Here is a 62,350-nt window from a genome sequence, read left to right as displayed (position 1 = left end):
CCAGTTTATCATGTCTGCCTTAACCTGTATGTGAGTAGCATTCTGTGGTTTCCAGAGGTCTTTTAAAATACAGTGTGCCTGAAATTGAGCTTATTGTTCCCTTAAAGCAGCTCCTCTTGGATAAATGACTTAAGCCTCAGTTTGCCCATTTATAAAAAGGGAATCGTACAGCCCTTGGAGGGTTGTTTTTGAAGATTAAGAATGCGTAGAAAAACACCCTGTTGTGAGTACACAGTGAGTGCGGAAGAAACACATGGGTCTGCCCCTGTGTTGACCTTTCTAGCTTCCCTAAGTGACAAGGGCCATGTGCTGGGTCCCCTGTCCCTTCCCCTCAGCCCACTTCTGACTTCAGCAGCTGCCATGAAGGAATTTCCTGAGCGCTCAGATGCCTCCACCATGGTGCAAGTGCACAAGGGCAGCTCTGAAGGGGAGGCGCTGACACCCGGGGGCAGTGGGGGGTGTCAGGGACACACGCCGTGGTGGTGGACTTCAGGTGCATTCTGGAGTTCCTCTCAGGAGAAGCTGAGATCCAGCTGCCCGCGGTGGTAAACGGCTCAGCCATGCAAGCTACACTGCCTTTCCCTCCTTCCTGGTCTCTCCCTCCCTACCTCCTCACTCTGGCATTCTGGGCCCACTTCCCAAACAAACCATCTGACTGGAGTCCCTGTAGCAGGCTTTACTTTGGGGGAAGAGATTAAACTGAGACACCAAAGCTCTCAGCTACCTTTGGTTCCTTCCTGCCTCTCTCCTGTTTCCTTAGGCAGCCAGCGCCTACCTCACTTTGCATCGTCTGTCGCCAGAGTCTCTCAGACATCTGTGCCTTCAGCCTGTAGTCCCATCTAGACTAAGTGGGTCTGGCTTTAGTAACGGCTACATTGTCATCCACACTCTTCCTCGAGCCACCTTACCCACTTCTCTTCGTAACAACCCCCCAATTTCATCCACTCCCCATAAGGTAAAAGCTGAGTGCCTCACTCTGGATCCAGGGTCTGTGCTCTCCGCCGTTTTCCAGATGATTTTCCTGCTGCATTCTCCACAAACCTCTAGCAGGCTTGGCATTCCTGAGCATGTCCCGTATTTCCTGTACAAGGACAGCTCCCTTCCATTCCCTAACTTCCTTTCCCATCCAGCCGCTTGTTTCTCAGTAATGCTCCCAGGAAAGGGAACTCACAAAAGAGAAGCAATACCCACATGAGCATCATGGGGCAGGTGGGTGATGTCCGATTTCTGGTGCAGCAGCGGGGAAAAGCAGTGAAAGAGGTCAGGACGCTTGAGGTCACGATCATGGTAACTACTTTTGAAAGAGAAATCTTCCACTCATCTGATCTCTACAGTTTAACAGTAAAACCATAAAAATAACAAACAAACAAACAAACAAACAAAACCGAACCAAACCCAGGAGATGAATAATAGTTCCTCCGAACTCTGACTGCAGCTCTCTAGAAATAGGTGCGGGGAGCGCAGACATGCTCACATCCATCCGATTCCTGACTCACAAGTTTAAAGAAGCAAAGAAAGGTATTTTGAGACAAACAGCAAATAGCACCAGATTGGCTAAAGGAAATGATACCCTGGACCTAAGAAGAAAGAAACACGCAGTCTGAGGGCAGGTACTTGGACAGGCTTCTGACACCTCGGGACACACTCCTGTGCCCAGGTGCTCAGTCCCGCCCCAACCGATAGACTCTGGGATTGGCAAACTCATGATCAGTAGTCGGTTGTGCTGCGCTGGTTCTGGGCTGTGTGGATTTCTGCAGTGGTGCAGCTGGCTGTCTGGAGACCTGGTAGAGGCGGAGGGCGAGGTGGGGTATCATGGGATTAGGGCACTCCAGGGCTGCGGCGCGGCAGGAGTTCCAGAGTCCAGGAGGACCTGGTGCGGTGCTGTTGTGACCGGCAGGGAGCACCCGGCAGGGCAAAGAGGGGAGGGGGCCGAGGGCATGGTGGGGGGGGACTACTCACAAGGAGAAGCTCTGGAGAGACCCCTCCAAACCCGATGGATGTTCTTGGCGTGGTATCGGGGCTTGCGGGGCTCCTTCGGGGTGGGTGGCTGGTCCTCCCAGGAGACGGGGTTCCTCAGTGTGATGGGGTTGGGGCCCAGATTGGCTCTCAGTCCCTCCTAGAGTTCTGGGATAGGAGACCGAGGTTTGCAAAGTTGCTTTCACAGTTGATGCGGAAAGCAAATGCCAAGTGCCCAGTAAAACAGATTCAAGGTAAACAACGCACAACCCCAACATAACCCGTGGCGAAGGTCTCATCGAGGGAATTGGGTGCCCCCAACTCTGGTCATGGGGTGCAGCCTCTGAGAACAGGGGCTTTGCGTTGTAGGGCTGTTCCCTGGTGGTCAGCACCTGCCCATAGGCCAAGATTGGAAGCTGTCCTGGGAACTCAAGCTACAGGACTGGGTCTGCGAGCATAATAGAAACGGGTGCCACAGATATTCTTGCTCCAAGGGTTTTCTTTAAGTTTATTCCACAAATCACTGTTTCCTATCAACGTGAGATTTCCTTCTCCTAGAAAGCGACTCAGCCTTCACTTGCCTAGAAAAGAATTTCAGAACCTCCAGACTATTCCAAATCCTCCACCCGTCAACACCAAACACCCCTGTTTCTGATTCTTCCGCAGGTTGCCATGCCACACTTGCTTGTTCGAGCACCGATTACGTCGGTTTCTCTCATAGGCTTTCTTGCTGTGAGGGTAGCGTCTGTCCCCGCTGTGTCCACCATGGCTAGTTTCATTTCTGTCATGTAGTAGGCTGTGTTTGCTTAATATGTAAACGTGTGTGGTTGGATAAACGAATAAGCATCTGGAGAATGTTCAGGAGATGTCTGCTGAATTAGTAAAAAACTGAGTCTTTGGAGGATGAGCGGAAATCTGTTTGGCAGGTGGAAGCCCAATGTGAGCTGAGTTAGTTGAATTCTTAGGTTTCAGACCAGGAAACAAGCCTTTGGGAAGGAAAGTGGAGTCGGACGCTGGGGGCCTGTGTCAGGAGAGTGCCATGTCAAATGCTGACTTTAGGGAGGGCTCTGTGGTTTTAACCAGACTCTTCCTACATCACTGTCCTTGTGGTAAAGTACCACTCTTCTAGAAGGACTCCTGAGAGTATTTTGGTGTTGATCTAATAGAAGAAAGGGTTTTTCTATTTAAATTCACTTTAGTTAGCATGGAGTGTATTATTATTTTTAGAGGTAGAATTCAGTGATTCAGCATTGTGTATGACAGCCATCGCATCATCGCCATCATTCCATCGCGTGCCCTCCTTAATGCCCATCACCCAGTTACCCCATCCCCCCACCCACGTCCCCTCCAGCAGCACTCAGTTTGTTACCTACACTTGAGTCTTCTGTGGTTTGCCTCCCCCTCTGTCTTTATCTCATTTTATTTTTCCTTCCCATCCCCCGTGTTCGACTATTTTGTTTCTTAAATTCCACATGTGAGAGGACCCATATGGCATTTATCTTTCTCTGACTGACTTATTTTGCTTAGCATAATACTTTCTGGTTCCATCCACATCATTGCAAATGACAAGATTTCATTCTTATTGATGACTGATTCACACAACATCTTCTTTATCCATTCATCTGTCAATGACATCTGGGCTCTTTCCATATTTTGGCTATTGTGGGCATGGCTGCTATTTTTTCAAAGGTACATTTAAGATGTGGCAAATGAAAGATGCTGTTCAGCATGGGTCTGACTGAAGGTGTGCAGGTGCAGCCCTCAGACCCTTGCTACAACCTGGGAGAAAACAGAGACTCCTCCATGAAAGTCAGCATATTCTCATCGGGCAGGAGTTCTGTGAGGTGCTCTGGGAGATGCAAATGGTCCTGCAGTCAGTAAATCTCGGAGGGCAGTAGACGTGATAGAACTGTAATACCACTAGGATTTATGTAGGTGTGAAAATGAGCTGCAAAATAAGTTCCGGGGAAGAGAAAGGGAGAAGGAGTGGTTTCTAGTCATCAGAGATGGACTTACAGGGAAGGGGGCACTAAGATTTAGCTTTGAAAAAACATGAATGTTGTGTGCGGGCAGTGGAGGGCATTACACCTTGAGACCACATCATGGTCCACAGCATGGAGATGTCAATGTGAAAGCTTGATTTGAGAAAAACATGCACATGTTCATTGTGACCGAAACTTGATAACAGCACTTGCAGGAGTGAATTTGGATGGCATCCCAGGAGGTTGGATTGGAGTTTGTAGTCTGAAGGGAAGTTTTTAAGAAATGCCAGGTAGTAAACACTGAGGTTCCCTCTTCAGCATCTATTCCCTTCCTCACCTCTACTGCCCCTTCTAAGCAGATCCCAGTTGTGTTCAGATAATCTTCCTGACCCTTACGAGATCCAGTTGCAAGGGTAGGTATATATTAGCTGAAGCCAACCATGCTGGTCTCTCTCCTCCATATGACTGGCTCTTTCTGGGTCATACCAAATAAATAAGCATGAACAATATGATACTTAATTGTTGGGCCTCAGCAAGACGCATGCACAAATCACAACTGTTCCTATTAACCCATGGTACATCAGCCCATTTTCTTCAAGCAGACGAAAATGCTTGCAGTCATTCCACTTTCTCACTAAGCCAGATGCAGGGGTAACTTCATACAGAAGCTTTCTGATTATGGGCTAGCATTAAGAGTCACAGGCTTTCTTCAGTTATTTTTAGTTCTGAGTTAAACTTAATGTGGTCCCATATATCCTTTCCCTGAAGGGCCCCAAGAATCTGGAAGGGACTAGGCAGCGTCTAATTTAGGAATCGGGGTGGTTGCATCCACCTATGTGCATTTGCTGGGATGAGTCACTGGAGAGGTTTACTGAGTCACGAAGATGACCCAGAACAGGTGCCTCCAGCTGTCTTAAGAGTAAGTACTGTGGTGGCCACGAGAATGCTCTACTCAGATCTCCAACTGCAGGGAGCGGTTTGTACTTGACAGACAGCCCCAGCTGGTGCCTCTGCATCCTGGTGCTGGGGCCATGCTGGGACTCTCCTGGCTTCTCCTGGCTGGTGATTAAGGGGACTAAGAGGACGAAGGAGGCCAGTTTGTGGGAGAGACATGACTCTTCTGATGGGTGACTGTGGCTGAGGGACTCCCTCCCACTGGCCTTGGTGAGACTTTCTGAGACCTGGCCTGCAGTGTGAGCCTTTCCTTCCCTCGCTCCCCCCTTCATGAGAGGTAACTACCTCAGTGTTTCTTGGCCCTCTCAGCCTCCTCTGGTCCCTCTCTGTTTTCTCTCAGGGATGTTTCCCTTAATAAATCTCTTGCACATGTGATCTCATTGTGGCGTCTGCTCCTTGGAGAGTCCAGGCTAACACATATACTGTTACAGTTATGTCTCCTGAAGTTCACGTGCTCAAGTGCATGTATTAAATTTGTGTTATAATGGCAGTGAAGAGGAATGTCATTCCCCTGCAAGCACATAGAGAAGCCTCACCCACTACATTTTCATTCTTTAGTACATTTCTGATAACCTTTGTTCAAATTACAACATGGACTTTCCCTAGGGCAAGTTCCTGCCTGCCTGTTTATCTAAAGCAATGAAGGTAGAGTTTGCTGCCGCTCTTGACTGGTGGCCAGCGCTTAATCAGACTCAGGAAAGCTTTCATATTCTCCTTTGGTGACTGTGTGGAATTAACCTGGACCCCTGTTTTCTTTTTGGATCAAAAGTGTACGGAACACATATGGTAGGAATGGGTAATATTGCAAAAAGGAACAAGCAAGGAGTTTTCTTGTTTCCAAACTTGTCCCATCTCCAGGTCAGATATAAGGTTTGGTTTTTGACTGAAGAGTTTAGTTGTCTGGGAGCCAGAGGAGCTAACTTAGTCCAAGGCTGAGTGTGGATGTTTTTCCTCTGGCTCTGAAATATCAGAGCCACTCAGTAGGCACACAACAGACCTAGTTTCTACAATTGCACGCACACCAGTGTGGTTTAGATGTCTTCACACACAAACCCACACATGTTTTCAGGATGTCAGAGGGGTTTGTGTTGGGAGTTGTGAGTGAGTGAAGGCCAATCTCTCAACAACAAAATTCGTACAAAGAGTCTCAAAGCTCCTAGTCCTATGGGACCAGCAACATTATTTTTTACGTTTCTCTACAACATAAACAATTATTTCCAAATGGATTATTCCAGAGTTATATAACATCAAGGTCTTCCTTCTCAAGGCTTTTCTTTTTATGCTGAGACTTGTGATACAAGAGTCTTTTAATTTTGGTTGAGGTTGAATTATGCAGCTTAATGGGGGAAGAGGGAAATTGGAGTAAGAAGTCAAGGATACCTGAGGCTGTTTCTCATGACTCCCTGCACATTTGTCATAATGGACAGCCATATGTAAGTCTGAAACCTCCATTGCTGTGCAAATTTAGGCAGTTGTTTACACATCAATTTTCTCCATATGAATGTGGTTCCAGATTCTACTTGTTACGGGATCCATCAGGCCATCAATAGGGGCCCAGATCTTAGAGGAACATCTTCATTCAATACCTTTGGTAGAGGGCACAGCAACCGCTGAGATGAACCCTCTTACTCCTAAATTCCACAGGGAAAATCTCCTGTAAAGTGCAGGCTCCATGCCCAGCACAGAGACCAACACAGGGCTCAATCTCATGACCCTTAGATCATGACCTGAGTCAAATGTTTGATCAGCGGGCCACCCAGGAGCCTCTATTTTTTTCATTTTAATGTTCAACGTGGAACATAAGCACTATGAGGGCAGCTGTTTTATCATGTTTATTGTGTATTTCCCTCTATAACAGGAACTGGCTTTGTAGTACCGTCTCAATAAATGTTGATTGAATGAATGATTGGAAAGGGACGCCCAAATGTGGGACATGTATCTTACAGATTTTATAAAAATTTTATGATTTTATGAATGTTTAGGTAACATTTCCATGATCATTTCATAAAAGAGGGCAGATAAAATACAAGGGATTTTAATTTAACTTGGAAAAGTATTTTCCTAGTGGCTTCAGCTAGTTTTACTCTTAAAAAATATTTAAAATTCAGTGAGGCCACAGATCTTTATTATCTTATTCCCTGTCTCACAGAGACTGTAAATGCAAAAGGGAGAGTTGGAGCACTGGAGAAAATGGTTTCCGATACCCGTTTTATCAAAGCATTATATATCTAATGTCCAGGCATCTTTAGTTTCTGTTTTAAATTCCAGTTGGTTTTGTTTTTTGTTTTGTTTTGTTTTGTCCCTGTGTGGCTCAATTAGCAAGGGCATTTAAACAGATTGTCAAGGTATATTGTTGTTGCGTTATTCCTGCTAGGTAAAAGCAAACGGCTGCCCTCATGCCTACTTTCTGTTCCTCCTGGGAAGGGCTCAGGGAATCTATTTGTCCCACGTGGGGATGTTTCAGACAGTAAATAAGTGACCCATCAGTATTGACTTACGGTCCCAACTTCATCTTGAATTACAACCAAGGCTTCCTTCCAGTCTAGGGAAGCATTAGGGAGTCATCCTTTTCAGGGGTCACTCTTGGGTACCTTGTGAGATTATTTTTTTCCCTAATTTTTCCCTGTGTTCAGTCAAGAGGAATGCATATTTTCATGTAGGAGGAACATGAATGGAACTTCATCCATTCTTTTGGGGTGAGAAAGAAAACCAAAGCAGCTGTGGACATGCAAGAGCTTGTCTGACGCACTCACAGGGAGGCACTGTTATTCAATCCCTTGTGCATTAACAATTTCATAGGACATCCACCTCAAACAAGAGCACGCTGAGACCATGATGAAGCAAGACAAGAACGAGATCCCTGGACAACCACACAGGACCAAATCCCTCTTTCTTGTCTGAAATGAGGACCTGCTACTTTTTTCAGGAAGCAATTATAGTTTTATAATTCAGTTAGCCCCACCAACAGATGAGATTTACTGAGACGATCATAGAATTAATTGCCTTTGCTTCCTTAGACTCTCCCCAAAATTATCCACCCAAAGCCCCAATTCTCTAGTAGTTTCTTTTAACACCCTTTTCCTGAGATGCCCAGTTCCTGCTGTGTTTAACCCTCGCTGCAATCTAACTTGTTGAACTATAGCTGTGTTGCTGGTGGTCTCTGGCTGGAGGGCAAGAATTCCATCATCTGTTATACCTGAGGATATTCTCTCCTCCCCATTCCATTAGACACTCTTCTTTATCCAGTCCCAGAGATCCACCAGGTGTTATCCAATGGTCACTCCAACAGTACCGACACGACTCAGCTGTTTGCCTTTTTATAGTTTAATTTCAGTTTCCTATGAAGTCCGCTCTGCATTTTGATTGTTTGCTACCAGTGGTCAAACTCACAGGTTGTTGTGAATGAATGCCCAAAGCCTTGCTTGAGGCTTAGTATTGTTTCCTTGGTACCAGTTTGGTCTCAAGGCTGCACTGACAGAACAAAAGGAGAAACTCTATGTTAAAACAAAAAACAAAAACCAAAAAATTGGCGTTGCCTCTCTCTCCATTTCTTGATGGAGGCTAAGGGAAGAGTTTATGAACTCTTTCAGGTACTTGGCCCCTATTTAAAACCCAGACACTTTGTAGATAACAGGACGAGGTATTGGTATAGCCCGTTACATGTACTTGGCCCTGGATTACAAGTTGTGTTGAGGAAGGTAGGGATGTCTTCTTTGCGGTCTCCTCTGGACTGCATGATTTCATTGTTTTTATGTTGTACCTTTGATCATTTTGCCCTCCTGGCTCCCACCTTTACTGTCTGCCTCCCACCTGTGTTATTTCAGATCTCAAATTATACTAAATAATTTTGGCACTCTGTGAAAATGAATTTTATGTCAAAATTTAGGCAGTTCATGCAAAGAAATTTTTGGCACCTACATGTATTTCTTAATTATGTATGTTTGAATTCTTTTATAGTCCAGATGAATAGAAGTAACATTTAATGGCCCTCATGTACACATATTTGTAGTAACATAATCCTTGGCTTCTGATACTGTCATCATAGCACAATGCATGGTTTATTTTTAATTTACTCATTCATTTATTCCATTTTTTCTAATACACTGACTACCTATAAGACTAAACAATGACTAAACAAACAAATGACGATAGAACGTTAATAACTTACTCTACACAACCTTTCCTCACAAAGAAATGCTGCTTCTTTATAGTGTTCAAATCTACAAGAATCCAAATGTATAAAAAGAATTTCTATAGCTCTCTTGAATTAGATATGGAGTGTGTGTGTGTAATTAGAAGATGTCTGAAAAGACAAGAACAGACTCTTCTTCAATGAAGACATACAAATGGCTAGAAAACACATGAAAAAATGTTCATCATTAGCCATGAAGGAAGTTGAAATCGAAACCACATTGTGATACCTCCTTACACCAGTTAGAATGGCAAAGATTAACAAGACAGTAAACAACATGTGTTGGAGAGGATGTGGAGAAAGGGGAACCCTCTTACACTGTTGTTGGGAATGCAAGTTGGTGCAGCCACTCTGGAAAATAGTGTGGAGATTCCTCATAATATTAAAAATACAGCTACACTATGACCCGGCAATTGCACTACTGGGTAGATAGAGATGCAGTGAAACAAAGGGCCATATGTACCCCAATGTTCATAGCATCAAGGTCCACAATAGCCAAACTGTGGAAAGAGCCCTTCAGCAATGTCCACAATAACCAAACTGTGGAAAGAGCCCTTCAACAGACGAATGCATAAAGATGTGGTCTATATATACACTGGAATAATACTCAACCATCAGAAAGGAGGAATACTGCTTTTTGCATCAATTTGGATAGGAGTGGAAGAGATTATGCTGAGTGAAGTAAGTCAAGCAGAGAAAGTAAATTATCATGATTTCACTTCCATGTGGAACATAAGGAATAACATTGAGGATATTAGAAGGAAAGGAAAATTGAATTGGGGGAACTGGGAAGGGGAGACAAATCATGTGAGACTGTGGACTCCGAGAAACAAACTGAAGGTTTTAGAGGGGAGGTGGGTAGGGTGATGTGTGAGCCTGGTGGTGGGTATTAAGGAGGGCTCGTATTGTATGGAATACTGGGTGTGGTGCATAAACAATGAATCTTGGAACACTGCGTCAAACTAATGACATATTCTATGGTGACTAACATAACACAATAAACAAACAAACAAAAAGAATACGTCTGAAAAGTAGAAGATTCTTGTCTAGCACACCTGGAAGATTGACTCCAAGGATGAGTGTCAAAGAAAGAAATGTTTTTCAAAATGGAAGCTGAGCAGGGGACCAAAATCTTCAAAAGAATAAGCATAGCTGTGATGTAGGCTTGAAAGAAGGGATAGCATGTGTTACTACTGTAAGCAAAAATAGTCAGCATCTAAGACATTATTTGGTTATCTGTTGGCTTGCTAAGCATATACATTAGGAAAGGTTGGGACATCAGCTGGGGACATTGGTTTAGGGACTAAATATATCAGAGTAATCTGTAAGGTCAGTATGTGAGAACGTAAGGCCAATATTCCTTAGGGAGATCTATCTGGCCTTGGATTTAGACAATGGAAGAAAGTAAACAGACGGGGAAGGAAGAGCCATCAAGAGGCTACGAATAGCAAGACACAAGAAATCTGGGAGCCTGAAGATTTCCCCTAGATAGTTGACTGCTTATCCAAAATATGGTGGGAGAGGAGGGGTTAAACAGCAGAAAGCAGATTATGACGTTCAGGCAAAGTGGCAAAGAACATAACAAGGAGACTGACCGATGGATAGAAATCCTTGGACACCATCTGGTCTCATATAGAACTAAAACTTTCTAAAATTGTAAATGAATAAGAATGCAGGCAAACATACAAACCCATTATGATTTTGAAATGCTTCCTGGAGTAGGGACAAATATCATATAACTTTTTGGAAAGAACACTGGTTGGCCAACTTCTGGCAACTCCTTTTGAGTGTTCCTTCACTCAACAAATATTGAAAATCTGCCAGAGAGCAGGCTTAATCTCAGATACATGGTGAGATCAGGGGCAGGCTTTGCTTTTTCAGGAACACCTGAAGAATTGAGAACGTGAAGTATGAATGGCTGGAAGACATTTAGTATGGCTAGACCCAGAGAGTAATGGGGAGATACGGTGAACCTGGACACAGGTGGACCCAATATTGGAGGGCATCATAAGCCATTTGAAGGATTTTGGTTGGGGCATATTTTAGTCAATATGAGGTCACTGGAGAATTTTTATTTGAGTTTATTAAAAATTTTTCAAATACATGCACAAGGTAAAAAATTAAATAGTACAGGAGGACTTGAAATGAAATACACAGTTTCCCACCCCACCCCATTTAACCCTAGACCCTTCCCTAGAGGCAATGCATTTAACAATTTCTATTTTTAGATCTTCTGTTGACTAACTTGCTAACATTAAATAATATGTCTGGACAACAATTCTTGACTTATTAACTTTAGACAATCTTTAATAATTTCCCATTACAAAAGATAAGGATTTAACTGACACTACCCCTGGCTTTCCTTTGCTTATCCTCTCCCAAATTTTTGATAGATATGTCATTTTGAGACTTCTATTGATTTAATTTATAACTTTGGACAGTATACTATTCTCCAGTTCTTATTCCATTAACCGCACATTTTATCTTCTCATTCCTACTGTGACTATCTAAGTAGCCCCAGTCTTCCTGCCACTTCTCTTCCCCCAACCAATTCTTAACCTCTTTCTGCTCTCTTGTTTCTTAACTTCTCAGGATTAATTATTTTCCATTTCAGTTCTGAACAAAACAGTAAGCCATTCATGTTTTGTCTCTAGGCTGCTCAGAACACTGAATACCAACAAACAGCATCTGCATTACTGTGGCTAAGTAAATTGTGTTTACTGAGAGCTGAGTAGGAACTACATTTTCTCCCATACACATTCAGTGTTCATGAAGCCGGTGCCACTTGTAAGGAGAGGTACCTACCGCCAGTGTCCAACTGAGGCTCTTCTTACAGCCCATGAGTTTCTGTAGTTGTTTCACAATTGGACCTGAATGTCTTTACACATTTCCGTTTTCTTTTTGCTGAGTAAAGAATGTATGTTTCCATACTCTCAAACATTCCAGCTTCTCAAGGAAACTATGGAACACAATGCATACTTTCTCCAAAGAGGCTGAGACGGTGTACCCTCATCTCAAATGGGTCTGCTAGAATGACACATCCTGCTGGACAACTGTCACTCTAGAGTGAGACATCCTGGGTGAGATGAATTGTTGGGTTCTATATTTTCCTCTTTCCTGGGTTTCCTTTATATTTTGTCAGAGAACTTCCTCAGTGTACCTCCTCAGAAAGGTGGAAGTAGGTCGACTTTCTGAAAAGTTGCATGTCAGAAAATGTCTTTATTTGACACTACTTGTGACAGTTTGGCTTGCAATAGTGTTCCAAACAAAAACTTCCGGAAGCGAAGAAATTGCTCCACTGGCTTCTAGCATTCAGTGTTGCTAATGAAAAATCTGCTGCCAGTCTATTTCTTATTCCTTTTTTGGTTGAGCTAATGGTGGTGACTTAACATTATTTTCTCTGTGGACACTTTTAATATCTTCCCTGTATACTTAATATTCCAGAAGTTCACAAGATTCTGTCTAGTTATAGGTTTCATTGGGACCCCTCAATCTGGAGACTTGGTTCTTTCTGTTCTTCATTTTTTGTCCATTTTACTTCTTCACCTATATTTTGTGTGTTCTCTTTTCCAGATAGTCCTAATGCTTAGACATTGATTGTCTAGATCTTTTCCTTTCCTCATTTTCTCTGCTATTTCTTTTTTTCTATATCTAAGGGGCTTCCTTCAACTTTATTTTCCAGCCTGCCTATTGGATATTTGGGGCAGTTTAATTTCACTTTCAAGGGCTCTTTTTATTCTCACTTTCTCCTTTGTTTGTAGCATTCTGAACTCATCTTACAATTACACCTGCAATCTCTCTGAAGATACAGATTTTAAAGTTATTCTTTCCATGTTCACTTTGTTTCCTCTAGAGTTTGTTGTTTTTTCAGGTCTCCAAATTCTGACTGGTTATTTTTCTTATCTGCTCCTCCCGTGTCCTCTCCCTTCAACCCCCAATGCCCAGAGACTGGGGATTCCTAGCTGACTATTTGCATTTAAGAATCAAGTAACTGTTAACTGTTACAGGGGTTGGCATGGGTGTCCCCTGCCAGTGTATGGTTGGGTCTGTTTTTCCAATAAGCCTCTTCTAGGACTAGAAGCACTTGGGTCAGTTGAGCAGGGGTTTCCATAGTCAGAGAATTAGCTGATAGGCTGGGGGGGGGGGTCACTTATTTTGACAAAAAGAGAAATTTTACTCTGGGACACCAACTCCTAGCTCTCCTCAGGCAGTTTATTCAATTTCTATACAAACAATAACAAGAACAGTAGATTTTTAATGGCTACCAATAATGCTCTGCCTGTGTTCTAAGCACAATAGTTGGGGCAGGGTAGGATGGGTTTCACTTTTACAACTGGTATAACTCTTTATAGACTTTTCAGGTGCTCATGTTTCTTTGGGATTATGTTGCTCAGATCAGCTTCTATTCTATCTGAAAGATACCTTCAGTCTTTCATTCATTCTCATGCTTCATCCACTTTCTCTCCTCCAGAAATGTGTTGAGATGTTCTTCACTTATAATCAAATCTGTTCAGTTTTCTTTGCCGAGATGTTTTCACTTCTCTTTTGCATTTCTTGACTTCAATTTCAGTGGGGCCTGGGGAGGGAGGGAAGGTAAACTTATATGCTCAGTTCATCATCTTATATTCAAAGTCCCACTGGAAGCATTAAAACAGGGGACTGACATGAATAGCTTCCTATTTTAAAAAGGTTCCAGGGGCCATAACTGTAGAAACGAACTAAAGAGGACCAGGATGGATACAAATATTATTCTAGAGCACTAAGCATCTGATTTCCTTGCTGAGAACATGCAATCTCTGTTCTGGGAGTCAGGCACTTTACCAAAATGACCCATCACTCAAAACCCAGTGCACTACTAGAATGCTTTCATGGTGCGCTAGTTTTGATAAATGAAACCTGAAGAAACTGGAATCTAAAAGACCTGGATGATGCTAAAGTGGTCTCTGTCTTTGTGAAGTACCTTAGGAGCCTACCTCAAGTTCTTTCTTTGAACTGCCATTTGGGAGAATCAAAGGGACTTTCTGTTCTGGTAAAATTGGATGAGAGGTGAGTACAAGCAGGCAAAGAGCTGGCAAGTAGGGACATAAAGATCCTTCTGTTTGCTGGCTGGTTTCTTCATTGACTCATTTAGTGCACATGCAGAGTACTGTAGTGACAAACCCCTATTCTGTAATCAGAGTGACCAGGTTCAAATCCCAGGTCTACTACCATCTATTAGCAGTGTAGACTTAGGCAATTTACTTGATCTCCACAAAACTCAGTTTACTTATTCCTAAAACGGGAGCAATAAATTTCCATCTCATAAGACTATTGTGAAGATTAAATGAAACAGTGTATATGAAAGAACAAGTATAGTATTTTGCATTGTAATCAAATAAAATTTTTGGTCAGTCATATCCAGTTATCTGGTTCAGAAGTCAAGATTTCTCTCTGTGTGTGACTTTTTCTGCCAAACTGGAAAGGAACTCTGGGCAGTGATAGGAATTTGTGTCACCATGGAAACATAAACACCATGCCTAAGCCGGATGCCCATCGTTTCTAAAGACAAATGCTCTCCTGGATTTGTTCTGATTTTTTCAAGTGACTTCCACTCTTGATTTAATCAAAGAAGGAATTCTATCTGAAAGATGGAATTGAATAAAGAGACCAAACTCCAAGTAGCTATTAAGACCCCCCATTATGAATTTAGAGCCTGTGGATCCTGTCGATCCTAGAGCTTATAAAGCAATGGACCCCAATCTTTCCAGAAGCTGGCGTATATGGTGTAGGATGGGATGGATGGATCACATTGCATCTGTGAATGCCAGCTAAAAGGACGGTGTAGCTCTGAAATGATTGATTAACGTTAATTAGTAATAATGGCAGCTGGCATTTTCTCAATACCTACCAACGGCCAAGCACTGTTCTAATTTCTTTTAGAGGGAAATTAAATTTAATCCTCACAATAATTCTATGAAATAGATCCCATTTTATAAGGAGTTCGTCCAGAGTCATGTGACCAAGAGGTGAAAGAACCAGGCTTTGGATGCAGGGAGTCTACTGTGAGAGATGATGGTCCTAACCTCCAGGCTATAGCGAGAGTAGGGGAGTACTCAGCTCACTACTCTGTGGATCAGCAGAACATAGAAGAATCCCTCCATTCAAAATTCTCTTCAGAACTTTCAGTCTGAGTCTTCAGGACCACCCTGAGAGGAAGGCATTTTTGTCCTCATCTCACACAGAAAGAAATTTGAGTAGAGATAACAATGACTTTCCCAAGAGCTAACGCTAGCTATGGGCTCTTTCTACTATACCAGACTGCTTTTCAAGCTCTTTGAGTACTGCCCAAGACACAGAATATCAAAGAACTGTCTGAGTATCCTGGTAAATTTGTGTTTCAGTGGATTCTATGGAAAGGTTTTTGGAAAATCTCATCAAAAAACAAACAGAGTCCTCAGGAGGTCAGAACGAGCAACACCCCCAAGGGCCATGGCCCACAGTGGTGAACCAAGGGCTGGCATAGAAGCAGATGCCAAGGCTCTCAGAACCAGGCCAGTATGGGGCCAGGAGGGAATCTGATAGCTGAGAGCAGAGGAATGAGACTCATAAACAGAAGGTCTGTCTCCTAAGAAATTCTGATTCCCCGTTCTGCTGTGTTCTTAACCCACTTTCTAGAGATGGAGCTATCAGGTATTAAGATATGGGGGCAGTGAGCCAAGAGGGCAAGTCTAGAACCCTAAGAGACAGAGGTCGAGGAGTGAATCCCCATCTCTGCCTACCTCCCCAAACCTCTCTACCTGCCACCTCGCTGGGCACTCCTTACATCTGTGTGAGGAGGTATAATTTCATAATATTTTCCTTCCATTCAGGCAGATAGGCCAGGCTGGTAGCCACTTCCTTCTGGATAGGCCAGGCCCAGGCCTCAAAGAATGGAGCCAGATTCTTCTGCACTTGGTGGGAGAACATCTTCACCCACAGATTCATTTTGTCCACATTGTCTGTGGGCAAGTTGGTCTGGCTCCTATACTCAGTGAAGAGACGGATGAATGGCTCCCAACCAAAGGCCTCCTGTAGCTGGGGAGAGAAAGCAGCAGCAGAAAGAGACATTTAATCCACAGAAGGAAGACCCAACATACACTGTAATCAATTAATATAATGTATTTAACCCCTAAAACACTGGCTTTATTTCTGTCAGTGGTCGTCTCTGCAGTTCTCGCTGTTGGCCTCATGGGCTACTCTGTCTTATCTCAGTAGGGCGTCTGAGTGAGCACCATGCTCAGCTCAGAGCAGACAGATGCTTGTGGTAATCCCTGTTAGGATTAGTATCAGTATTTACCACCTATGTCATTATTCATGTAGCTCACTCCATCGTCAAAGTGTCAGCAGGGTAGCACACAAGGATTTAAAACTGGCCCAAGTGAAAAAAATCCTTGTATGTTTCACAGCTGCAACGTTAAGCCCCCCAAACTGGGGAACTGTCCCTCTCTCCCTTACCCTGACATAACCTGCATCAGTCACAGGTCTGTGCCAATCTGCAAGGCTTCTGATGTGGCCTCTCGGAAAAAAATGTGAGTTCGCTAGAAACACAAGATGATGTAGAGTCTAGGTGGATGGAATGAAGTTAAGTAAAACAGATTTTAGGAAAAAGCAGTTGTCCCAAGGCCACAGGGCGTAGCCCATGCGAGGCCTGGTTATGGCTCTTTACAGTTAAGACGACACTAGCAGTTCTCTGAAACACCGTTAGCTGGATTTCACAGGTGAGCAGCTTTTGTCCCTGGGGTGAAAAGGCCCAGGAAAGAGACTATAGAGTCTCCGGGCAGTTTCGCTCTCATTCCCAGGGCAGTGGGTACACACGGAGAGGTATTTGGGCAGGTGGAAGAATCCGGCTGGAGAGTGAGTTCCAGAATCCCAGGTGGTAGACTCTGCATGGTGGCCTGGGAACTGCTCCAGGGACTGGGGCGAGGGAACTGGGGTGCCGTACAGTCATTCAAAGGCAGAGGCAACCTCATGTGGAGACCAGTGAGGCATCTTGGATTGCTTCTGAGGGAGAAACTGAGGCAGTTTCTAAGGGAAAAATGGGTCCATCCTGTGACAAGTGGTTGGGGGGTGGGGGGAATGGGCAGGATGTTTGGTGTGAGATAGCTATTTCATGACATGGTTTGGCTTCAGTCTCTGGTAAGTCTGGCTTTAAAGCCAGCATGGTAACTGTATAGTACTGTCTTTGCCTCTGCTTTGGTGCTTTCATGAATGTCCTCAAAATCATCATGTGAGGGTATGGCTAGGACAATTAAGTCCACTTTGGGGTCCCCACAGTGGGGTCTCCCCATCCCCATCCCTTCTTGCCCAGTACCTGTAGATACGTTTCCAGGGCAGTCCACGCATTCCAGTTTTTCACATTGGGACCCTTGCCCAGGTAGATTCGGACTCTCTTCTCCCGAACTGGGGGCCACAGAGCAATATTGGCGCGACCTCGAGGGATGCCCAAGACTGTTTCATGCACATAAACACACCACAGATTGCAGGTGGCCTCGGTGGTGTGGGGGGGGAACTCCCACTCCTGCCGCTGCTGGTTGCGGCCGAGCTCATGGACGGGGCCCCACAGCCCCTTGGTTCTGATCAGCTTCTCATTGATGAGCTCTTGCACAGATTCCAGATGGCACATGATGGGGTACCCCGCATGCATCCAGCCTGGGAATGCAGGAGGGAGGAAGAGGGGTTAGAACACACCCTCCTGTCTTTACCAAGACTACCAGAACCCCGTAATGCTCAGAAGGGCAATCCACACTGACCCACCAGGACTCTCCACCATCTTCTCTTTCTGTAACTGTGCCTCCCCCTCCCTCTGACCTGAGAGGAGTGGGACTGGTGCACCTTACAAACAATCCTTCACATTACTCTTCAGCTTTTCCACTTTTCTTGAGGGTGTCCTGTCTTGTGAACCTGCCTCATGATACTCTTTTCTCAATATGGAGAACTCTTGGATGGTGATTTCCCTTTTTCATTACTTAGATACAGTGTTGCCCACATTGATGCTATTTTATTGTAATCATCTCTGTAAGGCAAGAAAACTGGGGTCTAAAGAAATTTCCATCGTTTTCTCATTTCCACACCCCTGATTTGTTAGGCTCTTGACCCACTGGCAGAGATCTCTTCTTTCCGTGTCTTGTCAATGTTGTGTCCAACAACTGTGACCTGGGGCGAGACCCCCCCACCCCTTTTACTTTCTCCTTGAAGTCCCCGATGGGATCCCTGTGAAATCCTAGCACTTTGTTCCTATGCTATTCCAGCTATTGGAAGACACCCCTTGACATGCCAACTTAGATTGTTCATAATTTCACATACTGCTCGCGCACATTCCACAGCCTGCTTTCCTCCGGTCCCATAATCCCATCGTACTTCCTTATGCCATCAAAATATTACTTTAGAAAGTGTCTGTTGGAGGTGCACACGATCTATTACTTAACCATTCCATACTGTTAGACACTTAGGTATTTTCCAATTTTTTGATTGGGGGATTTGGCTGAGTCTATTTTTTTAAAATACATTATTTCCCCCCTTTAAGACTTATATCTTCTATGTCTTGCTAGAAAAACATTTTTACCGTGTTGGCTGCCTGCTGCATGGCTGTTGAGGAAAGGGAAGGCCATTAGGGGCAGCATGCACAGAGCACCCACCCACTGAGATCTGCACGTCAGCAACGATCCTCTGAGGCAGACGCAGAGGGAAGGGCTCGGCCCCCAGCCGTGCCACAGCCTGCATCACCTCGTCCCAGAGGCGAAGCAGCGGCTCGGGGTTCTCCAGCGTTCGGAGGTTAGCGGTTGGCACTGTCAGAATGATGTTGTCCGTAGCCAGCTCTCCCCAGGGACCTGGATTCTCCTGGATGCGTCTCTTCCACTCCTCCTGGGAGGTCTCCCCTGGGAAGAGAGGCCACAGAGCTTGAAACTCACTTTCCCAAATCCCTTATGTTAAAACATCCAACTTGAACCCCAGGAAGAGAACACTGAGGTCATGAGTGACCATATCGCCCCTTTTATCCTTCTTCTAGGAAGTCTCCAAGAATGTGGTTTGGTCTTCATCTCCTTGGCCCCAGCGCTGAAAATAAGGAAACTTAGCTTCCTCCCCTCTACCAGCCCAGAGTTTCTCTCTTCCTACAGCAAACAGCCCCAGATGATCTCCTGACCCAACTCTCCCACTCCCTTGGGGTTCACCGCACAGTTCCCACTCACCCAGCTTATAGTATGGGGCATGCACAGCCCCCTTCACAGTGATGGGCACAGAGCCCAGTTTGCTGCTCTGTGGCACGATGATATAGAGCAGGCCGCCCCAGAGGCAGGTAATGGACTTGGTGGGCTTGTCCAAGCAGCACCGGTTAATCACGAGCGGACCTCGGAACAGCTTGCTGGCTCTGGTCAGGTCATCCGTGTGGCAGCCGATCTGTATCTGAACAGAGAGATCCCCCCACCAAAGTCACCTCAGGTGTGTGTAGGTGGAAAGGGAGGGCTTCCAGGAGGTGGGGACAGGAAAGGTCACTGGGCCATGAACCCGTGCTAGCCCATGCCAGTCCATCATTCTTCGGGGCTGTTGTGGACCGAATCGTGTGTAAATGTCCTCCCAGGAGCTCCACACAAGGTCGTATTGAGATGCACATTGACTAATACTGAGTATTAGTACTAGTAATACTGAGACTAGTACATGAGTAGCACATGGACTAATACTGAGGAGGGCTGACTCCCACACAGGGCCCCTAGGGGTCTCTGAAACCCACAGAATCCTGGGTTGCCTACTTTGTTGTGGTGACTGGTCATCTTGGGAATGGGGCAGAGGGGTCTTACGGACTTTGGCCCTTTGCTGACTGCAGAAGAGCCTCAGGGGGAGGCAGTGTGACAGGCTCATGAACTGGAGGGAGGATTCAGTTCCTCCCATTGGCCAGGTCCCCCCTCCTGGGCCCATGGAGTGGCTCCTGTACTGGGTGGAGTCCTGGGATTGTTCTCCCAGGTTTATGCTAAACAGGTTCCAGAACAAGAGCACAGAACAGACCTTACCTGTCACAACGACTCTCCAGGGGGACAGAGCAGAATGGCTACTTAATTTTCAAACAGAGTGTGTGCATGGGTGTGAAAGTGATGGAGCTGGAGGGAGACTGGGGGAGCAAGGAACAGTCTTCAGTGTCATAGGAAAGAGGAAGAAAGACCTCGCTCTCCAGTGGGGGATTGGACAGGCATAGAAAGGGAACTGAGATGGACTGAACACTTCTGTGTGCCAAGGCACTCTCCATTTGGTGCCTCTTATTTTTTTAGTTTTGAAAACATTTTATTATTATTTTTTAAAGCAGGCTCCACACCCAACGTGGAGCTTGAACTCGTGACCCTGAGATTAAGGGACATATGCTCTACTGACTGAGCCAGTCAGGCACCCATTTGGTGCCTTTCTTATTCTCCACTCTGGGACAGAAGAGAAAAGCACAAAAACTTAAGAGCCAGGAGTTGGTTAGGTTTGAGTCCTGGGCTCTGAAATGTATTATATCTATTGGCTGATTGATTGGAGTAATCGTGGACACACGTTAACATTAGTTTCAGGTGTACTAGATATTTTCAATCTACCCACACCCACAGCTCAGTTGTCTCATCCTTAAAATGGGGTAAAAGTACATGCCCCAGGTTGCCAACAGGGTTTTTATGAGGATCAAAAAAGACGGTGACCGTAAGAGCAAGAACATTTGGGTTCTATGTCAAGTGGAGATGGGGTACGGCCTTACCTTCAGATCAACGGAGGCAGCGGCTTCAGGCAGCGAGACCTCTATAATCTGCCTTCCAGGAATGTAGAGCCCGGTGCTCATCCAGCAATATCTGGTGCCTGCCAAAGCATGGGAAGGGCTGACTTTATCCCTCCTCTGTGACACCATCTCCATCCCGCTCTGCACAGCTCTCTCCCTTCATGCTGTCCTGACTCAACTCTTGCAACTGTTACCTAAAGCCCCCACCCCCATCTCCTTGAAAGTGCATGGCCAAGAGTGGAGATGGCAAGTGGCGATGAAGTCATCAGGCCCCACTCCCGCAGTCCCCACGCTGAGCACTCCACCCCCAGGGCACCCCACACTGAGCGCTTTGTCCCCTCCCCATTCAGTACCTGGATTGTTACAGTTGACCTCTACGGTGATAGGAGACTCCGAGGGGCGCAGATAAGGGCTGCTGTACATGTCTTCAATTTCTGGCACTAACAGAGAGAGGTCACTTCCAGAGTGGGCCAAGCCAGTGGCCAGGGAAAGCATAGCCCCCCTGCAGCAGTCATTGATAACAGGGTTCTCTCGGGTTGCGACTGGGAGCCGATAACGACTCAGCAGCTTCCTCAGGAGCCGATGCACAGACATATATGCAGGGATCTCTTCGGCGGGGATCTGCAGGAAAGCTGCACCGTCTGGCCCCAGCTTGGCCAACCAGCCCTTTTCCACGTTCCCTCTTTTCCTGCCCATTATGACTTGGAACTCGGCCAGAGTGGTGCGGAAGTGATAGGTCCTTATTCCTGCTTTAGGCGTACGGAAGGGCCCTGGATTAAGGCTTTGGCTTGTGATGCTGATGCCAAAGGGGTTGAGGAGGAGGTTTCCTGGGAACCGAGCCAAAGGAGACACTCCAGGATTCTTGAAGGCCCACCACCACGCTTGGGCTCCAACAAACAATCCCCCACCCTCAGCTACAAACTCCTGCAGCTCTTTGACCCCCACATCACTCACGGGTTCAAAGCAATAGACACTCGCATCACTGGTCAGATGGGGCTCAATGCTGGTGTCTATGCCCCCCACTGCGAGCAAGCCGCTCAGTGTCCTGAGTTCCGTCTGCACCACAATCTTGCCTCGGCGGCCCCCATCCAGCCAGCGAACAGCATTGAGCAGAAAGGGGCCCAGTTTTCCCACGGTGAATAATACCTTGTGGCCAGTCACAACCACCCGGCCCCGGCCATAGCGAGCAGCCGCTATGACACAGCCATGGTAGGAATCTAACCCCAGGGGAAAGGCTAGAGCCCCGTGCACGAGAAGCTGGGAGGGGAAGCAATCCGAGTTGCTGATGTCCAGCTCTGAAATCCCATGCAGGAGCTCCTCTCTGTCCTCGGAGAGATCATCTTCACAGCTGCAAAAGATACAGGTGTTCTCTGTTAAAGGAGTGATCACATAAAGCTCTGAGAAGAGCAAGTGTCAGCTTTACTAATATGATCACTTTTAGGTCTCGGGGGAGAGCTGGGAGAGCAAAGTAGACAAATCTGACCTCACTGGGTGTGCAGGCTGGTCTGAGGGAAGACAGAGGGACATCTATTCTGCTCTGCTCCTTCTTAGAATGCAAATGCTCCAAAGGAAATCTCATAGGAAGCCCTGCTGTGTTTACCCAGTATCATGTCTTAGCTGTTCTAGATTTAAGTGTTCATTTTAGCCTTTTGGGCATTATATAAATAACTGAATGGGCAATCATGTTTTCATTCTTATAAAGATTATTTATAAATTTTATGCAGCCAATTTTCAAGTAAAGTCAACGGAGGGCTGAGTTGGTGGCACCACTGAAGAATCATTATTATTTCAAAAGTTGGGGCAGGGGAGCTGGCTGGCTTCAACTCTAGTGGAGACCCTCTTGTTACCTGAACCCAAAGGACTGACTACACCCAAACTCCACCTATTCATGGATGGCTTACAGGAGGCCCATATCCATGCTATAAGGTGTTTCTCAGTCCATTTAGGCCTGTCTGTGGGCATCAAACCCCTGTAAGAAGACCTCAGGACACCCATATCCCCCAAATGGGAGATGCAGCTCTGGGTACCTAGTGGGATCATTAGGGGGGAAGAGATAGAGTGACCTCTAAAACCTGGAGATCCCAGAACTGGCTATGCCACTTTTGTTAGGTAAACATTGGCAACATACAGCCAGAAGGCAGTGCATGCAAACACTGGACAATGGGAGTCAGGTAGACAGCATCACTGTGTGTCTGTGTTGTGCTCTCTGTGGCTGCAAGAACCCCAGTTAACTGAAGGGAAACTGTAGTGCTCTTAGTAGGTATGATCCTTTCCTGAAGACAAAGGTATCACCCCACGAGTGACTCTCCTGCTCCTCGAAGCACTAACCAGTGAAATCATTCAACTGGCTCTTCTTGCTCTGATTCAAGTTTACTGAACCACCTTGTGATGATAATCTCGCTTCTGATGATCATCTGCCTACACAAAGAAGTCAGGGGCCAGGTCAAGCAGAATATTCTAGTTCTGTGACGTATCTATTTCTCAAGCAACATCTTGTACAGTCTATCTTTAATTTGGTGATTCTAAATTTAAAAATATTAATTTTAAAAAATTTTATTACTTTGTACCTGTATACAAAATTAAAAGAAAACATGTTTTAATTCTCATAAGGGGTTCTGTTTATAAATTTCATGCAATTAGTTGTTTGACAACCAAGTGAGTGAAAAGGTAAGCTACTATGTTTTAGATTAATACACTGGCATCAAGGTTTCTACACTGGCCTATTATGATAAGGTGGGTGATACTGAATGGGCAAACTTGAGGCCCAGACACCAAATCACTAGCATATCATCTAGACAATGACCCTAGGTAAGGTCCTGTTCATGCTTAGCCGGGGGCACCCTCAAAAACATCTGTTTTCTAATAGCCATGTTATTTCTAATAGCCATGACTTTGGTACGGGGAAGAGAAATTTTTGTTTCATAAAAAATGACTTTTTTCTGAAAAAAATCTGAACTGGAATTTTTACTTTTCTTTCCCATTCTCTTCTGAAATGAAACAGAATTTTTAAAATCAGAATAAATCCATGATTGCACTGAGTTGTGAAAAGGGCACAATCAGTAAACTGGGTTAGTGACAATTTATTGAAAATATAAATCAAATGGAATAAGACTGATCAGAAACCCATAAGCACAGAAGAATCTGTAACTGCATAGATGTGAAAGAAAAAGATCAAGAAAAAAAGAATAGGGATTATGAGAAAATACTGAGATAATTATTACTGAGAAAATATACTTCCATAACCAATAATAATCAACCTAGAATTTCAATGCCATTTAGCATTTAAATAAACAATAATCAGCAAATATTTGATGAAAAGTAACAGCATGAAAGAGAAGCACCAAAATAACCTGAGAAAACCAACCCCCAATGAAGTAATAGTGATAGATGAAGCGCACTCCTATTGTACATCCTGTGGGTTTGGACAAAGGCATGACATGTACCCATACTTACGGTATCACACAGAGTATCTTCACTGCCCTAAACATACTCCATGTTCTGCCTATTCATCTTCTCATCCCACCCCTGGCAACCACTGATCTTTTTTACTGTCTCCGTAGTTTTGCCTTTTCCAGACATCATCTAGTTGGAATCATGCATTTAATGTTCCTACCTGTTTGTTCATGGGTTATTGGCTCATTTCTTTTTAGCACTGAATAATACTCTTTGTCTGAACATACCACAAATGTATTCACTTTCTGAAGGACATCTTAGTTGTTTCCATGTTTTTGCAGTTATGAACAAAACTGCTACAAGCAGGTTTTTGTGTGGATGTAACTCATTTGCATAAATAGCAAGGAGTGTGATTGCTGGATCCTATCGTAACAGCAGTTTAGTTTTATAAGAAACTGCTAAACTGTCTTCCCGTGGCTGTACCATTTTGCATTCCCATCAGCAGTGAATGAAGAGTTCCTGAGGCTCCACATCCTCATCAGCATTTGGTGGTATCTGTGTTTTGAATTTTCAGTTTACTGACATCTCGTTTTATTTTGCATTCCCTTGAGGACACATGATGTGATGTGTCTTTTCATATGATTATCTGACATCTGTACATCTTAGTGAGGTGTCTGTTAAGGTATTTGGACCATTTTTTAATTGGATTGTTTATTATTTTAAGATTTCTTTGTATATTTTAGATAATAATCTTTTATCAGATGTGCCTTTTGCAAAAATTTCCTCCCAGTCTGTGGCTTGCCTTCTTATTCTCTTGACATTGTCTTTTGCAGAGCAGAAGTTTTTAATTTTAATGCAGCCCAACCTATCAATTATTTTTTTCATGTATCTTTGGTATATCTAAAAAGTCATAGCCATATTCAAGGTTATCTAGGGCTTATTTCCTGTTACCTACTAGGAGTTTTATAGTTCTGTTTTACATTTATATATGTAATCTGTTTTGAGTTATTTTGTGAAAGCTATAAGGTCTGTGTCTAGATTCATTTTTTGTGGACATCCAGTTCCATCATCATTTTTGAAGACTTCTTTTGCTCCATTTTATGACCTTTCCTCCTTTGTCAAAGATCAGATGACCTTACTATGTGTGTCTATTTCTGGGCTCTCTACTCTGTTCAGTTCGTCTGTTCTTTCTCAAATACCACTCTTGATTACTGTAGCTGTATAGTAAGGCTTAGATAGTGTCCATCCTCCAACTTTGTTCTCCTCTAATACTGTGTTTAACATGCCAGTTTTGAAAAATCAGCTTCATTGACACATAAAATTCATTTAAAGTCTATATCTTGATGAGATTTTGTTACAATTATACACTGTGTAATCACAATAAAAATATATAGCATTTCCATCACCACAGAAAACTACCTTTTGTCCCATTTCAGTCGATCCAGTCCTCAAGCAACCACTGACATGCTTGCTTTCAGCGTAGATGAGATCAGCCTTTTCTAAACTTTCATCTACATGGAATCATAAAGTATATCCTCTCGTGTTTGGCTTCTTCCACTCAAAATACATTTTTGAGAGTAATCCATGTTATTAAGCCTATCAGTTATCCATTCCTTTTTATTGCTGAGTAGTATGCCGCTGGGTAGATAGACATCCCACATTTTGTTCATCCATTCATCTGTTGATGAATATTTAGGTAGTAACTTCCAGTGTGAGGCTTGCTACCATGAACATTCATACATAAAATTTTTGTGTGGACATGTTTTCCTTTCTCCTGGATAAATGCTTAGGAATGAGACGGTTGAGTAGTATGGTAAGAGTAGGTTTACATTTATAAGAAATTGCCAAACTGTTTTCCAAAGTAGTTGTATCATTGTACACTCCCAACAGCAATGTAGGAGATTTCCAGTGGCTCCACATTCTTGCGAACTCTTTGTGAATCATTTTAGGGACAATTCTAGTGGGGGGGGGGGGGTGTGTATCATATCTAATTGTGATTTTAATTTGCATTTCTCTGATGACTAATGATGTTAAGAATCTTTTCATGGGCTTATTGTCCTTTCATCATTTATCTTCTGTAAAGTATGTTAAAATATTTTTTTTAAATATTTTATTTCTTTATTTGACAGAGAGAGAGGTCACAAGTAGGCAGAGAGGCAGGCAGAGAGAGGGGGAGAAACAGGCTCCCCACTGAGCAGAGAGCCCGATGCGGGGCTCGATCCCAGGACCCTGAGATCATGACCTGAGCCAAAGGCAGAGGCTTAAACCACTGAGCCACCCAAGCGCCCCTGTTAAAATATTTTTTTAACTAGATTGTTTATCTTCTTATTGAGTGTAAGAGTTCTCTATGTATTCTAAATGCAAGTCCATTGTCAGATGTAAGTACTGCAAATAATTTTTCTAGTCTGTAGACTGCCTTTTTGTTTTCTTAACACTGTCTATTGAATTGCAGAAGTTATTAAAAAATTTTTGATGAAGCTCAATTTATCAATCTTTTCCTCTTATGGCTCTTCTACTTTTTGTGTCCTCTCTAGGCCATCTTTGCCTACACTAAGGTCACAGATAATCTCTCCTGTGCATTCATTTAGAAGTTTTTAACAAACAAACAAAAAAAAATAGAAGTTTTTGAATTTTAGTCTCTGCATTTTGATCCAGATCTTCTGAATTATTTGTTTTATATGGAGTGGCATAAACATCAAGATTCACTTTTTCTCCATAAGGGTGTCCATTTATTCCAGAACCATATGTTGAAAAGATTATCTTTTCCTCATAGAATTACCTTGGCACCTTTGGCAAAAAATAATTGAGCATGGATCTGTGAGTCTATTTCTGAATCGTGTAGTCTGTTTCATTGATCTGCATCCCTATCCTTATACCAATACCATAGTATTTTGATTACTTTAGCTTTCTCATAAGCATTAAAATTGGGTTATGTTAGTTCCTTTCATTTGCATTAATTTTAGAGTCCATTTGAACGTTGGTTGGGATTATTGCATTGAATCTTTACGTCATTTGGGGGAAAGCTGACATCTTAAAAATACTGAGTGTTCTGATTCATTAATGTGGTGTATTTCTCCATTTCTTTAGGTCTTAATTTCAGTGACATTTTATAGTTTTCAGGGTATGGGTCTTGTAATATATTTTATTAACTTCATTAGTATTTCACAATTTTGTATCCTGTTTTAACTGATATTGTATTTTTTAATTTCAATTACCAATTTTTGGCTGCTAGTATACTAAAATGTAATTGATTGGGTCACCTGAGTTGCTCAGTTGGTTAAGTGTCTGCCTTTGACTCAGGTCATGATCCCTGAGTCCTGGGATCAAGCCCCGAATTAAGGCTCCCTGCTTGGTGGGGAGCCTGCTTCTCCCTCTGCTGTTCCCACTGCTTGTGCACGCACACGCGTGCACGTGCGCACACACACACACACACACATACTCTGTGTCAAATAAATACCATCTTTAAAAAAAATGTAGTTGATCTTTCTATATTGACCTTGTATCCTGCAACCTTGCTAAATTCAATTATAGCATTTTTTGTAGTTTTAAGGAATTTTTTACATAGATGATGGTGTTTTCTGCAAATAAACATAGGTTTACTTCTTAATTTTTCATCTCTGTGCCTTTTTTTTTACTTGCCTTACTGCACTGGCTGGGACCTTTGGTACAATGTTGAATAACAGCAGTGAGAGCAGGTATCCTTTCTTGTCTTGTTTTCAACCTTAGGGTATTTCACCATTAAACATGTTCTTAGCCATAGCTTTTTCAAAGATGGCTCATCATATGGTAGAAGTTCCTTTTTATTTCTAAATAAGATATTGTCATGATTTGGTATTGAATGCTGTCAAATCCTTGTTTGTGTGTGTGTGTGTGTGCATGTATTGAATTACATGGTTTTCTCATTTGTTCTATTAATTTGGTGAATTACTTCCATGTTAGAATGTTAAAACAGCCATGCATTTCTAGGTTAAGTCATACCTGGTCATGATGTAATAACCCTTCTATAGATCCCTTTAATTCTTTCTCTTCTTTTTTGGTAATTTCAGTGTTCCAAAATTCATTGTTTATGCACTACACCCAGTGCTCCATGCAATACGTGCCCTCCATAATACCCACCACCAGGCTCACCCAATCCCCCACCCCCAACCCCTCCAAAACCCTCAGGTTATTTCTCAGAGTCCACAGTCTCTCATGGTTCATCTCCCCCTCTGATTTCCCCCGACTCACTTCTCCTCTCCATCTCCCAATGTCCTTCGTGTTATTCCTTATGCTCCACAAGTAAGTGAAACCATATGATAACTGACTCTCTGCTTGACTTATTTCACTCAGCATAATCTCTTCTAGTCCCATCCATGTTGATACAAAAGTCTGATATTCATCCTTTCTGATGGCGGCATAATACTCCATTGTATAGATTGACCATATCTTTTTTATCAGATGCCCTGTTGAAGGGCATCTTGGCTCTTTTCACAGTTTGGTGACTGGCCATTGCTGCTATGAACATTGGGGTACAGATGGCCCTTCTTTTTACTACATCTGCATCTTTGGGGTAAATACCCAGTAGTGCAATTGCAGGGTCATAGGTTAGCTCTATTTTTAATTTCTTAAGGAATCTCCACACTGTTTTCCAAAGTGGCTTTAATTCTTTTTACAATATTTTGTTAAAAATGTTTGCATCTTTGTTCCTGAGGGATATTGTTCTTTAGTTTTCTTGCAGTGTCTTTCTCTGGCTTTGGCATCAGAGAAAAACTGGTTTAATAAATCAAGTTGCAAAAATTTTCCTCCTTTTCTACTTTCTTTAAGGGTTTATGTTGGGTTAGTATTATTTGTTCTTTGAATATTTGATATAATGCATCAGTGAAGCTATCTAGATGTGAAGTTTTCCTTATTGGGACTTTTTTTTCATTGTTGTTGGTTTTAAACAAAATTTTTATTTTAAGATTAAAAAAAACATAAAAATTGCAAATATAGTACCAAGTTATATACGCCCTTCACCCAGTTTTCCTAATGTTAGCATGTTAACAATCGTGGTATGTTTGCCAAAACTAAAGTTAAAACTGGTAAAATGCTATTAACTCCAAACTTTAGAAATTTCATCAGTTTTCCCACCAACATTTTCTAAGATCCAAACCAGGAAACCACATTGTATTTAGTATTGGGATGTTTTAAAATACAATTCCAACTCATTTAACATATATTTTCTTTTTCTTTTTGTGTCAATTTTAGTAGTTTGTCTCTCTCTGGAAATTTGTCCATTTCATTTAAGTTGTCAGATTCATTGGCATACAATTATAATATTCTTTTATTATCATATTATTATTATGTAGGATCTATATTAATCAACCATATTCTATTCCTAAAATTTTTCATTTGCATAATCTCTCTAGTTTTTGTGATCATTATATAGAGAGATTTATCACTTTTATTGATTTTTTTTCAACTAACCAGCTTTTGATTTTACTAATTTTCCCTATTGTTTTCTATTTCCTGTTTCATTGAATTCAGCTCTCATCTTTATTATCTTCTTATTCTTTCCACAAATTTTGGGTTTTCATTTTTGTTTAGCTTCCAAATATGTAAAACTTATGTCACTAAATTTAAACTTTGATCTTTTCTAATAAAAGCATTTATAAAAGGCATACTTTTCTCTTTAAGCACGACTTTAACTGCATTACACAAATTTTGACATGTTGTGTTTTCATTTTTATTCAGGTTAAAATATTTTCTAATTTCCTTTGTAACTTCTTTTTTGACTTGTAGGGTATTCATGTATTTTTTAACTTATAAATATTTAGATATAAAATTTAGATATTCAAGATATATTAGAAAATAACTTTATTGTATACTAATAGGTAAACTGTTAAGTAACTTATGAAAAAAATCCAACTGTGAAATGCTCTATAGCTATTCTGAAAGATGATGTATGTTTATCAGGTGCATATGGAAAAATGTTCAAGATACATTAAGTGAAAAATCAAGTTGCAGATCTCTCTCTGTTTCTCTTTCTGCTTCCCCAACTCTACCACCCCCCTCCCACTTACAAACACACATGCACACACACACACACACACACACACACACACACACAAACGGAAGAAAAGTCAGAAAAGATAGAGTCCAAACTCTGGGGAAAAGAATGAATTAGTGCAGGCAGAGGGAGAGTGGAGACGAAGCTGTTTTACTTTTTACTTTGCATACTTATGGATTATTTCAGTTCTTTTTCAACAAGCATTTATTTTGATATATGTGCTGCCGAAGTGAGCACTACAAGCATGTATTTTGAAACTCAAGAAAGGAAATTGTTCATAAAAAGGCAAAGAAATCTGAATTGTGATTTAGCAATTACTCTTCTGAAGTGCCCTGTCTTCCCACTTGGATTTGCTCTCTAAAACTTCTTATTTTTTGAGAACCAGCTAATGCAATTTTAGTCCACATAATTAAGCATGAAGTGAGAAAGGTCGAGTAGCAGTTAGGGCACATGTTTACCACCCCCCTCAATGCCTGGTCATGATCCTGACATAAAATTCTATAGTTAGCATTCTGAAAATCCCTAACATGTAACAAGAAATGACCTCCAACAATTTGTGGATCCTTGTTATAAATAAGCTTATTATTAATATCCACTTAGATATTTTGGCTTCCAAACTGCTTGGGAAGTCATAGTCATGATTATCTTCCATCAACTGACAGTTTTCTTGCTTCATTTGAATTAATTTCAAGTAGATTACTCAATTTTCAAAATTCTCAAATTTTAATGATCTGGAATTCAAAGACTTTGTGTGTGTAATATCCTCTTATGATCTTTCAAAATGAAGAGAGTATAAATAGTTATCAATGTGTAATGTTCGTCAATTCAGGTTTCACAGGGGTGTTTTCAAGCCGAGGAATCTGGAGCATGCAGACATTTCAGGGTATGACCATTTGTAGAACATTCTTTTCTATGCACCTCTGATGACTTTGAGTATAGATGGGAATCACTGTAGACAGAAAACCAGTCTCAATGACATATAGCCAAAAGGAGGACAAGGACGTTCACTCCAGCACTTTCCATTTAGAGGGAAAAAGAGGTGGAAGGATATGCCAAGGTCATGCTGCATTTACTGGGAGTAAGATCCCGGGTTTCCAGGTTCCAGTGAAACTCTATATCACAGCCCTCTTCCTACAACAGCTGTTCAGTTTTTGTAATTCCTTCCAGGTCTGGTTACTGGAGATGTTTATGTGCTTTTAATTCTCAGGTCTTTGGAAATTATTTTCTTGGCATAAGAAATAATGCCTGGGATATAGAATATGCTCTGTAAATACTGGCTATATAAATGGATGAACAAACAACAGAGTTGAAACTCTTTAATAGAAGCCCGAGATTTGGGTAAAAATGAGACAAGGGATTACTATTCCACAAAGGACTAGAAAAACTATTCGGGTTGATTCTCATAAAACCTCCCTAAGACTGATCAACTAATAACCCATTTTATCTGCATCACATGTCCAATTGGTGGAGCCAATTCGATCTCTGGTACCTGTTTTGTTAAATGTATGAAGAGGTAAAATGTGGCAGTTGGTCATGATGATGCTGTCTCGGTTTGGTGGAGGAAGTAGGTAAGAACAGGAGTTAATATGCCAATACTTAATACAACTGGGACAACATAAACGACCATAATGATAAATGCCAGGTAAGTGTCAATGATTGGGAATGATATTCATGACATCATACTCTTATGTACCATAGGCTGGATGTGGAAATAATTAAAGTGTTCTAGGTATTTGAGCGTGTTTCTTAATTCATCGAATCCTCACAACCATCCAGAAAGGTAGCCATTATTAATCCCACTTCAGAGATGAGGCTTAGGGAGGGTGACTGTGACATCAGGTTATAGAGCATGTACCAGACGGAGCTTGGGAACTTACTGAAGCCTTTCTTCTCTAAAATCTGTGCTTTTTCCAGGTTATATGAATCCTGAGTCCAGCAATGAGACTGTGGGTAGTTTATGACAATGGACCCAGTGTTTTGTCAAATGAAATACTTAATAGAAGGTGAGTCTCCTTCTGCACATACAGTATACCACCACTGACTGACTGCAGAGCTGGAGGCACAGTAGAGACACTGAGGATGAAGATGATAAGAGAGTAGAAATCACATGGGGAACAGACTACAGGTGGCTTGGTCTTGCAGAGGGCATGGAGACTATCATTCTAAATGCAGATGATGACGCTTTCCAGGCAGGAAGTGAGGGCAGCAAGTAGAAGGCTCATGTCCTGACATCTGTGGGTATTCTCGCCAGGCTAAAAGATCATATGGTTTTATTACTTAGGGATTTGTTTTTCTGATCATAAAGTGGACTTCCTCTGATAAAAATTTTATTCATCTTGATAAGATCTGCCACACTTTACTCATAGAAGGGTGAGAGGATCCCAAGATCTTATTTAGAATTTAGTAAGAAATATGCAAGTAATAAGATAATCTGTCTACTAAAGTTATCTTAATTCATGTTCTTATGTTTAAATCAGGGTTTAAAAATAAATAAGATCCTTTGACAAAGTAACTAAATCCATAGGGGTTTTCAATCTGAATTTTGCTTAGCATGTGATGGAAATAATCTTCCTTCCTGAATTCTAATAGAAGCATCCGTGTATCTTGCATTGTCTAATGTTTCTAAAACATCTTGAAGTTATTCTGTATAGTACTACCTATTACAAGAGTGGAGAAAGATCCAAATGCTCAACAGCAGGCAAATGATAAAATAAATGAGGCATTCTCATGAAGTGAATCAAATATAACTTTGAAGATTATATAGAATGAAAAATATTTGTGAGTGGAATTCAAAATAGTATGTATACTAAGATGATAACAATGTAAAATATGGATGAATGGGGGAAATAATATGCAAAAATGAAAAGTTTTGTGTTTGTGACCTATTACTTTTAAAAATGAACATTTAAAAAATAGGAGATGTTGAAAAATATTGAAAAAGTGGTTTAAAAGAAGAATCATAATTCAAAAGTATTGGCAATTGGTAACACATACACACATAGACATATTTATATGTATATCAGAGATTTTAAAAAGGTAAGTGACAAAAAGTGAATCATTTGGAGAGTTAAATTTGGTTTTCTGTTTTCTGTTTATGTCATAAAAAGTATTTATGCATTGACAGATTGGAAGGTGTTTAATATGACATGAATTGTTTTTTTTGTCTTTTAGTGTTCCTAAATGTGAACTGAGCTAATGAAATATACAACTTATTAATAAAATTTCATAGAAAGTCTGGAGAGTAAAAGTTTAAAAGTAAAAATCATCTACCGTTATTCCATGACCCAGAGTTCTATCCATTAATGATATTTTGACCTTTTCCTTCTATAATATTTTCTGCATATAGCTGTATTTTTTGACCAAAAGTGGGAAAATATTGAACAACAGATTACCATCCTATTTTATTTCATTTAATAATACCCCCTAAAAGATTTTTTTCATGCCTTAATTATTCTTGGAAACATAGTTTGAATGGTTGGTTATTAAATCTATAATTTATTTAGATATACTATTCTTCCCTACTACAAATAATGCTGAATTGCATATCCTTGTGTATGAATCTGATTATATCTGATTCTTTTTAAAAGTCCTATTAAAAGACATATTAAAGGGGCGCCTGGGTGGCTCAGTGGATTAAGCCGCTGCCTTCGGCTCAGGTCATGATCTCAGGGTCCTAGGATCGAGCCCCACGTCGGGCTCTCTGCTCCGCAGGGAGCCTGCTTCCTCCTCTCTCTCTGCCTGCCTCTCTGCCTACTTGTGATCTCTCTCTCTGTCAAATAAATAAAATCTTTAAAAAAAAAAAAGACATATTAAAGGTTTATTAAGGGGCACCTGGGTGGCTCAGTCAGTTAAAGCCTCTGCCTTCGGCTCAGGTCATGATCCCAGGGTCCTGGGATCAAGACCCGAATCAGGCTCCCTGCTCAGCAGGGAGCCTGTTTCCTCCTCTCTCTCTCTCTCTCTGCCTGCCTCTCTGCCTACTTGTAATCTGTCTGTGAAATAAATAAAATTTTTAAAAAAAGGTTTATTTAAGGTCTAATTCACATAAAGTAAAATTTACTTGATTTAGGTTTATAATTACGGATTTTGATATACAGTTTGGCAACCACAACATCAGGTGGGAGAAAGATCACTCAATGTCTACATTTCAGCTTTGGCTATGTGAAAGTGAATTTTTTTTTTAAGATTTTATTTATTCATTTGAGAGAGAGCTAGAAAGAGAGAGCACAGCTGGGGGGTAGAGCAGAGGGAGAGGAAGAAGCATGTTCCCTGCTGAGTAAGAAGCCAGTGCAGGGCTTGATGTCCTGGGATCATGACCTGAGCGAAGGCAGATGCTTGACCCATTGACCCACCCAGGCGCCCCAGAGAGAGCGAATATTAAAACTATGGGGTAAGGAGGAGACGGTTTTTTTGTTTTCTCTTTTTCCATACTAATCTCAATCCATGCATTTGATCAGTATTTCACATTTCTCTCTCTCTCTCTCTCTCACACACACACACACACCCTCTTTTGCCTTTTACTTTTTACTCCATACTTCTGTCAGCCAGTCAGCTCAGGAAAATCACTACTGCCATCTTCAATCCATCCACAAGTCAAAAAATGACCCACCTAAGATATGGGCAATGCTATTCTATACCTAGTTGTATAAGCAAAGACAGTCAAGAGTTGTGATGCAGTCTTACCTGGTAAGTAACCAATACTAATAACCCACAATCTCCACAACAGAGTCTGCATACTTCCCTTATAAACTCTGATTTTTTTCTCTGGCGTTAGTCTTCAAGGTGACTTTACATGTGTGCACACACATATATGAGTACACATACAAACACGTACAGCCTAACCCCCCAAGGTGAGAATCATTCATGATGAGAGATGATTTAGGCATAACCAACGAAAAAAGAGGTATGGTTTTGGTAGAGAAAAACATCTGTGAATGCAAATAGGGGATTAGTTGTTTAGAAACAGAATTACAGTCAGGTCTTACCTCTCTATTCCTTAGGATGAAGATCATTGGTAAGCTGAAAATTTGATCAGTTTGGTAACTATTGCAACTGAGGCACCATCACTATGCCTCAGAACAAGTGTGTCTTTCCTCATTCCACACGTGGGGTTTTCTTTCAAATGTCCCATGCCAAGAAGAGGCCATGGCCCATTCCCTGTGTGTCTATACTAACCCTGAAATCCCTTTCTCACCCAATCCTACTTTACTCTGCTCCCGCCAGTCAGAAATTCCAAAGCTCTCTATTCCAGGGATGCTGTGAGTTTTAACATACAATAGGGCATGGCCTGGTACACTTCCTATACTCCCCCATTCAACCATCCAGTCGTCAGCCAACAAGTGTTTCCTGAGCACCTACTCACCTGTTCCACGTTCAGCACTGTGTGAGATACCGGAGTACACTGTGAACAAAACAGACTGGACAATGCTCCTCCAGAACTTCCATGTAGCCTGTCTCTATACCCTTCACCTGTCTCCCTCATTCTCCAACATCAGGGCTTTTGCCTGCAGACGTAAAATCCTCCCCTAACTCCTAGATTTAGCGCAAACAACTCATGCCATCTTTTCTTCTCTATCACCTTCTGAATCCTCTAGTTCTTATTTCCATCCCAATCCCATCTGGCTGGACATTCCAAAGCCTTTTCCACAGCTCTTTAGACTTTGTCTTATGGGGTTCCTTTATGTCTGTTTTCGTTTTCCTCACATTTCATTTCCAAGCAACCTTCTGCTATGACCCTTCTGGAATAGCAACACCAGCTCTGGGATTCAGCAATATATTTTAAGCTAGACGCCAGGGAACATAAAGGTCACTAAGAAGTTTCTCTGCTCAAAGAGCTAAGTGGTCTGGTCTGGGGAGGCAGCAGCAATAGGGACCTTGATTGATTCAGGGTGAGCTGTTCGATTAAGGGTAACTCTGCTTGATTTAGGGGGAATCCATGCCTAAGTGCCAAGTGCTCATCTGTTAGCTTGGGAGCAACCTAAAGATAAAAACCATGTCTTTTTTATTGTGGGACCAAATCCCCACTGGGGCAATGCACTCACCTAACTAAGACTGGGATCTTGGGCATCTTCTTGGAGACTTTAAAGAAACTTGTGTCCCCTTTGTTGTCGGTGAAGTACACGCCGGCCACACTGGTCACGAGGTTGCCAGGGAATGTGAAAAGCACCCTTTCGTCGTCGCCCTGGTTCGCCCAGTCCCAGGCCTGGCCTCCAATGAGCAAGCCCCCTCCACGTTTCATAAACTTGACCAACTTTTCCGTCATGGTTTCATTATAGGCATCAATGCAGTAAACTCCGAGGGAGTCTTTCACTTCCGGCTCAATCTTCGCCTCCACCCCAGAACCCTCAAGGATTTTGGCCAGGGGTGCCAGGGATGGGTGTACACCAATGGGAGCCCCAGGGGAAGAACAGAGCCAACCCACTGCATTGAGGAGAAAGGGAGTGAGCTGGGCTTCTACCAAGTAGTCCTCATGGGACACCACCACCAGGCGACCTCGGCCATAGGAAGAGGCAGCAATGAGGACCTGGCCCATGTCATTCACCATCACTGGGAAGGAGGCCTCTCCAATTAGAAGCAATTCACATGGGATGGCATCTTCAGGGACATCCCAGCTTGTCACTCCATTCATAAGGGCCTCAAAGGCAGCAGAGGGAGTCGCCATGGCTGGATCGACTTCTGTAAGAAAGCAAAGACTCAGTTTGGTAAAGAATAGATAAACAAATAAACAAAGGAGCCAAATGGTTCACTCTTCCCCTAGCAGGGGCAATTCTTCCCACGATGCAAATGAGACAGACTCTGTGAACTGACTCAGGGACTCACCAGGGGTGTCAAGGTATCCAACCCAGGAGACCTCATCACACCCTTCCCGGTCCTCCTAAACTCTTGTGGCCAAACAGAAAGAGCCTGACCCTTTTCCACTGCAGAAGGAAACAAACAGAAGTGGACAATGTGGGCAGAATTGTGCCCCCAAAGAGTTACCTGTAAATCCACCTCCTAGTACCCGTGAATGCAACCTTATTTGGAAAATAGTGTCCTTGCAGGTAAAATCAAGTTAAGATGAGGTCATGCTGGATCTGAATGAGCCCTGATTTAATGACTGCTATCTTTTAAGAAACATCTGGATGCAGACAGAGACACACAGGGGAGAACGCTAAGAGAAACTGGAATGATGCGTCTATATGCCAAGGGAGGCCAGAGGTTGCTGGTGAGCTCCAGAAGCTCTGGAAGAGGCATAGGACAGATTTCCCTTCAGAATTTCCAGAAAGAACACCTTGCTAATACCTGGACTTCAAACTTCTCTGCCCCCATGACTGTGAGAGAAGCATATTTCTGTTTTAAGTCACCCAATTTGTGGTGATGTGTTACAGCACCACCACCAAAACCTAACACAGTGGGGCCTCATGCTGCCCCTTGTCCCCCTCAGCTCCCACATTGATCTTATTCATCCCAGCTTGTGGAATCCCAGAATATCAATCTAGAAAGTCTGGGTCCTCATAGGATCTTCTTTGGTCGCAGTCATAGGTTGGGGAAGAGGAAAAAGTAAGTCCTCTGTGGCTTGAATCCAGGTCTCCATCAACCAGGAATTATGGCAGATTCTTCTTCCTTGTACTTTGTACCTGGAGAAAGGTGTGTATGTCCGTGTATGTGACCTCACATAAATCTTCTGCTTCTTCACCATGAGCTCCCTGCTCAGATGCTCGACGTCTGACCTCCACTATGTTCACTTTACTGAAGCAGTTCCCCCGACAGCAGATGTGTTTTCATAATCGGGACATCTAGCGGTTGTCGTTCTCACTGACCACTCAGTGGCACCGGCCAATACTGCTGTCCTGTTCCCTGAGACTCTCACCGCCAGTAACATTATGGCCAGAGCCAACATCATCATCTTCAACCTGCTGACCCATTCACTTTCTATCCTTCCCTGACCTCTTCTGAAAATGCAGCTATTCCTTGTGGTTTTTTTTTTTTAATATTTTATTTATTTATTTGACAGAGATCACAAGCAGGCAGAGAGAGAGAGAGAGAGAGAGGAGAAAGCAGGCTCCCCACAGAGCAGAGAGCCCGATGTGGGGCTCGATCCCAGGACCCTGGGATCATGACCTGAGCCGAAGGCAGAGGCTTTAACCGACTGAGCCACCCAGGCACCCCATTCCTTGTGTTTTTATCTGTGGTTCTTAACATCTATCTATTTCTCTTGTCAGAAAATATGTTCATTCCCAAGATAATACGCAAAGCAGTTACAAGCTCAGGCTCTGGAGGGAGGCTATCTGGGCCTGAATCTTAGCTTTGTTTGCTTACTAACTGTGAGATAGGGCAACACATCTCAGACATCATTTCCTCATTCATTAAGTAGGGACAAAAGTGTCTAGCACATAAGGTTGTCCCAAGGATTAAAGGAAATAACAGGTTAAATGTCTTTCAATTATTTATTTTATATGAGTTTGTGTGTGTGTGTATTTACATATAATTATTTGGTAAGAGTAAGCTATTTAACTTGCAAATGTGCATAAGAGAGAATTCTTTTTTTTTTTTTAAGATTTATTTTATTTTACAGAGAGTGAGTGAGTGAGTGGGGGGAGGGGCAGAGGGAGAGAATCCTCAAGCAGATTCCCAGCTGAATATGAAGCCCAATGTGGGGCTCAATCCCATGACCTATGAGATCATGACCTAGAGCTGAAACCAAGAGTCGAACGCTCAACCAACTGAGCCAGCCAGGCGCCCCATAGAGAATTCTTATAAAGTGAGCAAAAACCAAACCTAACGTCAGATGTTGTAAATACTGAACTAAACATTTAATGATTCCGATTTTATAGTTTTCACATTTTGGAGCCAATGCTAACAGTAATATTAATTATGATTACACTTAGTTCCCAAGTGTTTCCATGGTCCTTGAGAAGGTCTTGGGCACAGGCACTGTGCCTTCCTCAGGTGCAGACGAAAAGGCCCTGGTTCTGAGATAATGAATAAACTCAAGATCCCTCCTGACAGAGCACTCTACTGTTGCAGTGGTCTCTAAAACGAAAGAAGTCTTAAATTTAGTCTTTTCCTTCCAAACTAGCTCCTCTTAGGCACTTTACATGAGCTCAATGTCCCTAGCTGCTATGGAGGGTGACATTTACCTCAGAGAAGTTTTGAGATGACAGAACAGGCGGCTGGTTCACAAGAGCTTGTCCTTTCCCTGCTCTTCCTGGTGTCCACAAATAGCCAGGAGACAGCAAACTGCAAAGAGTCACAGTTGTGCCCTTCTCCCTCCTGTGCCATATCCAGCTGGCCACAGTCCCGTCAATGTCATCGTACATGGTTTCCAACCATAGTGCCAGGAACCTAGTTCAGATGCTCAGTAATTCATTCCTCGACTAAACTGACCCAGTTTCTGAGTCACCAGGGCCTGATCTTGCCTCTATTCTTTTAAAGCCACTGATAGTATTATTTCCCAGAAGAGAACCCCCTCCCAGAGCTTTGCTTTTCCCCACAGGGTTAAATCTGACACCTTCATCTTGGGATTTGAGGTCTCCAGGGCTGGCTGCTCCTAACATCTTCCAGCCATGTCTCTGGCTACCTAACCTCTCTGCAGCTTCCAGAACACTTGGCATCCCTGGACATGCCCTGCTTTCCTTTTAGACTCTCTTTTCATGCTCTTTCCTTCCTGTTCCCTCTCCCACCTCTTTCTACCTGTTGAAATCCTACCCTTCTAAGAGAGGTTATTCATAGAAGAGGAAATAGTCTATGAAAATATACTCTATTTCACTAGTCAGACAATTGAAAATAGAATGCATGATGCTGCCTGTAAGATTATCAAAAAGGAGGAAGGAGAAGGAGGACGAGAAGGTGAAGAAGATAAAGGCAGATAATAATGCCCAATGTCCAAAAGGCTAGGAGGACGTGACCACAATTTGCTGGAAGGACCAAGACGCTGAGAGCAATCAACAGTGGGCAGCCCCACTTCAGAGGTGAGATTCTCAGACCAGCAATCCCTCTTCTGATTACCTTTCATACAGAAACAAGAGCCGCAGGATTGAAGACATATGTACAAGGATGCTCACTGCCACACAAAACTACAATTGGAGACAGATAAATGCAAACCTAGAAATGGAGACAGGTGACAAGGGATGTTTTCCAGAACCATCTATGATTTCTGTGGGTGCAACTCTCTAACCCAAAGCCATACCTATCCCACCTCTGCATACTACCCCACCCCACAGCCTAGTGTTACAACATAAGACCCTGGGGTATAGTCCCTAGCCAGCCACGCACACCTGCCCCCTAAAGAGCTGCCCGTCAGACCCCTCCTCTCCGGGCCCTAGTCACTGCCAGGGCTGGTACTCCAGATATCAGACCCCTCCTCTCTGAGCCCTAATCACACTGCCGGGGCTGGTACTCCAGAAACACTCAGAGCAGAGAACTCACGTTTTTTGTCTCACTAACTGTATTTCAAGCTAGTTCATGGGGGAGCTGTCTGTGGAAAAGTGACAAAGGGATGGACAGTTGGCCTGGAGATTTGAAAAGTAGGGCACCAGAATGAAGGGGGCTTTTCCTGGGGAGCTGCCTCCTTCTACCTGCCAGGGTTTGGTAAGGAACACTCAGGCTCCCCTCCTCTTGGCCAGTTTCCCCTGTCCTGCTCCACGAGTGGGACTGCAATGCAGCCTTGGCCTGATACCAACGCTGCGTGTGTGGCAAGCCAACATCTGAGAGGGAGAATGTTTGGATAAAGGATGATAATCTGTATCATAGAATATCACATCACTATTACAAAGAATGAGTTAAATCTGTTTTGCATCTATGTAGACAACCCTTGATGATATACTTTAAGTAGAAACCTCACATCATTGTAATTTTAGGACACAAGCCCATTTTTGTAGGGATAAAGATAATAACAATAGTACTAGTAATTTTAGTAGGAGTAATCACAATACACTGCTTTCTAGGTTCCAGGTATTATTATAAGTTTCCTTCATAAAGTATTTACTCCTGACAACAAACCTGTGAGTTTGTACAATCACTATCTATTTTATAGGTGGGCAACAGCAGACAAAACAAAAAATGCGATGGCCAGAGAATGTGGTACTTGCTCAAGTCACACAAGTGGGAGAAGTGGATCCAGGATTCAAAGCCAGAGAATCTTATACTGAGTCCACATTCTTAAGTATCAGAAATATATAAGCCTGGTAAGGGCCAGGATTTTATATACAAGAAAAAAATCTATAGAGGCCCTATTTCAACATGCCAACATTAAAGCATGAGGAGGGGAAGAGGTGAACAGAATTCTTTCTCCTTAACCAAGTCTGCATCCTTTGAAGTGTTGTATATATTACTGTTACAGTTAAAAATACCACAGGTAATAGAACGTCAAACAAGCAAGTAAACACACTTTAAATGATGGAGTGTATACATTAATGGATTGCTCAACTGATATCTCACCGAAAATGCATTTTTTCATCAGTTGAGCATTTATCCACTAAAAAAGTTGATTTCCTTCTCTGTGGGGTTCTTTGAACTTTGCAACTGGTTCTGTTCCCACTTTAACCAGCTCTATCCATGACTCCAACACTTGACTTTTTAACCGAATGCTTCCTGTTTATGCCCGAATCCCTGTTTGCTACTCCAGCTTGGGGACTGCAGAGGGACACAGCCTGAGGTGGGGGTGGGATGGGGAGATCCCTTTTATTTCTCTCCCTCTCTTCGTCCTTAGTTCTCCTTCCATGGCTTCTGCTTTCTCTCCTTTGTGCCAACTCTGGCCTCTTTCAGCTTGCTGGAACTCAAGACACCTCAAAAGCAGAAGGTACCTCAGGCACAACCTATAACTCAGGCAGAGAGCTTTACAAATCCCCTACTCCTACCACAAAGAGCCCCATGCAACCTAAATGGGGTTTCCCTTTAAGAGATGTATTTGGAAGGGAAGGAGGGTAGCAGGCCTGTCTTGGGTACTGCACCACATCCTGCTTTATAGCTTGGTTTCAAATCCAAGTAGAGTAAGTATCTGAGATCAAGGGTATGTGTGGTTCTTTGGATTCTCCAGGAGAACGAAGAGGTGCTCCATGGTGGATAACGGGGAGTGATGGATGGTGTCAAGGGCAGACCTAGGATCACTTCTTCAGTAAAGAGCTACCCTGGCCTTGACAAATGATTACTCACACAGACATCCAGTCCTATAGGTCTTCTCTTCTTCTTGCCATTTTCTTCCATGAACCCCTTGTTTCTTTTTCCGTATACATCCAATACCCTGTCCGATGTCCATCAACTTCTACTACGCTAGAATTGGGGTGGGTTCACCCTTCTTTTGTATTCTGTTCTACATATTCCCAGATCAATCTTATTTATTTTTCATTGAAAAATGGTTTAATTAATATATTTTTAAAAATATGAAATGCAGGGGCGCCTGGGTGGTGCAGTGGGTTAAAGCTTCTGCTTTCAGCTCAGGTCATGATCCCAGAGTCCTGGGATCAAGTCCCACATCAGGCTCTCTGCTCAGCGGGGAGCCTGCTTCCTCCTCTCTCTCTCTCTGCTTGCTACTCTTCCTACTTGTGATCTCTGTCTGTCAAATAAATAAATTAAAAAATATGAAATACATATGGAAGAACATTAATTTAAAAAAATTAAACAGATTCCTATATACCTACTACCCAGCTTAAAAAACAAACTCTTACCAATAATTTTGAAGACCTTCTTGTGGTCCTCTCCAATACCTTCCCCATTCCCATAAAAGTAAGCATGATTTAAAATGCTGTTTTTCTATTCCCCTATTCCTATCTTACCACACTCCCTTCTTAATTCCTGAGTCCCCCAGGGCCTCTCACTGGTATTTGCTCATTTCTCTGACCAGGGAACTCCCAGGAGAACGCATCGTGGGGAGCACAAGCCCGGAGTGTTGACCAGCCTGCCTCCCAGAGGACAGTGTCCTAAGAAATGGACAACGCGGGACACAGGTCGTTCTTAAATTCGAGGGGTTGTCCATACTGAGTTCTGGTGTGGGATCCTCTCTGTTCCTCTCCAGGCCCTCACCCCAGCCAGACTTTCCTACACAGGCCCAGAGCCAGTCCGCAAAGAGCTTGTCCGTGACGTCAGGAATGGAGGGGGCCTGAGGTGGGGAGGGTAGCAGGGGGAGGAGGGGAGCAGAGCGGAAAAGCTCTGCCTGGCAGGGAACGCTCCAGACCCACTGGCACCGTTTGGGTGAGGTAGGGGTACACAGACCACTGCTGCCTCTTGCGTTTACTTACACACACACACACACACACACACACACACACACACACACGTCTCCGGGGACTAGTGAGAGCACACACACGAGCGCACACACACACGTCTCCGGGGACTAGTGAGAGTGGGTAAGGGAAGTCAGACCCAGAGCCAGTGTTTGCAAAGATCAAAGGGCAGTAGGACAGAAGTGATGCTCTGTCACCAGCCACCTGTGTGACCCTGAGCAAGCCCTGCCTCCTCCTTTGGCTCCGACGAAGCTGCGGAGGAGATGCTGTTCTTAAGGTCGGGCCTGTAGGAATCTCGACCACACAAAGCACGCAAACACAAACATCAGATGTCAGAACCCGGAGAGGAGCAGCAATGCGGCAGGGGCGATGCGGAGCCCAGAGCAGAAAACAGTCAGCAACGGGGGCTAGGACACAATCATCGAGGGACCGGTCCCAGATCCGGGAGCCCCCGGGCCCGCGGTGCGCCCCTCCCGCAGGTCCCGCAGGTCCGCCCGCGCCCCCTCGGCCTCCGGCACCGCCCTCCCCCAGAGCCAGGCCGAGTTCCCCGCCAGCTGCCCCTTCTCCCGCCTGCGGGGCTTCGGCAGAGGGCCACTCACCGGGTCTCGGCGGCAGCTGGGGGCAGGGCTGGGTGCAGTGCGTACGCACCGTGCGATGGGGAAGGGGCTTCCCTGCAGGCAGCCCCGCGGCGAGCGGGCGAGCGAGCTGGTAGCCGGGAGGAGGCGCAGCCGAGATTGGTAGGGGGGGAAGGAGGGGTTCCTCCTTCCCACTTCCTCCCGGGCGCGAGAGCGAGCCCAAGGGGCGGCGCTTGGCAGGGGACAGCGCTTCTTTGTGTCGCCGGCCCTGCTGGCTTGGCATTGCAGCGGCCCCCATCCTGGCAGAGTGGACGGCCGTTCTATTAGAGACAAACTTCTCTGACTATTCGTTACTAAGGGAAAGGCTGAATAAATGATACGACACCGTCTGTATATTATTCAATGCTTAGGAAAAGCTTAGATGTCCATTTGGTTGTGGGCGGGGGGGGGTATACTTGACATACTGTGGGAGGGGGATAAAAATTATACAAAACTCTTAGCTGTGCTTTCATTTTTATAATAAAAAATAGCCCTTTACATATTTGTACTATGATGGGAGAAGGGAGAGCTAAATGCCTACCTGTTAATATTGTCTGACCTGAGGAAGAGCACAGGGCATCTTTTATATAGCTCTGCATTGTTTGCATTGTTATCTATGTTACTTTGGTAAGTTAAGAATATATTACATTTCAAAAAGACAAGAGGTAGCCAGTGTCTACCCTTCCGTGTACATTTCAGTTCCTATTTCTTTCTTGAAGTCTTCTCTGATCACCAGTTGACAGCCGCTCCCCCCTTCTGTGAACTGTGAGTTCTATTTGTCCATGACTTCATTGTCCTCAGGTGCTAGATCTAGCAAGTGAAATGCAAGTTAGGACTGCAGTTTAAAACTCGGACTGTCACCAGATGTCCTGGGTTCAGATCTCAATGCTACAATCTACAGGCTGAGCGGCTTCAGCAAGTTACTTAATTGCTGTCCTAAGATTCAGTACTTCATGTTCCAGGAAAATACATACTTTTAAACATACTGACTAGAGTTTTGGTCCAAATCCAAGTCATATTTCCTTTCTGGAACCCCCTTCTACCTCCTTTTCCTCTTTCCTTTCTTCTTTAAATCTTTCTCCAAATTGAATCATAATAGGGGATGTGGGTTGGTGAGCTCAATGGCATAAAACATAGAGGGAATGAAAGGAACAGAAATCAAGAGAACCTTCAGGGGGCACCTGGGTGGCTCAGTGGGTTAAAGCCTCTGCCTTCCGCTCAGGTCATGATCCCAGGGTCCTGGGATCGAGCCCGCATTGGGCTCTCTGCTCAACAGGGAGCCTGCTTCCTCCTCTCTGCCTGCCTCTCTGCCTACTTGTGATCTCTGTCTGTCAAATAAATAAATTAAAAAAAAAGAACCTTCAGGATCTTGCCCAGTGAAGGACCACTTGAGTGACAGTGAGCATGTCCTTTAGTCCTTTAACTCCCTCCTGACAGAGCTCAGGGTTCTGAGCTAATAAACAAGGAGGACTGGAGACTTGCTTGCTAAAACCCTCTCCAGTCTCAAATGACAAGATAATAGCACCGCAAGGCAAACCCCCCAAATACTGGGTTGTGTGGAAAATTTTTAAATGCAAAACAAAAACGCACCTATTGCTTACATAAAAAGAAATAATAAAAAGACAAAAATATACGTGAGAAGGATAGATCCTAATTTACATCTGAGGATGGACATGAAATTTGACGGGGAAAGAATTTTAACTGTCAGGTTTTGTTTCTTAGAAAGGAGGACACACACACCCACACACACATACCGGTGGTGGGGGGAGACGCACATCCACACCCACGGGGTGGGGGGCAGGGAGAGCAAGTGTGCTGAAGCAAAGGCAATAGAATGTCCGCATCTGATAATTCTGTTATATTATTTTCTTTACGTATCTGCAGGTTCGAAATATTTCACCATGAAAAGTGTTGTAAAAGGGCTGAAATTCCTGGAGAAAAATGAAGCACGCAAGATATATGAGCCAGAAGAACCAGAAACAGAGATGGAAAGACCACAGGGAATCTTTGGAAAACATCTGCCTCCTTAGGCCTAAGCGGTCTCAGGCCCAGACCCTGACTACCTTCGCAGCCCGACAGGCGCCCCTCCCCCGCGCTCCTCTGGACCTCGTCCCGGTCGCTCCTTCTCCCACTCCGGTTGCGCGGAGTTGCTCCGCACGCCGGGGCCTGCTCCGGTTCCAGAACCATCTTTGGACGATACTCACCCGTTATCCAGCAACTTTCACACCGGGCTACTCTGAAAGGGGAAGGGACTGCTCTGCAGAGACGTGACAAGGAGACAGGGCAGTCAGCCTGCGGATTCGTAATTGGTGGAGGCGGCGGCGGGCGGCGTGCTGGGGTAGGTGGGCTGCAGTGCAGAGGGTCTGGGGGGGAGGGGCACAACCCGGGAGCTGATTGGCGGCTACGGCGGGGGGCGGAGCCTGGCCGGCCCTCCCCACACCTCAGAGGCCCCGCTTTGTGTCTGTTTCTGCCAGAGAATGCAGCCCCAAATCCTGGAGGGAGTCCCCGCGGGGCTCCGGGAGTGCGGGAGTGCTGCAGGGCGATTTGTTAAAAATTAAATCCGTAAACTATTTACCAACAAGGGAGGGGTTGATAAATATAGATTTGTATATAAAACGATACATAACTATGTACAAGGATGAGTTAAATATACATATATGGCATACATATGCCAGGAGTTAGACTGTATCAATGTTTATATTTTTAATGAACATTTAACAAGGTATTAAAAATAGCTTGCATTTTTGTAGGGAAAAATTTATTACATATGCTTATATAAACACAGAAGTTATATGGAAAACATACATCAAACTGTTAGAATCAGTTACTTCAGAGAGTTAAGAGTAGATTAGTTTTAAGTATGTTTTCTTCATACACCTCGAACATTTCAGTAGGAATGTATATTATTTTGTGACAAAAATTGATAATTTAATGAACTAAAATAGATGAAATATCCTTGCACAAAGAGCTGGTAGTGACACATCCATAAGTATGATTTCTCTCTGTGTGGGGAATTCCTGAACTTTGTCCCTAGTCCTGTCTCATTTTAGTCAAGTAAGAGCAAGATATAACACCTGACTTTTGAGCCATAACCTGACTATATGGTCCTGCCTTGAACCCATGTCTTCTCATCCAGCTTGGGGAGCTCAACTTTAGAAGCTGGGAGAAAAACCACTTGCCCCTTTTATGGCTGGTCCCAAAGGCCTGAAAGACTTGTGTGGTCTCTGTACATTCTGCTGTTCTCACCCTTCACCCATCACTGCACTGGCCCTTATTCTCTGGGTGCCTAAGAAGAAGGTGTCCCTGACCAAACCATTCTCAAGAAGTGACCGTTAAAAATGGTCCCCCACCACAAAACAGTGTCCAGGCTGGACCTTCCACAGGAATGTGGATTCGGTGGTAAAGGGGGTAGATTCCTACATCCTGTATCACTTCAGGGTTTCATTAAAACTCTTCAAACTAGAGTAAACATAAGTCAAGAACTTTATTTTATTCTTCTTCAGATTCTCCACTTCATCATGTGGCCACGAACAGGTGTTTGGTAATGTCTGTTTGGTGGCTGGATGGACAAGATTCATGAATGTGGGGTGAGGAACTCTTAGCACACTCCTCAACAAGACAAAGAGCAGCTTAACAGTGAGAACGAATGAAATCACAGCTTTCCTATGTTGTAAGTTTTCTCCTCTTCTTCATCTTCTCCTATTTAATCTTCAATAAGCACCTTGTTTTCTTCCTGTATCTGCTACAATTTCAGCTACTTCTAGCCTCTCTCTGTTTCAGACTTCACATCACTAGCACCATTTTAAATCCTATATCCTTCTAGAGTTTCTGTTTTTCTTTCCAGTTTCTACCATGAGGCTGCCATGAAATCCTGAATGTGATGAAACAACTTTTGAAATATTACATTCTGTAAATACTCAGCTAAATCGGCATGAAGAATTTATTAAAAATCCATACATAAAATATTATGCAGTTCTTAAAAAGGATAAGCTCAAGTCATACCTTGAGGAATGCTCTCCATATATATTTTTGCTAAAAATTTGTAATCCTTCTATTGAGTTATGTTTATCTAAGCAGGAAAAATATGGACATATTTGGTTACCTCTGGAAGTGGAGAGGGTTGGCTACTAATTTTTTTCTTTAGACTTTTTGTATTTTTAAGATGTTGCAAATATAATTTGGGGTAAAAAGGAGTATTCAGTAATACCACTTTTAGGTTTAAACCAAAGAGAAATGTATATATATGCATCACCAAAAGACACATACTAGGATGTTCAAGGCAGCGGCATCCATAATAATCTAAAACTGGATACTACCCTCCCTTCTTTCTTACCCCTAGTGCTGCCCTGGCACTATCTCCCATTACAAGTGTCTTAAAAATGTTATTTTCAGATAAATTTGAGAATTTATTTTCAAAAGATTTTAAAGGAAATTCTAAAGGATGTATCTCAAGAAGAAATACAATAATCTTAGATAAATTACCTGAAATGCAAGACAAAATGATAAGAGATTTTTAAATCTGGCATTGAGAGAATACCTCATTTGGAACAACCCTTCCACTGAAAACTCACAGCAGTAAAAGTTGGACAAAATATAGGAGACAATGGAAGATTCTGAAGAGCAAACAACACAAGGAGAACTTGAGAAGCTATAATCCCAAGGGAAGAAACACACAGGACATGAGCTCCACATCTGCAGGGGATTTTCCATTTAGGGCATTTTCTAGTTCACAATGCAGAAAAAGTGAGGCCAAGCAGAAAGTGTCAGTCTTACTGATTCAAGATTCTCAAACCACATGAATGAAAGAGGAGAGATCACAACTAACACCAAAGAAATACAGACAATTATAAGAACATACTATGAGCAACTCTACGCCACCAAATTTGACAATCTGGAAGAAATGGATGCATTCCTAGAGACATATAAACTACCACAACTGAACCAGGAAGAAATAGAAAACCTGAACAGGCCCATAACCAGTAAGGAGATTGAAACAGTCATCAAAAATCTCCAAACAAACAAAAGCCCAGGGCCAGACGGCTTCCCAGGGGAATTCTACCAAACATTTAAAGAAGAACTAATTCCTATTCTCCTGAAACTGTTCCAAAAAATAGAAGTGGAAGGAAAACTGCCAAACTCATTTTATGAGGCCAGCATCACCTTGATCCCAAAACCAGACAAGGATCCCACCAAAAAAGAGAACTACAGACCAATATCCTTGATGAACACAGACGCAAAAATTCTCGCCAAAATACTAGCCAATAGGATTCAACAGTACATTAAAAGGATTATTCACCATGATCAAGTGGGATTTATTCCGGGGCTGCAGGGTTGCTTCAACATCCGCAAATCAATCAATGTGATACAACACATTAATAAAAGAAAGAACAAGAACCATATGATACTCTCAATAGATGCTGAAAAAGCATTTGACAAAGTACAGCATCCCTTCCTGATCAAAACTCTTCAAAGTGTAGGGATAGAGGGCACATACCTCAATATTATCAAAGCCATCTATGAAAAACCCACCGCAAATATCATTCTCAATGGAGAAAAACTGAAAGCTTTTCCACTAAGGTCAGGAACACGGCAGGGATGTCCATTATCACCACTGCTATTCAACATAGTACTAGAAGTCCTAGCCTCAGCAATCAGACAACAAAAAGAAATTAAAGGCATCCAAATTGGTAAAGAAGAAGTCAAATTATCACTCTTTGCAGATGATATGATACTATATGTATCATATACCAAAAGACTCCACTCCAAAACTGCTAGAACTTGTACAGGAATTCAGTAAAGTGTCAGGATATAAAATCAATGCACAGAAATCAGTTGCATTTCTGTACACCAACAACAAGACTGAAGAAAGAGAAATTAAGGAGTCAATCCCATTTACAATTGTACCCAAAACTATAAGATACCTAGGAATAAACCTAACCAAAGAGGTTAAGAATCTATACACAGAAAATTATAAAGTACTCATGAAAGAAATTGAGGAAGACACAAAGAAATGGAAAAATGTTCCATGCTCCTGGATTGGAAGAATAAATATTGTGAAAATGTCCATGCTACCTAAAGCAATCTACACATTTAATGCAATCCCTATCAAAATACCATCCATTTTTTTCAAAGAAATGGAACAAATAATCCTAAAATTTATATGGAACCAGAAAAGACCTCGAATAGCCAAAGGAATATTGAAAAAGAAAGCCAAAGTTGGTGGCATCACAATTCCGGACTTCAAGCTCTATTACAAAGCTGTCATCATCAAGACAACATGGTACTGGCACAAAAACAGACACATAGATCAGTGGAACAGAATAGAGAGCCCAGAAATCGACCCTCAACTCTATGGTCAACTCATCTTCGACAAAGCAGGAAATAATGTCCAATGGAAAAAAGACAGCCTCTTCAATAAATGGTGCTGGGAAAATTGGACAGCCACATGCAGAAAAATGAAATTGGACCACTTCCTTACACCACACACAAAAATAGACTCCAAATGGATGAAGGACCTCAATGTGAGAAAGGAATCCATCAAAATCCTTGAGGAGAATGCAGGCAGCAACCTCTTCGACCTCAGCCGTAGCAACATCTTCCTAGGAACAACGGCAAAGGCAAGGGAAGCAAGGGCAAAAATGAACTATTGGGATTTCATCAAGATCAAAAGCTTTTGCACAGCAAAGGAAACAGTTCACAAAACCAAAAGACAACTGACAGAATGGGAGAAGATATTTGCAAACGACATATCAGATAAAGGGCTAGTATCCAAAATCTATAAGGAACTTAGCAAACTCAACACCCAAAGAACAAACAATCCAATCAAGAAATGGGCAGAGGACATGAACAGACATTTCTGCAAAGAAGACATCCAGATGGCCAACAGACACATGAAAAAGTGCTCCACGTCACTCGGCATCAGGGAAATACAAATCAAAACCACAATGAGATATCACCTCACACCAGTCAGAATGGCTAAAATTAACAAGTCAGGAAATGACAGATGCTGGCGAGGATGCGGAGAAAGGGGAACCCTCCTCCACTGTTGGTGGGAATGCAAGCTGGTGCAACCACTCTGGAAAACAGCATGGAGGTTCCTCAAAATGTTGAAAATAGAACTACCCTATGACCCAGCAATTGCACTACTGGGTATTTACCCTAAAGATACAAACATAGTGATCCGAAGGGGCACGTGTACCCGAATGTTTATAGCAGCAATGTCTACAATAGCCAAACTATGGAAAGAACTAGATGTCCATCAACAGATGAATGGATAAAGAAGATGTGGTATATATACACAATGGAATACTACGCAGCCATCAAAAGAAATGAAATCTTGCCATTTGTGACGATGTGGATGGAACTAGAGCGTATCATGCTTAGTGAAATAAGTCAATCGGAGAAAGACAACTATCATATGATCCCCCTGATATGAGGACATGGAGAAGCAACATGGGGGGTTAGGAGGATAGGAGAAGAATAAATGAAACAAGATGGGATTGGGAGGGAGACAAACCATAAATGACTCTTAATCTCACAAAACAAACTGGGGGTTGCTGGGGGGAGGTGGGATTGGGAGAGGGGGAGGGGGCTATGGACATTGGGGAGGGGAGGTGAACCATAAGAGACTATGGACTCTGAAAAACAACCTGAGGGTTTTGAAGGGTCAGGGGTGGGAGGTTGGGGGAACAGGTGGTGGGTAATAGGGAGGGCACGTTTTGCATGGAGCACTGGGTGTTGTGCAAAAACAATGAATACTGTTACGCTGAAAAAAATAAATAAAATGGAAAAAAAAAAGAAGATTCTCAAACCAACTGAACTCATAGGGCAAAATTTCAGACGAGAAGGTATCTCTGAGAACTGAATATAAAAAAATCTATGTACAAATTCCCCTTAGTTTGTCACTGGCTGACTCTTAAGCTATGCACACACAGAGAGGGACTGCTACCTCCAAAAATCCACCAAAACTTGATGAAAATGGTTAAATGTTAAACAGGTGACAGTTATTTCAGTAGCTATACTGTTCTGGGAATAAAGCAGTGGAGGTCAAGTCCCACAAAAACAATATACTCTTGTCAACACACTCTGCTTTCAGTTGAGACATGAGAGGATTCATGGCATATCAAAAGAATGACACCTTTGGAGTAAAGATTATGGTCTTGAGTAAAGTAAAAATTTAAAATGCATCAGTTTTAAGAAAGCTTAAAGCTAATGTTTGATAGCATAAAAATAATCTTCTGGTGCTCTATCATTTCTCATCCCCCCAAAAATCCTCTTTGAGTAACAATAACATCAACTATAACTTTATAATTTTTCATTCATGATGTCCTTTACCCAATCAAAAATTTAGGGAGAGGCTAAAAATCCGATTACATTGCCAAGAACTCAGAAGAAACAACAAATAACAGAAATAGACTCATGGGTCATTTGGACATTTGCATTCTTAGGGATTGACTTTAACTAAGTCAATATGTGGAAAAATTATAGAAGCAAGGCTGGAGAATTTCACTATAGAATTAAAATTCATAAAACTCATATATAGAAAACCATAAGAAAATAATCCCATTTGCAGTATCATTAAAAACAATAAAATACTTAGGAACCAATTTAACCTAGGAGGTAAAAGATCTACACACTGACATCTACAAAACATTGAAGAAAGAAAGTGAAGACACAGATAAATGAAAAGATATTCCATGTTCATAGATTGGAAGAATTAGTAATGTTAAAATGTTCATACTAACCAAAATTATCTACAGATTTAATATAATCCCTATCAAAATTCCAATGGCATTTTTTACAACACTAGAAAAAAGAAATCCTAAACATCATATGAACCAGAAAAGAACTCAAATTGCCAAGGCATGCTTCAGCTAGAAGAATAAAACTTGAAGCATTACAAATGCCTGATTTCTAATTATATTACAAAGCTATAGGAATTAAAATATTATGGTACTTGCATAAAAACAAACACATAGGCCAATGGGAAAAAAATGAAGAGTCCAGAAATAAACCCACACATTTACATTCAACTCACTGTCAACAAAGGTACAAAGAACACACGATAGGGAAAGGATAGACTCTTCAATAAATGGTGTTGGAATAACTGGATATCCACATGCAGAAAAATGCAACTGGACTCTTGTCTCATACCTATGAAAATCAACCCTAAGTGTATTAAAGACTTATTTGTTAAGACCTGAAATTGGAAAGCTACTAGAAGAAAGCATAGGGAATAAACTTCTTGATATTGGTATGAGCAACAAATTTTTGGATATCACCCCAAAAACACAGGTAATGAGCAAAAGTACACAAGTGGGACTACTTCAAACTAAAAAGCATCTGCACAGCAAAAGAAACAATCAACAGAAGGAAGGGACAACCTATGGAATGGGAGACAATGTTTGTAAACTATATATCCCCAGTAAGGGCTAATACAAAAAATAAATAAGGAATTCAAACAACTCACTAGCAAGAAAATAAATAATCCAATTTAAAAATGAGCAAAGGACCTAAACGGACATTTCTCAAAAGAAGACATACAAATGGCCAATAGGTATACAAAAAAGTACTCAAATCCACTAATCATCAGGATATACAAATCTAAACCATGACATATTATCTCACACCTGTTGGAAGGACTACTATCAAAAAGATAAGTATTGGTGAGGGTAAGGGAAAAAGGAAACACTTGTGTAATGTTGATGTGAATGTACATTGGTAAAGTCATTATGGAAAACAGCATAGAGGTTCCTCCCCAAACTGGAAACAGAACTACCATATTATCCAGGAATCCAACTTTTTTTTTTTTTTTAAAGATTTTATTTATTTATTTGACAGAGAGAGAGATCACAAGTAGGCAGAGAGGTAGGCAGAGAGAGAGGAGGAAGCAGGCTCCCTGAGGAGCAGAGAGCCCGATCCCAGGACCCCGAGATCATGACCTGAGCTGAAGGCAGCGGCTTAATCCACTGAGCCACCCAGGCGCCCTGGAATCTAACTTCTGAGTACATATTCAAAGAAAATGAAATCAATATCTGGAAGTGATGTTTGCACTCCCATGTTCATTGCAGCATTATTTGCAGTAGTCAGGACATGAAAAATGAAAATGACTCAAGTCATTATCCAATGAATGAATGGATAAATAAATTGTTTTATGTGTATACAATGGAATTTATTTAGCCATAAAAAAAGAAGAAAACCTGGCCATTTGTGACAACATGTATGAACTTTGAGGGCATTATACTAAGTTTCAAAATAATCCAAAGACAAATAGGTGGGACCTCCTTTATATGTAGAATCTAAAATAGTCCAACTCAGAAGCAGAAAGTAGCATGGTGCTGGGAGGTGGGAGAAATGAAGAGAAGTATATATCAAAGGCTGCAAAATTCAGGTATATAAAATAAATAAGTTCTGGAGATCTAATGTATACTACAGGGACTATAGTTAATAATATTGTATTATATACTTGAAATTTGCTAAGATAATACATCTCAACTGTTCACACACACACACACACACACACACAAAAGGTAAACTATGTGAGGTGATCAATATATTAATTAGCTTGATGTGGTAATCATTTCACAATGTATCCATATATCTAAACATCACATTGTGCATCTTATATATATGAAAATTTTCTCAATTATACTCCAATAAATATTATGAATTAAATGTGTTATACAACTAGAGTATTCCTAAAACATTCAGCCTAAAACATTACAACATATAATTTCCATATAAGAGTAGTAGTAAAATGGGGAAACAAAGGAATAAAAGAGGGGAAGGAAATGAAAGAGACAGATAAAGCACACAAAAAAATAATTAGCAAAAAAGAAAAAAAGAGAGAGACAGAAATAAATCTGTTTGCACTACTAATCACAGTAAATATAATTGGAATAAATCATTCAATGGTAAGTTATAAATTGTCAAACACTAATTTTATTTTTTTATTTTATGTACTTATTTTTAAAGATTTATTTGTTTGGGAAGGGGAGGGGTCAAGGGAAAGGGAGAGACTCTCAAATAGAATCTCTGCTGTGTGTAGAGCCTGATGCCGAGCTCAGTCTCATGACTCTGAGACAATGACCTGAGCCAAAATCAAGAGTCAGATGCCCAACCAACCGAACCACCCACGCACCCCTCAAGCAATAATTTCAAAATCAGCAATGAAAAACTACAGGTAAGTTTGTGACCTATATATGACTTAAAACAGATTTAGAAAGAAAGTCAAAGGATGAAAGTAAATCTTTCTTAGAGGTAAACACCAACCAGGGTCAACGCTAGTCAAAGACTTTATATGACTTTATAGCTGAGCAAATTAAGAGTTTAAGATAAAAGCATTAATAGGTAGCCCTAATAATGAATCCTTACATAATGTTAAATTTTTCAATTTACTCCAATATTACTAATAACATAGCCTCAAAATACATGAAGTAAAACTATACCCATCTACAATGAGAAATTTCAAAATCTACCATCACAATGAGAGATTGTAACATACTTTTTTTTTTTTTTTTTTGGTAATTGACAATTCAAACATAAAAAATTGGTAAGGATATGGCAGATCTGGATTGTATAACTGACACACTTGTTAATTAATTAGACACTACACATTATCTTCAAGTGCACAAATGTAACGGACCATGTGCTAGGTCATAAAGCTAGCTTCAAAAGTCCAAAGGAACTGATATCACACATTCTCTGACTACATAATGAATTAGGCAACATTTACTGCAAGATAATAAAAGAATCTTCATGTGAGTAACTAGAAATTAAAATACATTGTTGTAAAAAAATGCATGGCTTAAATAAGAAACCATAATGAAAATTATAGATACTTACAGCTACATGATTGCAAAATATTCATATCAAAACTTGTGAGATACAGCTAAAAAGCAGTGACACAAATTTAAGAGCTTAATGAGCTAAGCATATGAGCTAAGCATATACCTTAAAAGCTTAGAAAGTAAATAACAAAAATTCAAAGAAGAAGAACTAACAAAATAAATAACAATTAATGGGAAAAAACTAAGTTTTATTTATGTGTTTATAAGTAAATGAAAGAGCTAATAAAGTAGTCTAAATTCCGGCAAAATTAGTCAAAACAAAATGAGAAAGTGTACAGGTCATAATAACGATAAACTAAACATAATGAGAGAATATTATGAACAATTTTATTCTATTAAGTTTGAAATATATATATATATATAAAACAGTTAAATATCTTAGAAAATAAATTCATGAAAGTTGACTCATAAGAAAACCTAGGTAGTCCTATAATCCTTAAAGTAATTAAACCAATAAGTTTAATACCTTTTGATAAAGTAAACTCCACACTCTGGGGTTTTGCTGGTGATTTGAGGAGATATTCAAGGACCAGATAATTCCTACCTAGCCCAAATTCTTCCACAGAATAGCAATAGTGAGAATATTACCCATCTTATTTTATGAGGTGACATCAACAAATAATAAAGTTAGAACCAAAGAGGATAATTACATGCCAATCTCAATTCACATATATAAAGCAAATATCTAATGCTTATCTCTATATCATTATATAAAAATTATTGCATATTTACCAAAGACAGTTTATTCCAGCAATGCAAAGTTGATTAAATATTAAAGACCGAAGACTATCTTCATCATATGAACATATTTAAATGGAAAAAACATATGAGAAAATCAATAGCTATAGAAGAAGCATTCTATAATAAAACATCTACTCATTTTAAAAAAGTGCTTCTCGGGGCACCTGGGTGGCTCAGCGGGTTAAAGCCTCTGCCTTCAGCTCAGGTCATGATCTTAGGGTCCTGGGATCGAGCCCCGCATCGGGTTCTCTGCTTAGCGGGGAACCTGCTTCCTCCTCTCTCTCTCTCTCTGCCTGCCTCTCTGCCTACTTGTAATCTCTATCTGTCAAATAAATAAATCTTTAAAAAAAAAAAAAGTGCTTCTCAGAAAAAGAATCAAACTTTCTTATTATTGAACAAAGCATTTATAAACTAACCATTGCAAATGCCAAAGTTTACATTATGAAATCTTTCTTTTTATCTTAAGGATTAAAAAAAAGGATAAAACCTTTATTCAACTTTTGGGGCGCCTGGGTGGCTCAGTGGGTTAAAGCCTCTGCCTTCGGCTCAGATCATGATCCCAGGGTTCTGGGATCCTCTGCTCAGCAGGGAGCCTGCTTCCTCCTCTCTCTCTCTGCCTGCCTCTCTGCCTACTTGTAATCTCTGTCTGTCAAATAAATAAATAAATAAATAAATCTTTAAAAAAAAAAAACCTTTATTCAACTTTATACTGAAAGTCCTAGCCAATGCAGTAAGACAAGAAAAAGAAATTAAAGGTATAAGGATTGGAAAGGAAGAAATAATACTGCCAATTTTTAGGTGATATGACTGCCTCTGTAACAAATCTGAAAGACTATACAGGTAAATTTAGAATTATTAATGGAGTTTGTCACATTTGAAATAGAGTCAATATATAAAAGGCAACTGATTTTCTATACACCAAGAACAATAAGCTACAAAATATAATTTTATAAAAGAAAACATTTACAATTACAGTAAAAATATAATTATTTAGAAATAAATTTAATAAACATAGCAGAAGGAAAACAATAAAAAATATTACAAAAAACATTAAAAAACACTGAAGTTGAACTAAATAAATAGCATTATATACCAAGTTCACAGATGGAAAAATGCAACATCTTAAAGAGGACTTGTCTCCCCAAATTGATATATAAAATTAATGCAATATCAACCAAAATTCCAATGGGTTTGTTTACACATCTGTTCCTTGTTTTGGAGAACTTGATAAGTTTATTTAAATATTTATATGGAGGCATCTGGTTGGCTCGGTTGAGTGACTCTTGGTTGTTGGTTGGGTCATGATCACAGGGCCACATAGTTGAACCCCACATCAGGCTCCATGCTCAGTGCAGAGTCTGCTTGAGATTCTCTCTCTCTCTCTCTTCCCCTCTGCCCCTCCCCCTGCTTGCATGTGCTCTCTCTCTCTAAAGCAAATAAATAAAATCTTTAAAAAGTATATTTATATGGAAGATCAAAGATCCAAGAATTGCTAAAAACTCTTGAAGAAGAATAAAAAAATGGGAAGAATTTTACTACCATATTTTAAGACTTCTTATAAACCTAGAATCATTAAGGAAATAGACAACTACAGGACTAGGAAACTTAAATTCATGTACATAAAAAACTGAATTCTTGCAGATCACTGGTGCTGGGGCAATTGATTATTCATACTGAATAAACAATATAACAATCAGTTTCCAGGTAGATTAAGACAAATTGTCAAATGCAAAACTATAAATGCTTTAAGAGGTAAATATATTAAAATTAGCTTATTGTCTTGAGAAAATGACTTTCTTTTTATAAAAGAAAATATTGGTAACTTGAAATTCAGAACTTAGTTCATTGAAAGAGATGGACATAAAGAGAAAGAAAAATGAAGCACCAAATTGGAAGAAGATATTTGCAGCATATATAGCTGACAAAGAATTGGTTATCATCCACATTATATAAGGAAAGCATTCCAATGAGGCAATAAGAAAAAAAGCAAACAACCCAATATGAAAATGAGTAAAAGACAGGAATCAGGATTTCAGAGAGAAAGCACAATATTTCACCAATGTCTGAAAAGATGGACACTTCGTTAGTTATCAGAGAAATGCTAATTAAAATCACAGTGGAATACTATTTCATGTGCACCAGACAGGCTAAAAATGAAATTTGATAATACCAAGTTATAACAAGTACGTGGAGTAATAGAAACTCTCATGTCTTGCTACGGGGAGTAAAAACCAGCTCAATACTTTGGAAACAGATTGGAAATAACCTAATAAATTTGCACATATACAAATCTTATAACTTGGTAATTCTATGCCTGAGTGTGCAATTGAGGGAACCAGAGTGAGCCTGTGCATGTGAACCAGAAGCCATGTGTAGGAATGTTAGAGAACATTATTTGTTAATATCCCCTGTAGTAGGCAGCCTTTAAAATGGCCCCCTATAATCCCTGCGTCCAGATATTCATGGTTTTGTGTAAGCCCTTTCTCTTGAGTGTTGTCTGCAACTAGTGATTCACTTCTAATAAACAGAAGATCACGTGTCACTTTTGAGATGAGGTTACAACAAGAATCTGGCCTTCATCTTTATCTCTTCTTCTCTCAGGGAGCCTTTATCCTGGGGGGAAGCAAGCTGCCATGTTTTGACTAGTTTCTAAACAGAAGCCCATCTGGCAAAGAAATGATGTGTCCAACCAAAGCCAGTGAGGCCAAGAGACTTGCCAACAGTTACTTGAGGGAGCTTGGAAGGGGTTCCCTCTCCCCTCAGCCTTGAGAAGATTGTAGTCCCAGCCAATGCTGCTTATAGCCAGTGAGAGATACTGCATCAGACACTCCCCGCCAAGCTCCTCCTGGATTCCTGACCCACAGAAACTGTGAGATAATAGGTTTCTGTTTTAAGCTGCTAAGTGTTGGGGTAATTTGTCACACAGCAACAGATAACTAATACATTTCCCAAACTAGCAACAATCCCTATTTTAAAATTTAAAAAATTTTTTTAGGATTTAAAAAATCCCTATTTTAAAAATAGGGAAAGCAAATGTTTTTGGAATACACACACAAATCACAAAACTATAAAGAAAAGCAAGGAAATGATTAATCCAAAAATCAGCTGTCACCTCTCATGGAAGGGAGAAGGGCTTAAGGAGCTACTGTGGTACTGCAATGTCATTTTGTCAATCTAGGAGATGGTCAGGCATTCTGTTCATTATTCTTTAGACTGTTCTTAGATGTTTTATATACCCCTTTCTAATAAATTTTTAAAAATCAAACCAAAGCAAAAAAGAAAACAAGATATTGAAATGAAGTCGGTGGACAAATAAATAATTTGGAGTATGAAAGGATGGGTGGATGGATGGATGGATGCATGATGGCTGGCTGACTAGCTGGATGGTTTGCTAGACAGGTCATTCGGTCCTTTATGTCTAATTGAACTTGCACTTCTTTCAAGAAGTTTCATTATTATCTGATTCATAAGTCTTTTTCTTCTATACTTAAAGCCTTCTCCTTTCATTGCAGGTTTACCCAACTCATTGGCCAGCTCCTGCGGTTTACCTGGGAACTGTATAATCCAGTACCTACAGCTTCAGGCCAAACACATTCCAGACTAAATGTTCTGCAGGCTTCATTGCACCTACTCTCACCACCACCACCACCGCCCCTCCCGCACCCCGCACCTCCCTCACCCAGCGCAGACACACTCAGAGCCTTTGGGCACCTAGAGCCCTGGAGCACGTCAGGACTTTGACCTTTCGAGGGTCAAAGTTGGGGGGTGGGGGGCGGTGGGAGTGGTCCTGCAGAGACCAGCAACACCCAGATAATTTAAGAGCAAGGGCCCAGGAGATGGGAACATTACCTCCAGGGTTCCTTTTAGCTCGAATCTCAATAGCCCCCTGCAGAGCACACGCACAAAAAAAGCACAAGAAAATGGGGAGGGGAAAGGTCATAGCCTCCTGACGAGCACGGGTGACAAACAGGGCAGCAAGAAGAAAATAGAGACCGAGTTGCAGGGAGACAGCAGAGAAGCATCCGAGAGGTAAACAGCAAGAAATTCTGTTAAACACGTCCGCCACCCTCCCCTTGGGGACAAACGGAGGCCCCGTACCAGTCCCCATTCTTCTCTACCCCACAGCACACACGGTCTCCTCGGGCATTCCCTCTGTCTCCGGGTCTCCTCCATCCCACCCCACCCCCGGGTCGCAGCGCTCCGGGCGGTGGCCTCTGTCGATCCCAGGCCTCTTTGGGTCCAGAATCCATCGCTGACTCCCACTTACCGTTTGCCTGACTTTCTCGGCAGCGCGGGTTCGGGGCGGAGAGGACTGGCTCGTTAGGGCAGTGGCAGTTCCCTGAGGGAAGGAGCTTCTCAGGTGAGAAGGGAGTGGGCGGCGGACGAGGCTGGGGACGTGGAAAGTCTCAGGCAGACAGCCGGGGAGAGGGGGCGTCCCAGGAGCTGATTGGTGGCTGTAGCGCTGGGGCGGAGCCTGGCCCTCAGGCCCGGGACTGTAGAAGTCTCGCTTTGTATCCATTTCTGCGGGGAGATGCGGCCCTAGATCCGGAATGGGGACCCCCAGCACCAGTCCAGGGAGTGCGGCAGGGCAGTTTGTTGAGAAATAAATCTGAGACAATTTATGAACAAGTGAGCAATTGATGTAATATATTTTTGTAAATGATAATAACGCGATTATTTTTAAAGACGAGTTAAATCTACTACGGGTCCTAGATATTTTTAATTAAAAGCGTCAAGTTGCATTAGAATGGAGCATATGATTACATTCTTTTAAGAAAACCATCTTACATTGCTTACACACCGGGCAGAGCTAAGAGGGAAGGAGTTGACTCTTGATACTTACCTTCATAACCACTGAGTTAGGGCGTCTGGGTGGCTCAGTCCTTAAGTGTCTGCCTTTGGGTTGGGTCATGATCTCAGGGTCCTGGGATCCAGCCAGGTATCAGGCTCCCCGCTTAGTGGGTGGTCTGCTTCTCTCTCTGCTGCTCCCCCTGCATGTGCTATTCTGTCAAATAAGTAAATAAAATCTTTTTTTTTTAAAGCCACTGAATTGGGGCACCTGTGTGGCTCAGTGGCTTACAGCCTCTGCCTTTGGCTCAGGTCATTATCTCAGGGTCTTGGGATTGAGCCTCGCAGGGAGCCTGCTTTCTTTTCTCTCTCTCTCTCTCTCTCTCTCTCTCTCTCTCTCTGCTTGCCTCTCTGCCTGCTTGTGATCTCTGCCTGTCAAATAAATAAAATCTTTTAAAAAGCCACGGAATTATTTTAAAATAGCACATGTATTGTTTTGTAAGTTAAAAAAGAAAGAGGAAGTTGTTAAAAATTTTGCTTGTCAACGAATAGGTGACAGACACCGGGCATGAGAGAAAGCAAGCTGTGGCTGTTACAAACCTAGACTCTGAAGCGCCTGGCAGGGCTCTTCCTCACTCCGCGGAGCTTTCCTTTCCTGTGGCTGCAGTAACAAATGACCACAAATTTAGTGACTTGAAAGAATACATTTATTATCATACACTGCTGTAGCTCAGAAGCCGACCGGCTGCGATGAAGGTGTAGACAGGACTGTGTTCCTTCTGGAGGACCTGGGGGGAGAAATCATTCCCTTGACTTTTTCAGCTCCTGGAGGCTGCCCAAATTCTTCGGTTTTGGGGTTCCATCTTCAAAGCTCCACTAAGCGGGGAGCCTGATACCTGGCTGGA

The 62,350-nt window shown here is 42.1% G+C and overlaps 1 protein-coding gene across 4 annotated transcripts; it reads right to left on the bottom strand.

Moving 5' to 3' along the window:
* Positions 1-11,455: 11,455 nt before the first annotated feature.
* Positions 11,456-61,061, bottom strand: TCAF1 (TRPM8 channel associated factor 1). 4 transcript variants are annotated; one of them, XM_046021005.1, is made up of 9 exons: positions 60,925-61,061; positions 36,296-36,929; positions 21,190-22,184; positions 20,819-20,916; positions 19,290-19,503; positions 18,738-18,977; positions 17,414-17,751; positions 15,861-16,137; positions 11,456-13,660 (listed from the first exon to the last, which is right to left on the bottom strand). In XM_046021005.1, the coding sequence occupies exons 2-8, from the start codon at positions 36,913-36,915 to the stop codon at positions 15,883-15,885; spliced, it is 2,760 nt and encodes a 919-aa protein (XP_045876961.1). In that variant the 5' UTR covers positions 36,916-36,929; positions 60,925-61,061; the 3' UTR covers positions 11,456-13,660; positions 15,861-15,882. The 4 variants fall into 4 exon arrangements, with proteins under 4 accessions (XP_045876961.1, XP_045876958.1, XP_045876960.1 ...); XM_046021002.1 differs by having other exon boundaries at positions 15,887-16,137; XM_046021004.1 differs by lacking the exon at positions 60,925-61,061 and adding an exon at positions 46,272-46,414 and having other exon boundaries at positions 15,887-16,137.
* Positions 61,062-62,350: the final 1,289 nt, after the last annotated feature.

This window comes from Meles meles, chromosome 10, assembly GCF_922984935.1.
Source record: "Meles meles chromosome 10, mMelMel3.1 paternal haplotype, whole genome shotgun sequence".
NCBI lineage: Eukaryota > Metazoa > Chordata > Mammalia > Carnivora > Mustelidae > Meles > Meles meles.
This window is presented reverse-complemented; position numbering and strand designations above follow the sequence as displayed.

Coding starts and splice junctions, on each gene's coding strand:
- TCAF1 (XM_046021002.1), bottom strand. CDS start 36,915: ATGGCGACTCCCTCTGCTGCCTTTGAGGCCCTTATGAATGGAGTGACA. Junction 19,504..20,818: donor CTGCCTCCGTTGATCTGAAG/GTAAGGCCGTAC, acceptor CTCTCTGTTCAG/ATACAGATCGGCTGCCACAC. Junction 18,978..19,289: donor TGCCCCATACTATAAGCTGG/GTGAGTGGGAAC, acceptor CTCTCTTCCCAG/GGGAGACCTCCCAGGAGGAG.